The following is a 69,514-nucleotide window of genomic DNA, read 5'->3' as shown; positions in this document are numbered from 1 at the left end:
TTATTATTGTGTTTCTGGGATGCATTTTTTTCATATTTTAATCATTTAGGCATTAGGCCGCAACGCACAATCACTATGTAACTTTAACATGGTCGAACATCTGTACTGTTCCCTTCTCTCCTCCCAAAAATGGTTTCTAAATAGAGCATGTGACACCTTCCTGCTCAGTGCTCAGGTGAGAGAGGAGCTGAGCGCAAGACCTGCCCACTAGGAGGGACTTACCCACGAGGAAGGCCCAGGGGCCTCTTCCCGAATCGGGGTTCCCATCGATCACGCAGACAAAATCAGAGAACCCACACTTGCCAAACCTGCAGGCAGCCTCCAGGAGTCTGAGAAGCTCTCAACAGTGGTCAGTAAAGAGCAGCAAACTGGAGTCTTGGCACCTAGCTCCCTTGGGTCAGTTGCAAAAGCCAAGGGTGACACCGGCCAGAATGGCTACGATGAATAAAAGTGGCACAAGTGTTGGTAAGGGTGTCAAACAACAGGAAGTCTCAGACAGCCGCTGGTGGGAGTGTACATTGGTACAACCACCTTGGAAGACTGTCCGGCAGCATCTACTACAGAGGAACATAAGCCCACCCCTGGTGAAGTACCCCGGAGAAATGAGGACGTGAGCACGCCAAGAGACAAGTGTGTGACTGTTCACGACAGCCCCACCAGGAACAGCCATAGCTTGGAACAACCAAATGCCCATCGGCAGGAGAATCGACAGATCGTGGTGTGTTCACATAAAGGAATGCTACTGAGCAACAAAAAGAACAAACCATCATTACAACAACAGGAATAAATCTCCGAGACTTACTAGTGAATGAGAAAGACACAAGAGAACACATACTGTACGATTCTGTTTGTAGAAAGTCAAGCACAGGTGCAACGTCTGCGGTAACAGAAGTCAGAATGGCGGTCCCCTCTGCGGCAGGGTGGGCAGGAACTGGGAACTCGAGATGGAAATGTTCTTTATCCTACTCTGGGTGGTGGTTACCTAGGTGTAATCAACGTAAAAAGCCATCAAGCTATAGACTTTGGATTTGTGCACTTTACTCTCAATATATATTTTATCACAATAAAAAATAAGTCGGCCAGGCACAGTGGCTCACGCCTGTAATCCTAGCACTCTGGGAGGCCGAGGTGGGAGGATCGTTTGAGCTCAGGAGTTCAAGACCAGCCTGAGCAAGAGCGAGACCCCATCTCTACTAAAAATAGAAAGAAATTATATGGACAGCTAAAAATATATATAGAAAAATTAGCCGGGCATGGTGGCGCATGCCTGTAGTCCAAGCTACCCAGGAGGCTGAGGCAGGAGGATCGCTTGAGCCAAGGAGTCTGAGGTTGCTGTGAGCTAGGCTGACGCCACGGCACTCTAGCCCAGGCAACAGAGTGAGACTCTCTCAAAAAAAATAAAATAAAATAAGTTGAGGAGGGAAAGCCTGCAGCTGTGTGGAAGGGGACAGGGCCAGTCCTGTGACCCGGAGCCCCACGGTGAGCTGCAGAGACAGAACCCACATCTGCAGATGGCCCTCCCTGGGCCTCAGTGGGAAACACCCTCAGAAGGGGCCCTGCGCTCTGCAGTCACCAACGTGAAATTCTTAATAATTTTTGAACAAAGAGCCAACTCAGAGATGGCATCCACCACCAGAGTTCTCAGATATTCACACCACTTTCCATCACAAGTTCCCAGTTCCTGCCCACCCTGTGGCAGAGGGGACCACCATTCTGACTTCTGTTACCGCAGGTGTTTCACCTGTCCCTGAGTTTCTATAAACAGAATCCTACAGCACCTGCTCTTTTGTGGCTTCATTTTTAGTTTGTACTGGACACCACAAATCACGCAGCAGGTCTTGAACGGAAGCGTGATCTTTAAGTTAGTCCTCTGTTTCTGAAGGACTGTTGCATGGAAAGAGGAGCACATTTATGCTGCCAGGAGCATGAAGTTATGGAGGTGACAAAACAGGCAGACCTCAGTGTGATGTACAGAAGAACTTCCTGCCAGTGACAATGGCTATAAATGAGCTGCCTCCCAAAGAAAGAGCGCCTACTCTGCACCAAGCATTTAGCTTACATCATCTTACTTACTCCTCACAACAACCCAATGAAGAGGGAACTATTATATCCCCATTTTGCAGAGGAGGAAACTGAGGCTCAGCAGCTTTTATTAGCTTGCCCAGCATCATGCAGCTGGTCAGCAGTGCTGCTGGGACTTGAACCCAAGTTTGGCTAGTTCAGCGATGGCATCCACAGCCAGAGTTCTCAGATACTCGAGCCACAGGCTGTACAATATGAGGGGCTGGTGGAGGGGCTTTCAGCCCTGGGAAGCACAGGACTTCGGAGCTCAAGGTGGAGATTCTGGGATTGCAAACACAGAGAGGAGGCAAAGCAAGGAACACCAGAGTGGTCACTACACCAGCGGCAGAGGTGCCCGGGCCCCACCTGGGGGCTCCCTTCATGGGTAGCCCAGGGGACGAAGCTGCTCAGAGGCATTCAGGAGCAGGACAGGAATGAAGCTGCACATGTGTGATAATAGGAAGGGGTGGGAAATGTGGCAACTTATGTTAAAAAGTTTAGAAAATTTCCAACATCGTGCAGGCTAAACCACAAACCCTTCTGCAGGCTGCCCCCGGGGTGCTTGCTGGTTTAGACTGCCAGCCCCATGAGGGCAAGGGTGGGTTTGTCACGCCCAGTACAGTTCCTGGCATGCAGTGGCCTGTTCATGGGAGATGTGGCTCCAGTGGCTGTCAGTCTAATGGCCCCCTTCCTGATCACTGTGGCCGGGCAGGACCCCAGCTCCCCGACGGCCTGATGCCTACTCCTTCCCTTCTCTCTCACTTCCCAACAGCACAGGCCTGACCTAGGAGAATTTGCTTGGAAGAGCAATGCTGAGAACTGGATACGTATTGGGATAGTGCAGTGGTTAAGAGCAAGGGCCCTGGAAGCAGACAGACCTGAATGTGAATCAGGCCCCACCACCTCCTAGCCACAGGCCCTCAGCAAAGTGACCCAGCCTCCCTCCGCCTTGGTTTCCCCGTCTACAGAATGGGAACTATAAGAGTGCCAAACCTGTTTTTAGTGAATATTAAATTAGATAAGACTCGTAATTCTGTGAATATTAAATTAGGTAATACACGTAAAATGCCCAGAACAACATCTTACGCATAATATTTAATCAGTGCTAGCTGCTGTTCGATAGTGCATGAATAGTGCCATTTATCAAACACTTCCTGTGTGTTAAGCACTGTGCTAAGAACTCGGCTTCGCAATAATTATTCAACAAGCACATACTGAACAGCAACTCTGGAAGCACATGGGTACCTCCACCCTGGAGCCTTGCAGTAGAGCAGCGGGAAGGGCGGGAAGGGCGGGATGGGTAGCGCTGAGCACCTGCACGGGGCCACAGAGACAGCAAGCTGGGGTTCCCCGCCCCCCCTGCAACTCATCCTCGCTGCACCCCATCCTCGAAGGCCCTGCCTGGCACGTAGTAGCTGCTCAGTAAATGTCTGTCAAAGGGGCAGATGCTCACAAAACCCCACTGGTACAAACAGGCCCGGGAGGCTGAGTAACTTGCCTAAGATCCTAGCGGGTGCTGGAGCAACCGCAGCCACACGTGCACTTCCCGGGAACAAATCGCGCTCCGGTCTCCGAGGAAACCCCCGCGGGCCCCGGGCCTTTAAGTGCCGGGCTCCCCGCCCCGCCCTGCCGCCACCACGTGGATTTAAAAACCCACGCAGCCGCCAAGCCCCTGCCCCTCTTCTGCCATTGGCCGAGGCCGCCAGCACTTGTGTCCAATAGAACTGGCTTCTTCCGGAATCCGAACTTGGGATTGGTCCGTCCTCTGTGTCATTTCGGGCTGCCCATGACGTCAGCCCGGTCTGGCACCCCCGCCTCTTCGCTGTCGTGACTGGTGTTAAAGGAGCCGCAGGAGAGAAGACGGCAGAGGCACTTTTAAGTAACCTTTTGAAAAAATGTAAGATTAGTGTTCTTCGGAGAGAATATGGCAAACACTATGAGACAGGCACTGCATTTAATCCATTACACAAAGCTGACCGCTATTAACATTTTGGCATATAGCATTTCAGTCCTTTTTCTGATAATATAATTTTCTCTGTATGAAATTGGGATCAGTTCTGCAACCTATTTTGAAATTTACTTTTTAAAGGACTTTTTCTGTATCATCAGATAATCTTTGAAAACATGATTTCAACAGTTGCATTACCTTTGACCTTTATTTAATCATCCCCCTCTTTTTTTTAAATTTCATTGCACTTTTGCCTTTACAAATGAAGAGAGGATCAACATTCTTGTCCTTAAAACTTTGTTCAGTTCTCTGATTACTTCCTTAAATAATGTGGTAGAAATGGAACCTCTGGATAAGGATACACATACTTTAAGGGCCTAGTCCCCATTGCAAAATTGTTTTGTATTCATTCATTAATTCAGTGAATGTTTATTCAGCACTTACACAGGGCAGTTGAGCTGTGGATACAGAAGAGAAGGGGAGGAGACAGGTGTAGCCCACGCCGCTGTCACAGATGCAATGCCAGTGTTGTCACCTTTGGAGCCGGCTCTGGGACCCCCATCTCCAAACCCCATATCTGAGGACAGATTCACCCAGCAGGAGAGCTCCCTGTGCAGGTAGGACAGGACGGTACCTCCAACCCCGGCAGGGAGATGCAGATGAGGGCACAGAATGTGTTCCTGGTGCCACACTCCTGTGGGCACCGTGGGGGCCCCATTCCTCTGGATTCCAACAGTGTTTGCCTGGTGTTCTGGAGACCTTGGGGACATCTGACCATGTGTTCTTAGGACCAGACACTGGGGATATGCAGTTGGCAGTCCAGCTGGGATGACAGACATTGAACAAAGCAACTTGTAATTCCATTAAAAATTAGAGTTTGGGAGAAGTTCTCCCAAGCGGAGAAGGGGAATGTAGGGTTTCTTTGTATTTTGTATGGGACTGGGAGTCCCCGGAGTGTGGGGCCTGCAGTAATAACACTCCAACAGGCCCCACTTATCCATGGGAAAGACGTTCCCAGACCCCCAATGGATGCCTGAAAACTTGGGTAGTACCAAAGCCTATACACACTAGGCTTTTTCCTATCCATACATGCTTACGATAAGGCTCAATGTATAAATTAGGCACAGTAGGAGATTAACAACTAACAATAAAACAGAACAATTATAATACAATACTGTAATGAAAGTTATGGGAGTGTGCTCTCTCTCCCTCTCTCCACGTCTTACTGTACCGAACTCACCCATTTTTGGGCCATGGGTAACCAGCACTTCGGAGAGCAAAACCACTGCTAAGGGGGCACTACTGTAATTAACTTTTTCCACAAGCCCGGCCCTGTGCTGAGTGCCCTGTGCAAGTTCCCCATTTGATTCTTCCAGTGGCTTTTCGTGGTACCTTTCTGATCTCTGTTTTAAAGTTGAGGAGACTGAAGCTCAGAGTAGTCAATTAACTGCTCCAAACAAGGTCGGGCAGTCGGAAGTGGCGACCTGCGCTTGTGTGAACTCACGGCTTTTGGCCTGCAGATTCGGCGTTGGGGACGGGATCGACGAGTGAGAGAGCACCCCGCACCCGAGAGTGAGCTCTGTGGAGGCGGGGCTCACTTGCCACAGGCACCGTGGACCCCAAGGCTGCCGTAGCACTTGGCACGCGGTATGGACTCGTCTCTGTGCCAGGCATTGGCACAGCACAGAGCCAGGCAGACACGGCCCCCGCTGCGTCCTCTGATCAGCTCGGCCTTTGCCCCCACCCTGCCCTCTGACCTGCCTCCCTCACACCTGGCAGGGTGCCAAGGCCCAGCCTCACCCGAATCCCTTTCACTCCAGGAGAATCACAGTTTTACATTATTAATTGCTCCTGACAACAGTAAAATGCGTTGTTCATGACAACAGAGACACAGAACATTTTTGCTCGGGTATTTCTGGTCCATGAAATCAGCTTGAATGACAGACAGTTCTTTCTGGAAGTGTTTCAGACATGAGTTGAACATCTGGAATCTTCCAAACCCCTCTGAGGCTCAACCTGGGGTAGAAAGGTCTGCACACTAGGCTATTTAAGATAACCAAAGACCCTGGGGCACCCGGCCGGTGGCAGCAGCTGGATCGTAGCTCAGCTCTGCCTTTCACCGGCATCTGGACCTCTGCCAAGTCATGTCCCTCTCTGCACCTCAGTTTACCCATCTATCAGAAGACAAAACTGGCTCTAATGTTCCCTTTTGCCCATCCCCCATCTCCCTGCGTGGCCCCCAAAGCCCTGTCTTTTTGGTAGAACTCAGTTCCCTGCTGGAAATGAAAACTGGACAGGAGAGGAGAATGGGGCAACTCCCCAGGTAGACCAGGGCATGTCATCTGTGGCCAGTTTAGCAGAGCTTCGTTGGCTTGCTGTTGGAGAGCTCAACCACGTGACATTGGTCCAGCCGCTAAGTGCCTGTGTCACACCTAAACACACATGACACAACCAAGAGGACACATACACACATGTGCACACACATACCCCCATAGCACAAATACTCACATATACACCCCCCACACACATACAACACAACATGCACCCCCAAATCCATAACATGGACTACATACACACTAACACCACACATATACAAACATACACCCTCACACACAGAATGAACAGGCATATATATAGCCCACCCATATATGCAACACACACACCCACAAACCCACAATACAAACTACACACACACACATGCACACACATACACACACACTCACCATGCATCCTTATGGTTAAGACTTCTGGTTCTGGTTTTGGTACCAGGCAAGTACTTGCTGTTCTTCTTGGTAGGTGCTTGCCCAGGTTACTGGCTTCTGGACACTTGGCTGGTGGAGGGGCTGAGTGAGCAGGGGAGAAGGAATTGTTAATAAGGAATGAAGGTAGTCAAAATGTGATTTGCGTGTTCATGTGGGTAGATGCCACCCAAGCATTTACTGCACAGAAGGCTGCTGCACACTTGCTACACGCCAGACCCCAGCCAAGGCTCCAGACACAGCAGGAAACTAGCCAGACTGGCCTGTCCCCCAGGGCTACCAATCAAGTGCAGGGCATCTGCACTTACAAACACTCGGGTTCTGGTGCTGCTGGTCACTGTGCTGAGGCCTTGGCACACTTCCCTCCTTGCTGTGAAATCCTGTCCCTGCCCTTGCTTAGTGGAGGAGGGATGCAGGTTCAGGGAGGTGAAGCCACCCGCTGAGGTCACCCACACAGAATTCTGGAGCAGGTGGCTGGAGGAGCCTCTTTCATCAACCAGCCTCCAGCCTCACTCCTCTGCAGAAGTCAGCTGCCCTTCATTTCTGGAGATGAGGTTTTCCGAACAGACACCACCAAGCAACGTGGCAAATGGTGGCCCTTAGGGAGCCAAGGGGGACAGTGTTGCCTGAGTCCAGGGTGCATGGACTGGGAGGACCCAGCCGGAGGCAGCAGGAGGGAGACAGGTGCAAAAGGCACCACTCGCCAAGGCAGCCCAAGCACCTGCACTCACATCTCGGCTCCACCTCAGTGTCCCCACCTATCAAATGGGAATAATATTGGCTTGGACCTCAGAGGGCCGTTACGGGGATGCAGCGAGCTCCACTCTGGCTCGCTGTAGGATCCAGTGCATATCTGTCGAATGATTAAATGGAAGACTATGAAGTGGTGAGAACAGGGCCTGGCATGCTCACAGTGCCCAATAAACATCAGCTCTTATTAGTGTTTCAAAGTAAAATAAGACAAACAAAAAAAAAGTCCAAAGATGCGTTGGAAAGTTGACAGCCTGAATGAACCAAGGAAGGACTTGGGGGAAAATTGACTCAGCTGAAAGAGTTTCCAAAGGTGCTGAGTAGGGAGGAGAGGTGCTTAAACCACTCAAGGCTGCCTCTGCAGGGCAGGCCTGGGGACAGCAGGAGGAGGGGGCAGCATTGCCTCTGAGGTGGCCCTCCCTGCCTTGTCCCCATGGCCCACTCTCCAATCAGGCCCTTTGCTGGCTCAACCAGGCACTTCCCACCATGCCCAGCCCCCTTGGCCAGTGGGCACAGTCAGGACCTTGCCAGCTACCCTCAGCCTTGGCTAAAACCCACCACTGGCTTCCACAGGGTCCCAATGGGCTGCCAGCGCAGGCCTGGCAGCTGAGCAGGACCCGCTACAGAATTTGTGGGGCCCCTTGTTGAAACATTATTAATCGTTACGAATTTCAAGATGGAAACAGCAGAGAATTAAATGAAGCCCAAAGCCCTTCCAAGCATGGAGCTGTTGGAGCAGGGGGGTCGCACACCCATGAAGCCACTGGGAACAAAGCCTCCTTATGGCTCAGACAAGACCTTTTAATATCCCTCTGTGGCAGACTCAACCCACGGTCAGGGCAAACGGCACACGCTGTCTGGAGTCCCTGAAGGGCCTGTCCCTGGCAGCCGCCTGTTTCACAATCTAAGTATTTCACACACCCGTTTCACAACCCGTGATCGTAGCCGGCTTGGGAAATGCATCCCAATGCCAGACTTCCGGGGACCATGAGGGTCCCTTAGCTCCTCTTCCACCAATGTCTCTGGCCTGGGACGCCGTCCCCACTGTCCCTTACATGCCCACCCTTTGGACTCAAGTAGCTTCAAACCCTCTCCCTTTTATTTTTCCAGGTCTTGTCCGTCTCCAAAATTATCACTCGGACTCATTTGTTTGCATACATGTTGTCTGTCTCACCTGCAAAACTATGAGCCCCAGGAGGGCGGGGGTTTGTGCCCAGGCCCCGGCAGGTGCTCAGTAAAGAGAGGTTGAACAAGATGCCACTTCCTAGGGAGGGCCTCCCCACCACACCCCACTGGCATGGGCTCACCGCCAGGTCTGAAACGATTTCCTGACCTTGCTCAGCTACGGGCTTGCGTGTGTGTCTACAGTCCCTTTTGCCCCCAGCGATGTCACTCAAGGGCAGGGAGTTTGTTTTCTTCACAGTCCTGTGCCCAGTACCCAGCACAGAGCCTGGCACTGAATAGAAACACAATATTTGTTGAATGAAGGAAGGAAACTTCTTTCCCTGACCTGTGGCCTTCCTCCCCAGGACTCAGGCCTGCCAGGTAGAGGCACCCCCACCCCTGCTGCCCCCAGTGTCCCCCCTCCCAGCAGAGTGAGCCTTCCCTCCTCAGCCCCTAGCACCCTGGGTAGAATCAGCAAGTTGTGAACTTTTCTGTGTGTGCCGTGCCGTGTGCTGGGCCTGACAGGGGGCTCTGCCCCCTCGTGCCTGAATTCCCAGCATCAATGTAGGGTTATAAGATCTAGCAAATAGATTCACAGGGTGTCCAGTAACATTTGAATTTCATTATAAGCAGCACATACATTTTTAGTATAAGTGTGTCCCAAATATTGCAAGGGATGTGCTTACACGAAATATTATTTGTGGTTTGCCTGAAATTCACATTTAACCCGGCATCCTGTGTTTTATCAGGCAGCTCTGGGCACACATGAAGCCCACTGTGGGTGCAAGCAGTCCAGCCTAACCCCTGCCAAAGCAATTGTGTCCTTTCCTACTGCCCACCCTAGCCAGGGCCCTGTCGGTGCCCAAATTGCCCATCCCCTCATCTGTAAAATGGAAAATAAAATGATAGCAGCTCCTCCCTCCCAGAGTTGCCATGAGGATTAAATAGCATAGCAACTAATATGTCTTCACGCACACTTTCAAGACATCGGCCCCGTCATTCCTCACAATCACAGCACGTGAAGGTGCCATTAGTAGCCCCATTTTGCAGAAGAGGAAACTGAGGTTGGAGAGGTGAAGGCACTCGGCCGAGGTCACACTGCTGTGTCACACTCATCTTTGCGTCCCACAGGCCTGACACCCTGTATTAAGTCCCCAAGCAGAACCAGCTTTGGAAGTAGGGCCGAGACCACTAAGCCAATCCCTGGTGACACCATCAGCACAGTGGGGTCACATAGCCACATAGCTGCACTTAAACGGCAGCCACTGCTGTTGTCCCAGACAGATCAATGGGAGGTCAAGTGTTGTGGGGAGGTTTGTTTTTTTCTAATCCACTGAATTAACTGGTTATTTTCGCCCCTCAGCAGTTCATTTCGGATTGTGTAAATGCTGCCTCCTTTCCAAGACAATCAACCTGTGAGTTTTCACTGCCAGACTAGCCAGATCTCTGGAGAGAGATTTCCGGGAGGGCAGGGGCTGTGTCTGGCATTGCCACTGCAGAGTCTCCTGCTCAGTAAAAGTTTGTTGATTGGACAAAGGGAGGGATGGTCGGAAGGAGGGGCGGTGATGGTGGTCTCCTTTGGCCTAGGAAATGAATGGGACCCTTGGTCATCTCGAGGCCCACACAACATTTTCAGCACCCCTCAAGAGACCCTCCCCCTTCTCCCAAGTTACAGAGGCCGAAGCACAGCAAGATCTTCCCTCGTGAAAGACCTGCTGGAAACACCCCCTTCCTCAAGGCAGGGGCTGAGAATGCCCAGTTCACAGCAGGGGCGCCGTCCACTTCCACGGTGGGCCCTGGGCACTGCCTCCCTCCTGGCCCCGGGCTTGGGCCCTGACCTGGGCCCGGCTGTGGCTCTAAGAGTGAGCATCTCCCAAACAAATGATGGTCAGTGCCTTTGAACCTCCTTCTGGGCTGGACACTGTTGGGTTTCCCCATAAAGCCGGACCGACCAGCCATTCCTGAGCTTGAACCCTCCAGAAAAAGTGTCCCCACCTTCCTGGGAGAGCTCTGGAGGCACCACTGTGCCTGGTGCAGGGAGAGAGCCAGCCCACTTCCTGCACCGGCTCTCTGAGTTCTGCAGGATGAATTTGCTCTGGTCTAGACAAGTTCTTCTCCCAACTGCACCTTCACTTCCCAAATCCTAGCTTTTCCTCCTCCGTCCAATCTATTTAAAAGAAAATAATAATGATTTTTAAAAGCTTTTTTTGCTCTAAATACACAAGAAGTCTCAGCTCATCACTGAACTTCCAGGCATTACAGGAATATGTGGATATTTAAAGAACTCGAAATACGTAGGGGAGGGGGGAAGCGGTTACCCAGGGACCCGGGTTGGAACTGGGGCTCCACCATTGTGCCACCTTAGCAGGCGACTTCCCTGGCCAGCTTCCTGGTCTATAAAATGGGGATAATAATATTCTGCCTCACCAAGTTGGTGCCAGGTTGAGTTAATGTTTGGAAAGTTTCTGGCACAGGGCAGGCACTCCATGTGTGCTCATTAAATAAGTGGAGCTTTAGGAAAGGGTCTAAGAGGCGACACACCAAATTCTTGAGAGGTTGGAGTTGGGCCAGGGAGGGGAGGTCTCTTATGTAATATTTTAATACTTGTGAAATCAGGAGAATGTGTCCTTGTAGCACTCGTGTAATTAAAAGTTAAAGAAATAAAAGTAACGCCCCCCCACCCCTTTGGAACTCCGGAGCCGCGCCCCCCTAGCCGGTGGCCCCGCAGGCAGCAGACAATGGGTGTGGATTCGCCCCGGGCCCCGCCGGCTGGGGCAGCCACAATACACAGGTCGCGGATGTCCATTTACATGACAAGGGCTCCGGGGCGTGTCTACGCGAGCTCCAGTCTTTCCTGGTCGACCTCCCTGGGCTCGGGTTAAAGTGCACCGGGGGCTTGATGGGCTAGGATCCTCGTGCTGCCGCAGGACCGAAGGCGGAGAGTCTCCCGTGAAATCAGGCCATGGGTGATTGATCTTGGGGGCTTCCCCTCTTTCTCCAATTTCCCTTCCCTGAGCCCCCGGGGACCTCCGGCTCCTTAGAAGATAGGCTAACCCCAAAAGCCTGGGTCAAGGACCCCGGGGCGCGGGCGGGGGAGGGCGCACCGGCAACACGGGCGGGGCTGAGACCGAGCCCCCCTGCCTGGGACCGGGCCTGTGCGAGGCGGGCGTTCCAAGCTGACCCCCGTTGGGGAGGGGGCACAGCGCCCCTCCTCTGTCGCTCCGGTCCCGGGTCTACGCGGGCCGTCTGACTCTGGCCCTTTAAGAGCCCGCCCCGTTTCTTGTCACCCCGCCCCCCGGCCCGGGGAGGGGGTGCGGGGGAACCTCGGCGGGGATTGGCGCAGCGCGCGCCCCCTTCCCGGCCCCCGCGCGGTGGGAACTGGCAGCCCCGTCTAGCGCTGACGTCAGACCGTCTGCCTGCCTCCGACCGCGGTCTCGGAGCGAAACCCGATCTCCTTGGACTTGAATGAGGAGGAGGCGGCGGCGGCGGCGGCGGAGGCGCTCGGCTGGGGAGAGCTAGCGGCAGAGGCTCAGCCCGGCGGCAGCGCGCGCCCCGCTGCCGGCCCATTTCCCGGACGCCACCCGCGGGCACTGCCGACGCCCCCGGGGCAGCCGAGGGGCGGCCGGGGGGCGCAGAGGAGCGCGGCCCGGCGCACTGAGCCCCGCGGCGCCCCGGGAACTTGGCAGCGACCCGAGCCCGGAGAGCCGGGGCGCGCCTCCCCCGCCGCGCGCCTCCTGCATGCGGGGCCCGAGCTCCGGGCGCCGGCCGGAGCCCCCCCCGGCCGTCCCCGCGCCCTCCGCGCCCCGTGCCGCGCCGCCGCGCCGTCCATGCACCGCTTGATGGGGTTCAACAGCACCGCCGCCGCCGCCGCCGGGCAGCCCAATGTCTCCTGCACGTGCAACTGCAAACGCTCTTTGTTCCAGAGCATGGAGATCAGTGAGTGACCCCACGCCCCCCTCCCCGGAAGCCCCGTTGGGCTCCGACCCGGTGTCGGGGCGCAGCTGCGGGCAGGGGCCCCGGCCGTGCGCGCCCCTTCGGGCCGAACGTCCTGCGCTCCGGCTGCGCCCGCCGCGCCCCGGGCGCGCCCTCCCGGCTCGCGGCAGCTGGCGGCCGGCCCGGCTTTGTCCCGCGGCGCTGGGAGCCTGGCACGACCCCCGCTACCCGCGCCCCGCCCGCCCGGACTCGGACCCGGGGCCCAGCGGCTGCGCGGGGCGCGGGAGGGCCGGGGCGAGCGGGTCCGTGAAGTTTCAATTTTATTTCCCTAAGGGGCAGCCGCGGTGGAGCAATTAGGCCGGCTCTCTATCAACTTTGGGCGGGGGGTGGGGCATGTGAGACACTGTCTGGTCTGCGAGGTGTCTGGGGCTCCGGGTGTGCGTGTCTGGAGTGTTTGCGGCGCTGCCTCGGTCTCTGTGAGTGGGTTTCCGTGCGTCTGCGGGCTGTGCGTGTCTGCGTGGCTCTGTCGCTGGTGTGTCTGGGTCTGAGTCTCCGTCTCTCTTGGGGGTGTGCGAGTCTTCGGCGTCTCTGTGTCCCCCCGTGCCCGGGTCTGGGGCAGCTTTGAGTGTGTGCCTGTCTCTGGGGGTCTGGTCTGGGTTTGGCCCGGTCTGGGCACCATTTGTGTCCAGGTGTCTGAATCCAGGGCGCAGCGCTGGTGCATCTGGCCCAACGTGGACCCTGAGTGTGTGTGTCATTGTGCCAGTGTCTGTGTCCCCGACGCACCTATAAATAGCCTCTGTCTGGACAGCTTGGTTCAGTCTGGCTGGGACAGCGGTTACAGATGAGTCAAAGTTTGGTGCTGTTTGTGCTTGGGACTGCCTTGCCCTGAAAGGGGGCAGTGGACCAAGGGTGGGGAGTGGGGTTTGGAACCTTGTGGCTGACGTCCACACCCTGCGCATCCAGAAGTTGAGACAACTAAGTCTCTACTTCCTTCATGCACAGCTCACCCAGATGGACGTTTGGTTGGGTGGGGAACGGAACCACCACCCCCTGGGTTCTGGCTTCTAGCCTGTGCCCTCTCCCCAGCCATCTTTTTTGGGACATTTTGCCTCTCTGTGCTTTAGATTCTCCATCCTCACCCCAAACCACCCCAGATAAAGGGACACACAGCCCCTCCCTGCTTGGGCCAGCCTCCCTCCAGCTGGGGCCAGGAGCCTAGGCAGCCACCACCGAACCAGGGAACGAGGGCAGTTGCTGGGTGACTCATAAGCCAGTTTCCGTTGGCGGCTGCCACAGTGTGTGGCCCCTGAGCCTCTACAGTGAAGCACAGGAGGTAAAACTAAGCAGCGTGGCCCGGCTTTGGTGGTGGGTCCTTCTGTCCACCTCCAGGCACTCCCTCCCACTCTGGAGCTGAAAGCCCTGCTCTCTCCCCCCACCTGTCCCCACCCCACCCCTGCTGCCCTGCCCAGGCCAGGGAGGTGCCAGGAGAACCTGCCCAGAGCCAGCGTTTGCGGAACTGACTTGCCTTCCCAAAGGCCCTTTGTGAACTCAGGAGGCTAATGAGATGCACGGGGATATTATTAAAATATGTTCGCACATGTTTAGAGTCTCGCTGCTGCCGGGTGGATTGCTGCTTAAGTACCCTCAGTGCCGGCTTTTTTCCCCCTCACCCTGTAAAGCTGCCTCAGGGGACCTTCTGCCCAAGGGCTACACATTGTTGTGTCACCTTTATTCCGAGGGCTGGGCATTGTGGAACATTCTGGTCTTGTCTTCTCTTTATGTTAAGGACTTTTTTTTTTTTAATGCATCATTCTTATTTCTGTCCCTTCCTGGGCTAATCAGCCCTTAATGATGTTTTGGCTGACACCAAGTCCTCTCTTTAAATTCCTTGTCTTCGCCCTGTGCACTTCCCCACCGTTGGCATTTGAGGGGGACCCTTGAGGTTAGTGGCTGGAACTGGCCCCCTGGGTGCCCCAGTTAGTCCCCTGCTCTGTGTATACACAGCCCCCTGCTTACTGGAAGAAACCCACAGGGCAGGAAGGGAACCAATCTTAAAAATGCAGGTACAATGTAACAGTTTGTTGCAAGTGTTAATCAGATTTCCCTTAAAGACTGGGGTAAGGAAGCCTTAAGTTCTGGGGTTTCCTGGAGTTTCTTTACACCAAACGATCAGAAGGAAGGAGGGAAGGAAAAAGGAAGAAAGGAAAGAAACTGCTAGTGGCTGCTGAATATTTCACCTAGGACATGTTGGGAGTTGTTTGCAATAGGACTCTGCATGCTGATGGGTTTGGAGGTGAGCCTGGGACCACGTCCACACAGCTGCTCTTATGTAAGGCACTGTCTTTCTGCAAAAGGAGGTTGACCACCCCTGGGCCTCACTTTTCTCATCTGAAAAATGAGACCATGATATTTGAAGTCTAAAATTCTAGTCTCAAGATACGGTCTCTGTGCTTCGAAGTCTGGCTGGAGGCCTCCAGGCTGAACCTGGCTTCCTGCCCTCTGGTGCGGGCTCCCCTGTGTGGTCTTCATTTGCCCGGATTTCAGACCCAGGAGGAGCCTGGGCAAGCTTGGGGTTCGAGCCCTTGGTTTATAGTTGAGGGAGTCTGAGAAGGAGAGCCTTACCCACAGTCCCCAACGCACACTGGCCCCAGGCCAGGGTTGTTTCTCCTAAACCACACTCGGTGGGCCCGCGGGGCAGGTCCACTTTGAACTTGAGGGATGGAAGAAGAAATCGGCAGCACCCCATTGTACCTGGGAGGGTGGGAGCCCGACGGAATAGGCTTGACTTTAGAAGACACTCCTGGGGCCCCATCTTTTCTGAGAGGGGGCGAAGGTGCTGTCTGTTCCCCAAACGCGTTACATGGGGAAATTCGTCTTTCTTTTGAAAAGCTCCTGGCTGGGCGCTCGCTGCACCTCCTTTTGAGGAAAGGACTCCTGCTGGCACTCGGTTTTCCTGGCACTCTGCTTGACCTCGTGTCAGTTCTGCTGCATCTCAGAAATTACCCCCAGTCTTTCTTCTCTGGAGAAAGTTTGCCGGAAACTTTTTGGTGGGAAGAACCATGCTAAGTATGCTCTCAGGACAGACTGCTAGGCAGTGCCGTCCAGCGCGTGTGGCAGGCCTTCCTGGAGGGCCCTGGGAGGTGCCCCTGCCCGGGACCCAGCTCTGGCAGTATCTACAGTGGCAGATAGATACTGCCACTGGCTGGACGGCGTCACTGAGCCCCTCTCTGACTCCTCTTTTCCAGCCTGTTCCAAACAAATATTCCAAAACATTCGAAACTCAGAGGACACCCAGTTTTCTCTGGGTTTGTCTGGCACAGGCTGTTCATGGGTGACACTTGCTGAGATCTAGGGTATCTCAGCCTCGGCACTGTGACATTCTTTGTTGGGAGCGAGGGGAAGGCTGTCCCTTGCACTGCAGGATGTTAACAGCATCTGGGGCCTCCACCCACCAGATGCCAATACCCTTCTCCCAGCTGTGACAACCAAAAATGTCTCTAGGTGTTGTCAAATGCCCCTGGCTGAGAGCCACTGTTCAATCAATTAGTGGTTTCTCCAAAGGGGCTTGGGGGCCAGAGAGCAGCCCCGGGTTGCCAGAAGATGACCCCTCAATTCCTTCAGAAATCAGTCCCTATAAAGGCCTGATTTGGGGCTCACTCTCCATGTTAGCTGCTGCTACTCATCCACTCAGCCTTTATTGAGCGCCTGTTGTGTGCCAGGAAGGGAAGATGGGGCTCCCTCTCGAGATGAAGTTTCCAGTTTTCACCTTGGATTTGCATTTATAAGGAGCAGAGACTCTGGCATCAGTGAAAGCTGACGTTTCAGGATTCGTGTTCAAATATAGATGTCTGACACCTGCTATTTTCCCCTGTGGGCCCTCTAAGCTGGGGCTTTTCACCCGCAGGTTTTCTGATATCCGGGTTTTAGGTGGTGGTGCAGTCAGCGAGTTGAGTTCTGTGACTGGAATCTTAGGTCAGACTGCTGGTCGCGGCTTCCCGGGAGGTCTGGGTTAACCCAGCTACTCTGCTCAGAGTGACCCAGGGTCGGGGGAGTTCAGCGATTGTCAAGATGCAAAATAAGTAATTGTTCCTGCACTGGCACACATCACACACACATGCACACACGTGTGCCCACACACACACAGTTCCTACCCCTACCTATCTTTCCTGCCAGCTTCTCCTTGGGTTGGGAATGGTTAAAACTTCTGGGCATGTAAGAAGAAGAAAAGGGGAAGTGCACATTCTCCCCTGTAAGTTGCACGAAGGCGTGCACTCTCCTTTCGAGAGAGAAGGAAGGGGCAGTGGTGTGTGCGGCTGCCCAGCAGAGGGAGGCTGTCCGGGAGGTCAGGTGGAGGCTGGAAGGCCCGCAGCTGGGGGGCTTTTCCCCAGCATGCCTGGCCTCTTGGTGGAGATGCAAGATGCATCTGCCTCCAGATGGCCCCGGAGCCACGGGCTCAGGTGTGCCCAGATACCTGCCCCCACCTCCTTTCTCATCCCAACCCGGGGTTAGGGTATTTAAACGTTTATGCTTTGGTCAATAGTTTAAAAGTAAGAAATTGTCCCAGAAGGGTGCTAAGGGTAGGGCCCAAACCAGAGGGTCCATGTGGCTTTTTCTGTTCAGGTATTACCACCCAAAGACAGAGTTTGCAGGCATCAGTGTCTGGGATCCTGCCCAGAGACAAGGAGCTCTTACAAATTGGATTTTGGAGGCTGTACTGTTGCCAGCGCTGGGTTCTGTGTGGCGGGTGCACATGCTGAGAGGAGGAGATTGAAGCCGAGGGCCCATTTTTTGCTTTTGAGAAGGTGTTGTGTAACGCGTGCGTGGCTGGGGCACGTGTGGGGAGCCGTGCAGCCGGCATGCCTGCTCTTTGTGTGCCCTGAGAAGCAACGCGGACAGCACCACTGTGCCGCAGCAAATGCAGTCATCTCGGGGGTGGGCTTCAGCGCACGGGGGCGTGAGTCCTGTCTAAAGGGGCTACCGTTGCCACGTGGGCCCCGTGTGGCCAGATCTTTCAATCCCAGGGGACCTGAATGGCTAGATTTTGATGTAAAACTCCTGGGTTTTAAGTGCCGGCAATTCTCCTTTTTCCCCCCTTACCAAGAGGTATAAGAAAACCTGCCGCCAGACCCGATCTGTCCCATGGAGTGACCTGCCCTGCTTTGGTTTAAGAACTCGGGCCAGAAGGTTGGAGGCTCCAAAACGTGTTGGCTGTGTCCCCTTTTGCTGTCACCTGGCATGTCTGTAAAGTGGGCTAACAATAGCTCCTGTGCTGAGGGTGTCCTGAGCATTCGGAGAGCATTCCTGTCATGTGTAGCCTGGTGTCTGGCACCACTGTACGTTTATGGGAGGTGGGTGACAGCAGTGGGGGTGTGTTGGACTCCACCCTACGTTCTGCCCAGCCCCCTGGTGGTCACTCTCTGGCTCATTGCCTGACGAGAAGGCCTGAGCCAGAAGAAGGTTCCCCCATTCAGGGACTGGTTAGGAACCTTAGAATCACCAGGCCCGTCTGGGGACCATGACCTTGAATGTGGAAGTAACGGAACGTTTGTGTAATATTCCTGCCTTTGCCAGGCCCACTGCAGACCTGGCTGACAACAACCCCAGCACACCTGCCCCTGGCCCGGGGGCCCAGACAGTCCCCTAGGGCCTGCCAGCAGGGTTCCCTTCATCCACTGCCAGCCTCCTCGGTGGACAGAGGCTGGGAGAGGGGGTGTAAGGCTCAGAACTTGGGCCACAAAGTTGATACCACCTTGATGTCCAGACACTCCACTGGGGTCCAGTTCATAGGACAACCCGGGTGCAGAAAGCCTGGAAACTTGTGATGGTTTGAGGCTTTCAGTTTAGGAAATTTTTAAAATTTTAATTCCCAGTTTAAATTTTTAACAAGTGAATGTAGATGGAAGGTAAACCATCAAAATAAAGCATCCCCCGACAGTGAGGTGGGGAAGGGCCGAGTCCTTGGTTCTAGAACACTCCTGCCCTACCTTCTCCCCGAGGGGGGCTGCACCCTTCCTGCAGCCATGACAGCACCGAGTACTGACAGTCAGCCTCATTTTCCCCTGGGTGACACTACAAAGCGAAACCCTGACACCTCAGGGGTCTCGTCAGGGTCTTGTCAGGCACTGGCAGAAGTGTTTGTCACCAAGCTGGGAAAAAAAATCCCAGAATGACTTGACAACTGGGGAAGGAGGGGCTTCAGCACCCTGGGGTGGGCCCAGAAAATCTTGGGGCATCCCTAGGCCTTCTGAGAGCTGCAGAATGGCTTCTCTCTCCTGTTCCCAGGGTGACTGGTGGATTTTTGCTTCCGCTCCTTTTCCTAGTTGGATGTGGAGAGATTATTATGTGCCAGGTACTAGTGATGCATTTTTCTAAATCTTCAAAACAACTCTGTGAGAGAGCTATTGCTGTCAGCAATTTGCAGATGCAAAAATGGGATCAGAGGGGGTAAGATACTTGCTCAAGGTCACACAGCCAGGAACTGCTGATGCTCAGCTGGGATTCAAACCCAAGCTCCCTGACCTTACAACCCAGGCTTTCTTCCCTGCAACACCCCACCACCCCCTCAACTCCAGAGTTTTCTTTGCAAGGGTCATCATTACAGTGATATTTTAGGTTTTGTCCTAAGACTGCAAGCCCGTATTGGACCGTGCCTTAGGGACTAACACTGAGAAATTGGTTACCTCTCAGAGCAAGCAGTGGGGGTCACCCTGCTCTGGCAGGACACTGGCCTTGCCAGGCTGCCTGAGGAGCCGGGGTCTCTGTCTGCAGCTCTATCGTGCATCCCTGACACCAGCACTAACAGATGTTGTGGCAGGAGCTTGACGAGTGGCTGGGGGATGTTCCTGCAGGGACCAAGTCTAGACTTGCTAGCGAACGTCGTGGTGGAGCATCCCTGGGTGCTCAGGCATTCAGCACCGTTTGTCACGCACCTACTGCCTCGCCGCGTTGCTCCAGGTGCCGCGTGACGTCAGGGAACAGCACAGACAAACCTGCCCTCCGAGAGCGGCCGTTCTCCCCAGGAGACAGGTGAGAGGACGCAAGCTCATTTCGGGGTGGGGGGCTTAGGGGAAACACGCAGAGGCCCCTCCAAAGCCTCTCTGAGGGGAGCCCCCCCAGCCTGGGCACCCTTTTTGGGATCTGTGAGTGGCCCGTGGCTTTCTCCTGTCACACTTGTTATGGTGGTCATTAAACATCTGTGTAATTAGTTGTGTCACGACCGTTTACCCTCCGGCCACCAAGCACCGAGTTTGTTCTGTGCATGGTGTTCCCAAGCGTGCCTGGTAGGTACCTTTTATGCGCTGGATGAGGGAGGGGAGCGGGCTGGGCCGGTGGGCGGGCTTGTAGCAGACTCCAGGTGGGTGATTAGGATACAGACTCAGAAAACTTTCATGCTGGGGGCAAACGTGGAATCCCTCCTAAGCCTCCTCTTGCCTCTCCGTAAAATGGAAAGAACATCTGCTTGGTAGGGTTGTCAAGACAGTTGCCTGAGCTAGGAAAAGCACCTCTGGCACGAAATAGGATTTTTAATGCTCTGAAGAAGTTTCCACTATTGGGGCAGGGAGCTGTGCCTTGGTCCCCTACCCATCATCTCTGCTCAGAGTATCAAAGCTGAAGTAAGGGCAGGCGTAGAAATCAACGCAGACCTTCCCCTTCCACCCTGGTTGTCTGGGCTGGGCGGTCAAGGTTTTACAGTGGTCGCTTTAGTGCCCCTCAGGGCATCCAAGTGACAAATGCATTGCCTTGGCCTGCCCCGTACCCCGGAAAGGGAAGTTTAGGGTGATTCTTCTTCACAGGCACTTGCTGCAGACTGGGGACATTTGGGGGTTACTCTCCTACCTTCCTGGCCCCCGAGGGTGGAGCTTGCACGTGCTCAGATGTGATGTTGCGACGCCACGTTTGAAAGGAGTCAGGCGGCTGTCATGACTCACTTTCGGAGGTATCAGGTGTGAACGGATATTCCTGGTGTTCCAGCGAATTCTAATATGTATTTGTTTTTCACTGGGGCGGGGGTGGGAAGAATCAGTGGCTTTGAGTCAGTGCCTGCAATAAATTTATGAGGATGTCAGAAAGGCGAGGAAATGTCAGGTCTGATTTTCTTTCCCTTCAGATGCATTTTAACTGAAATCATTTATTATTGTATCAGCGGGTTTGGGAAATGGCTCTACTGGCAGAAAAGAGAGGTTTAATTATTTGTTAACAAGTTTAAAATTCCCAGTGTGTCTGGGATCTGAATGCCGGATGAAGGTTGCTTTGGCCTCCGCAAGCTGACTGTTAGGGCTCCCCCACCCGTGAGCAGAGCCCCCCAGCTCTCCTGGGCAGTACACGAGGCTCCCCCAGGCCAAGACCTCTGAAGTTTTGAGAAATTGTCGTATATCCTTTGTCCTCAGTATGGGCTTTTGGTGGCTGTGCTGGATCCTAGTTTGTACTGCTGTACATTGCATGTTCTTGGCACAGAGTAGATGTTCAATAAACAGACAGTTGGCAAATGAGTAGATTTATGTGTCCCTATGTGTCCCTCAGTTTCCCCCCATGACTTGTTTCCTCCAAACATGGAGTGATGTTCTGCAAAGTGTGGGCACGTGGTGGTGTCTGTCAATGGAAGCTGTCACTGTTTATTGTCACCAATGGGTTGTCATTGATTCCCAGTATGTGGGCCACATCAGAATGAGGGACCGGAGAGTCTCTGGTGGTCCAAAACGTCTCTGGAAGGGGATGTTTCCATCCCTGGCTTTGGGAGTGTGAACGTGACAAATCCAACTCTGAATTTGTTTGGGTATCAGGGGCTAAGAATATGTATTTTTATATTTAAAACAACATATGTTTAAGTATATAAAGTGTGTATACGTATTATGTGTCATATGTATGAAACATAGACTGTGTAAACATGCGTCAGTTCCACCCACCCAGGCTGGGGGGCTTCTCCGAGGTCCCTTGACTGGAGTCCGCTGTGGTGACTTCGCTTCCCGCAGATGTGCCCCAGGGTGAGCTCAGGTGAGCCTGACCTTTCCCCGCTTTGCCCTGGGTTCCCCCAGGCAGGTGAAATCAGCCTTCCCAGGCTCTGGCGGCAGCAGGGGAAGGGAGAAGCTGAGTCAGTTTTTCAGAAATTTTGGGCAAAGCAAACTGCCCTTTCCCCAAGGAGATTTTTCTGCAGTGGCTCCGGTCACCTGGTTATCCCCTGCACATCTAGGCAAGATTCCGGAGCACCGCTCTGCACCCTGCCCGCTTGCTTTGCTGGTGGGGCTGTCCAGGCAGCTGGTGGTCTGAGGGAAAGAGACTAGGGGTGGGAGGTGGGGAGTCAGAGTTTCCAGTGCAGCTCAGCCTCTTTCCAGATGTGTGGTCTTTGGTCAGCTACTTCCTCTTCCTTATCTTAGCTGCCTCATTTGTAAACTAGGATTTATAGTTCCTGCACTGAGGTGATGAAATAAATTGTCTTTTAAGCAACTAGCACAGGGCTGAGCACGCAGTAGGTGCTCAGTAAATGGTTGCAGGGGTGACAGTGCTGATGGTCAGTAGACCTGCTGCCTGAGAGCATGAGCCAGTCCTGTGTCCTCCGGTATCAGGTTGCCCCTGGGGCTGGACATCTGGATGTGAGGGGCACCCACAGGTGGCAAAAGCTGCCCAATAAGGTTCAGATGCCCAGGCAACCAATTTCAGTTTGAGCCCTGTGAGTGGTTCATCCCAGAGGCCACACTTCCTTTGGGACGGCTAAGAACACGTGTGTAGCAGCCACGGCCAACGCCACTTCTGCATCAGCCTGAGTTTTGTGGCAGGTGAAATAGCTTTGATCTGAAATAACCCCATCGAGGTCAGTGGAGAGATGGCGTGAGAGTTTGGTTGTAGTCGGTGATGTTGCTTCCCAACCCCAGTCAGAGAAGGAAGAACCTCGGAGGTCTGTTATGGCTGCTACATTTTAGGAATTAAAAAATAAAAGTTAATATGGAGACTTTTGCCAAGACTGTGTATGTACGAGCTCCCTTCCTATACATTGCTCATGTGGCTACACATTTTAAGGGTTTAATTAAAGTCTTAAATAACTTTCTAGAAGAAGGTAGAAAGTGGAGGGGGGAGGGTGGTTGGTTCAAGTCTGGGAACCCCGTGAGAGCTTGGGGGGCCCCCCGCCCCGCTGTGCACATTCCCAGCTCACTGGCTGATGTGCTGTCGCTGGCCACGGCTCTAATTGCCTTCCTAAAAACAATTTAGTCGGTAATAATTCTATAAACCTATGAATCAACTTTGCGCAAACACCCTGAGTAATTTCTTTGTTCTTTTCTTTCTGCTTTGTAATTGGTGTCTGGAAGAGCCAAAGGTTTGGTCTTGTGGAAGGCATGATTCATTTATTGGTGTCTGTGCCGCCTCGTTATCATTCAGTCATTTCAGAACTGTCGCGGTGAGCCCGGAGTGATTCATGTGGGGCTGAGCTTGGAAGCCGACGGGGTCACGGCCATAGGAGGAAACTATTTTTCTAATCTATTTATGATATAGGAGAAAGGGGCGGGAGTATTGGGATGATAGAGAGGGTGTCAATTACATTGACGAATAGAACCTATTAAATATCACCCGCTGGCCCTTAAACACCGTTCCGTTTGCTGCTGTCGATCTGCTGATGATCGTTGGATTGATCACGGCTAAACGCACTCCTATCTCGGTGCATCTCTCCCCGCGTTTATGGATCTCGATCTCTGAGTAGGCTGACGTGTAGGGGTGGCCCCTGCAAACCTGGACGGGAGTTTCAAGTTGGAAGCCACAAATGCAGAGAATGTTGTCTTTTAAAAAAGTTTATCCACTGGGTCCACCTTGATACCACGTAAGTGTCTAGGCTTCAATATAAGGGGGCCACTGCCCCATCGCCTTCTCATTTCTCTAACAATGACGACTATTAGATGTTTGCAATTGTTGGGTCTTTGCATTATTCTGCAAAGCGTGTGGACTTACACGTGCTGCTACTGATTTTCCCTAATTTTATTAGTTGCTTTGGGCCCTAAATAAAATTGTCACCATCCTCCCATCTAGAGGGTAATTAGAGTGGCTTGCCACATGGCCCAGAGGTGTAATTACGAGTCCGAATTCCAATTGTCCGTATAAATCTAGGCTCTGCCTGCAAGTGCACAACCCAAAAGTTGCTTATGTGTAGCTGAGGAATATTTCTTCCCGTGGGCTGTTTCTTTCCTGCGGTGCCTTCTCTGGTTGGTTCTGCGTCTGCATGACTCTACTGCACCCTCCTCTCTGCGCCAGCGCCCGGCCCCGGGCCAGACGCAGAGCCTGTCAGCTGGTGTCTGTCTGGTGCCTGGCTGAGTGGCTATGAGAAAGTTCACTGGAGGAGAAGTTTGCTGATAACCCTTTAGTCAGAGGAAAGTGCAGTCAGTATTTATTGAGCTGCTTTGTGACTTTCAAAGGATAGATCAGGAAGGTTGAGTGCACAGCATTTGATCCAGCATACCTGTAGCTGCCCGTGACGGACATTGCTAATCGATTGCACAGCCGTCCTTGCTGGGCTCAGATCCTTGCCGAGGTGCTGTTCCTGGGGTCCGCTCCCCGTCAGGGTTCAGAGTGGGCTTGAGTGATGACAACTGTGGGCCATGGAAGTTCTCTGTGCAGAGACATGGCCGGCAGACAGAGAGTGGGGGCTGCAGAAATCCTGGCAGGGGAGGAATTACTTCCTGTCCCCACTGTGCTGTTTAACAAGGCACAGGTAGTCCCTTCCCCACGGGTGGATGGCCCGGCCCCAGCCTTCAGCTGCCTAATCGCAGAGACCTCCCAGCCCTTTGGTGAGGCTGCACCCAAGTGTGACTCCAAGAGCAAGGATCTCACCAAGGTCACCGTTAGGTCTGCAGTAAGACCCCACACACTACTCCTCAGTCCCCTGACAATACGTTATTTGTCTTTCTTTAAAATCAGGTCACAAACCAAAATTGGCACAGAAACCTCCATTTCATCTTGCCAGCCTCTTTCCACCGATGTCTTGAGCTTTACCCTCAGCACTTTGCAGCAGTCCTTTACACTCTAGTGAGAGTGAGCTCTGAACCCTTCTCCTCGAGTAGACTCACAGGCCAGTGGGGGCGGGGCTCAGGAACAAGAACAAGAAAGGGGAGAACCTGGAGGCAGTCAGTATTCAGGGCATGAGCCCAGTGCCCAACACTTTGTCTACTGGGTTATTCTTCTTGGTACTTGCCAATGACATTGGCTTTTCGAACCCTAGCTGTTCCTCCTGACAGTAGCAGGTGCTCACCGAGCACTTTTCATGCGCTGCCTCATTAATCCACGTGGCAACCCCACTGGCCCTTGAGGAGGGGGAGCCAAGTCACCCGCCAGAGATCACCCAGCATGGAGCCGGGCAGGGTTTGCACTTGGTCTGTGACAGTCTCGGCGCAGGGTGGAAGGAGGAGCCACAGAGAAGCAGGAACAGGGCACTGGCAGGCCCGTGGTCAAAGGGGGCTGTGCTGGACACGAGGTTTTCTTGTGGTCCCTGCAGCCCCAGGGGAGCCCAGGCCACACCACTCTCCTGGCCGAGCTGGTGCTTTGCGCGTCAGCCGGGGGTGCCCCACCCCAGAACACCTGCCCTCCGTGTGAGGGGTGTGGTGAGTCTTCTGCTCCTTTGTCCTCTTGGACTTTTCCAGCTGGGCCTGCGTCCTCTTCAGCCGGCTGGAAACCTTCCCCTCTCCACTCGCCTTCCTCCTCTAGGGGGTCACGAGGCGGTGGGGCATCGGTGGGGCATCGGAGAGCAGGAATTGTCTGGTGTCAGGTTGCAGCCAAAGGGAGAGGGGTCGCTATGACCTGTGGGGCAGGGCCTGGGCTCCCCAGGAGCGGTGAGGAGGGACCCAGAGAGCATTGGGATCAGAGGGACCTTCTCCAGCTGCCTTCAAAGTGGCTCAGTCCTGGCGGCATATTACCACCACCCAGGGCACTCAGGCTGCACCCAGACCCACTGCGGCAGAGCCTCTGGGCGGGGCCTACCATCGGGGTTTCTTAAAACCCCCTGGGTCATTCCGGGTATGGTGGGGTTAAGCCCCACCAGGCTGACCCAGCCCTAGCTTGCAGAGGGACAAATCCAGGTGTAGTTGGGGGAAGGAGGAAACTCCAGCCACTTTTCAGCCACCGTGTCCTCTGGCTGCAATCAGAGGGTATGCTGGGTATACTGATAATGCTGTCCTCGTAGGGCACAGTGCTGATGGGGGCGCTGGGTGCCGGGTGCGTCCTCCCGCTGAATGGGCAGCAGTCCCGTGGGCCTGGGAGCACTGGCACTGCCCTTGTCTCCCAGTGCAGAGGGCTCGGCCTTTCCTGTCTTGTTTCTGCCCGGTGCTTCCAACAGCTGGGACAGGAGTGAACCCTGAGGCCCCCTGCCAGCCTGGGGTGGGAGACCACCGGGTTTGGATGGGCAGAGCTGTGGCCTGGGGCCCGTGCGTTTCTGTCTAATTCAGGTAACACAGGGAGGGTTTCGTCAGGATCAGGACGGACATTTGGCGTGCTGGCTCTTCCCTGCGCCCCGTTCCTGGTTGGATGCAACCTTGAACCTGGGCTTCAGGTTGGAGCCGCCCCCACCATTGCCTTCTGGGTCCTTGGTGACCTGTGTGTGGCTCTCTGCTTCAGCTAGGGGTGGCATCGTCACTTCTCCAAAGGAGTGCCCTGGCGTGGGGTCACAGGGAGAGGCACAGAGGAGCAGGAACAGGGCACAGCAAGCCCACGGTTGGGGGGCAGCATCCGGCTCCCCGATGGTCCCCTCTCCTCTCTTGCTGTCCCTGTAAAATGGGCCTAACCCATAATGAGCTCCCCAGGGATGTCTGAACACTGCAGATGCCCTATCAGATGCTCCAGCTGTCCTTCCTCTTCCCTTAGGAACCTGTGTGTCCCCTACTGTGATGTGTTTATGGAGGTATGATTGACAGACGGTTAGAACGCACTGATCCTGGGTGTGCGGATGATGGGTTTGTGTGTGCAGCTCCTGTCCCCCGGGGCAATCGCACCGTGGATTCGGTCATTGGAGGTGACATTTACCTTCTGTGGACTTTGCACAGGTGGAATCACACTGTATGTTCACAGGTTCTGTCTGGCGTCTGTCACTCAGCCTCATAGCTTTGAGGTCCATCTGTGATGTTGCATGTAGCAGTGGTGGGTCCTTTTTATTTCTGAGTAGCACTCCACTGTGTGCCTGAACCACGGGCTTGCAGTCTAAACAGGGCAGAAGGGCTGTAAAGGGGCCAGGCTGAGCCCGGAGAAATGACTCTGTCACCATGGGACTCCAAGTGCCTCTGTGGGAAAACATTTTGTAACCTGAATCTGGGCCCATAACGGGTACCAGAGACCTGGGCGTCTGTCCCAGCCAGGGGGACTCAGGGTGGCAGAAGCTTGGAAACCCAGCAGGCTCCAGCACCTTGGGCTGGGATGGCCCCCCCATCGGCTGCTGCCCACCCACCCGCCTCACCTGGCTTGCATTCCTTTGCAGGGAATGAGGATGTGGGTGACCCCAGACAGGTATGAATCATGTCTTGGGCAGGCGGTTACTAAGCGGCGGTGAGCACCGAGGCTGCCTTCCTCCCAGACAGCTCGGACCTCGGAATGGAGCCGCACTTCCCGGGGGTTGGGGCGCGGCCATTGATGTGGGGCTTGTGGTGCCTCCTTGGAGTGAGTGAGGCTGGCAGGCTGTGGTCACCGCCCCCCAGCGTTCTCTGAAGACAACGGCAGAGTGGCCTTGGCGGCGGGAGTCCGGCAGAGTGGCTCCAGGCCTTAGCTCTTCCTCTGTGAAGGGGGGATGCCAGAAAGCCCCCCGGCAGCACCTGGTTCACCACCCTCGCTTACCAAGTGCCCGCCATGTGCCAGGCACTGTGGTACAGCCAGCCCTGCTGGGGCCACCAGACCCATTGTACAGAGGAGGAGACTGAGGCTCAGAGGACAGAAGTCACGTGCCCGAGGGCGCATGACTGGTAGTTGGCCGAGCTGGAGCCGGATCCTGTGGAACCCCCGTGTGTCCTAACCACCCAGCCATGTGCGTTGAGGAAATCCACAAACCCGGAGTAAACGGTTGCCCGAGAGAAAATTTGAGATAGCACGCAGATGAGCATTTAAAATTTAATAGTTATGTTAATGTAGGTTAAATGTATGTTAGGAAAAATATAACAAGCACATTATTGATTCTATGAGTATTATTGTTTAAAACCAGGCTAAGTAATACAAGGGGATCTATTGAACGTTTATGTCAGTTGAAAAGAAAAATACTGAGGAATTTTAATTCCTTTAATAGGATATTTGGAGATGGCAACAGTAACAGTCAGGAAGGCTGAGAGTGACATCGGGAGCTACGTCCCCAGACCCTCAAGGTCCTTAAGCAGTCACGGACCCGGGGCTCCTCCTCTGGCATGGAAGCACTTTGCTCTTTGGCCTTCTGAGGTCACCCAGCCATATGAAGGTCAGGGCCAACTGGATCCTAATGAGATCAAGGTCACAGGATCATGTTGCCTGAGGGGAGTGGGGGTTGGAGTTTTGTTGCCCAGGCTGTGGCCCTACCTTGGGGATTGGGGACGAGTGCAGGGAAAGGGACTCCCATCCTCACTTCCAGGGACACAGCTGGCGGGTGGTAGGTGGATTCCTGGCAGGTGGTGGGGCTCCAGCCTTAGTCTCAGCAGGGTGCTGATGATGGACATGCCAACACTTCACTGAGTGCTTCCTGAGTAACACTGTCACCACCCCACCGGGCTCTCGCCACACCCCACAGGGTTTGCAGCGGAGTCCCCTGAGGCTGGGGTGTCCGTAACCTGCCCAGGTCGCAACTGTGTGGCATCCTGCTCTCTGAGCCTACATTCTCTTTTTGTAATGGAAAAAAATCTCTTCAATTCAGTTGCTTTATGGTGTCTGAAATGGCTTGATATTTTGCAGGATAGATCTGTGACTTATTATCTAACCCCCTGCTGCACCTTTTAACCCTGGGGAGAGGGAGACACCGCTGGAAGCAAGAGGAGCAAATGGCTCTGGGCCTCCCGCCTGCCAACACCCGTCTCCCACCATCACCCATTTACTGCTGGGAAAAGTCCGGTGAGGGAGGCGTTGGGAAGTTCTGCTGCCTGTCTGGCATGCGGTTTGGCAGATCTTCCTCAACCCACGTCTAGGATCCTGGGCCTGGATGTGGTCCTGAAAGAACTGGGGGGGAAGGTCAGAGAGGTGACGCCCCCGGCCCACTGGCCCTGGTGTGCAGGGCAGGGAGGGCAGCCAGGGAGGGCAGCCGGCACTCTCTCCCCTGCCTCTCCGCGCATCCCGTGGGCCTGCCTCCCACTGACTACCTGTCTAGGAATTTTTATTGCAACCCACAGAGGCATTGCAGGTTGGCCGGAATGTGAAAGATCCTGGCCCTGGGAGGCGTGGGGCGGGCGGGCTTCAGACATACAGTTCCTGGCCACTGGACAGGAACACCAAGGTGGCAGCCCCCTGGCCTGCTCACAAGATAAGCATGGACATCGCGGTGCCCCTGCTTCCGGATGTTTCTTTGTGCCCTGATCCGGCTGGGTTAATTCTGATTAGATTTTGGTGTGCCCACGTCCTGGGAGACCTTGACCCACAGCAGCTACTGAGATAACCGTGGATTATGATGAGGAAAACAGTCACAGTAGGCACAGCGCGTAGGCAGCCGCATCCTGTCCCCAAGACACCGCGGAACACTGTCCTGCTGTGCGGAACCCTGGGAGCTACCTGTTGTGAGCCCCTTGGTGCAGATGCAGACACTGGGGTCCAGGAGGGGCTTGCAGTCGGTCTCCCCGACAGGAGAGTGGCGAAGCACCCCAGCAGCCCGGCTCCAGCCCCCCCAGCATGTCTGAGCTTGAGCCACGTGGGGGGCTGGGGGCGATCACGGCCCCGTGCAGATCTGATCAGCCTCACTGGCTTCAGGAGAGCTCAGTGGAGGGGAGACGTCGCCGGGACTTGACTAAAGCCTGCCAGGCCCGGCCCCAAGTGAGGTGGACAGAGGGGCCCCTGCAGGCCACTGCGCCCTTGGGTGCGGAGCCAGCGGTGTGGCCGGGGTGGGAGAGCCGCCTGGCTCCTCTCCACCCGGCAGCCTCAGCCCTCAAGGAATTAGCTCCTCCTGGGGCCAAGAGGGGCCGTGTCACTGCCCCGTGGCCACAGGCCAGGTGGAGACCTTGGGTCTCCTATGGGAGCGGTGGCTGGAGCAAGGAGGGGCTTCTGCGGGAGGCTAGGCCCAGGGTACCAGGTGCCATGACCGTGAGGTGGGGCCTGAACCCCCCGTCCTGGCCGCCCTGTGGTGTCCTGCCATCCGCCCTGACAACCCTGTCATCCACCCCTGTCCCCAAGTCTCCGACACATGCTCAGGCCACGCCCTGACCCTGCAGCCTGTCCCTGTCCCCGGGGATGGGTGGGGTGGGAGGCCCAGTCCGTGGGGAGTCAGTGGTCTGACCCCCCATGTGGGAGCGTGTGCACGGACAGGCTGCTCCTCCTCTCTCAGCCTCTGTTCCCTCCCCTGTAAAGTGGGGTTGTAATCAGCACCCACCACGGCCCCCACTGACTGGGACACTGTGTGGCGAGTGGTCAGCTCGGGGCTGGGAGGTCGACGGTGCCGCAGCCTCTTCTGTTACCTGGATGGCGCGGGAGACTCCAGTATTGATGCTGCGAGCCCAGGACCTGCCCGTGAGCCGGGGGAGGAGAGGCCAGAACACGCCCTCAGGCACGGGTAGGTGTTCCCCAGGGAGGGGTTCTGCCGTGGGATTACCGGTGCCAGCCCCTCCCAGTCACACCCAGGGCTCTACTGTCCCCCTTCTGTTGACCCGGACCACACAGTCGGGGGCTGACATTAGAGCCCAGGCTGTGGGCACCAGTGAGGTGGGTCCGAGCCCCTCTGTGGACAAAATCTATAGACCCCGAGGTGGTAGCCCTGGCCCTGGCCTGGCCTGGCTGTAGTCTGCGGTGGGACCCGGGCGGGTTTCTCCCCTGCTCTGGGAGGGGTGAGACTGAGGGTGAGGGTGAGGGTCCTGCCTGTCCCCACCTCCACTCTGGCCTGTGTCATTCTCCACAGCAGAGCAATGGTTGCCTTTGGGGAAAAATAGTCCCCCGTCCCCACCCCTGGCCTGGCAAGTAGGAGCAGGAGTCAGCAAAGTGGGGACGAGGGTGCCAGCTGCTCTCCAGACCTGTCCCCTGGGGCTGGCAGCTGCTCCACCCTGGGCACCTCCTTCACCCGCCCTGCACCCCCCACCCAGAGACCCAGAGACCAGGGCCCAGAGACCCTTCGTGACCGTCCCGAGTCATGGCTGGGACCCTCGATGGGTCCCGCACCTGCTCCTTCAGAGCCTACACAGGGACCGGGCCCAGCCCCTCACCTGAAGGAACCTCGGGGGGTGCTGTTTGGGAAGAAGGGAGCGCCCCCAGTTCTGTGCTGACGAGGGTGCTGCAGGGCAGGGCGGAGCCGTCGTCTGCAATTCTGCGCACGTTTGGGGACCTCACTGGTGGGTGGTTTTACTCAGTATTTCACTGCGTCCATGAATCCAGGCAGCACGTTTGTGAGCACCTGCTGTGCACTGGGCCTCGTGTGCTGGGAGCGCCCGCCACAGACAGACGCCCTGGTGCAGGGCAGCGCGGCTCTCACACGTCCTGTGGGAAAAGACCCGGGAGGCGGTGACAGGGAGGGCACCGGGCCCACCTTTTTCTGCCGACCCCACTTCTCTGTCCTCGTCGAAAGCTGCAGCCCCAGATCTCAGGGTGTGGGTGCATCGGCATTTATGGGCCGCGGTGGTTCTTCACCCGGATGTGGAACTGAAATGGGGTGAGCCCAGGATCCTGCATTTTAACAGGCCTTCTCCAGGAGGTCCAGGTTCATGTGACAGATGTCCACCAACAACTGTCCAGAGGTTGTGGTGGACGGGGTTGGCTGGGCGTTGGTTGCATTTACAAAAATTGCAGCCAGAGCTTTGTCCCCCTCCGAGCCCGTCCCAGGCAGCAGAGCCACAGGCTGACATGTGTGTCTGTAGTTTGAGCTTCTGACACTCGTTTCCAAATGACCCTGCGGATCCCAGGTGGGTGTATGCCCCACCCCGTGGGTTACAAGAGTCATTAGCATATTTCCCCTTTGCTTCACCATTCAAATAGCATAGCCCTTCTGATGGTGAAAAGTGATTCGCTCCTTATTTAACCAGAAATTCAAAGAATTGGATAAATGACAGACAAAAGTCAAAATGCCTGCAGTTCCAGCAAGGGGAGGTGAGTTATTCTGTGGGTAATATTCTTAAGTGCATTTGCATCTAAGGCTGATAGAGGGCTGGTGGCAGGGGTGGAGGAGTTGGGTGCTGAGCCCAGCCCCTTCCCTGCAGCAGTTTGTCTCCGCCAGCCAGCCGGGCTGGTGTAGCTTTGTCTCCTCCTTGCACCTGTGCGGTGGAGCCCGCCTGGGCCTCTCCTGACTCCGGGCAGCCCAGCTGGCTGAAGTGGAGAGGGACTGGGGACCAGCAAGGAGGCCCTTGGGCTGGAAGCTGGGGGAGGGCGAGTTTGGGTCCCACAGGCCGGCGCCTTCACCCACCCCAGCCTCACGCTCCTTATCTGTGAAACGGGGTGATGCCGACGGTTGCAGCCTTGCAGGACCGAGGGGGCAAGTAAGCTGGGTGTCAGGAGAAGCTCAGCCACCACCCAGCACACTGTCAGCACCCAGTGGGCCCCGGCTGCTCCTGGGTGAGGGGCTGCATCCGCCCGAGCAGTGTGGCCACTGCATCCATTGACACATGGAGCCCCGAGTCAGCTCGGTCCAGCACCGGCCGCTTCTACTGGTAAACAAGCCTGGAAGACCAGGCCCCTCTGTGCAGACGGGGTCCCCGAGACCCAGAGAGGGTAAGCAGGGGTTGGGGTCACAGAGCTAGCCAGCCGTGGCCCCTGCCCCACCCCAGGGCAAGGCCTTCCTCCTCCTGGTCTTGAGAGGCAGAGGCAGGAAGACTCCAGGTCTCCTGGTCACCTCGGCCTGGAAGCCACAGGAGGCTTCTAGTGATCTCCGTGACACACAGCTGATCCTTGGGCGGCCGCTGTGCTGAGCACGTCCTGCAGACTAACTACTTCCTTTACAGACGGGCAGAGGGACTCCCAGCGTCTCATTTGGAGACAGTATGTCCAGTCTTGGCAATGTCCCAGGTCCGATTCCGGGCACTGGGCTCCAGCCACATCTCCGTCTCAGGAGGGACGGGGCAGTGTCTTGTGCCCCAAAGGTGGACCGGCCCAGAGCCGCCCCTCACCTCGCCCCACGCCCCCACCCTCCGACCGACCCTTCCGCCTGGGAAGGCCAGGCCTCCGTCCTGGTCACACAATACCCGCTTCTCACGTTCAGACTGGCGGTCTAGACGCTCATGCTCCCTTTTGTTCAGAAGGGTGAGGGGTTGGGGGAGGGCCCCAGAAAGTGGGATTTGGGCCAAGACGGAAGGAAGGGGGTGGGGGTGGCTGAGGGGAAACAAGCTTCAAAAGAGGTGGCCGGTTCTCCCTCTGCTGCCCGGTGAGTGACCAAGCCCACCGGCAAAACGTGCTCCAGTTTATAACGATGGAGGCAGCTCTCCGACAGAAACGCATTTTGAAACCCAATCAAGTTGACGCCCACTCGGGCCCATGCTCCAGAGCTGCTTAGCTGACACCGTCTAAATAAAACCCCACGGCCTGTGCCAATAAGTCTGGGGCAGGCTGCCAGCGGGAACCGAAGGCCCAGAGGCAGCGCTCAGCCAGGTCTGAGCCAAAGAAGCCCCTGGGGACAGACGTGGCGTGCCACGCTCTACCTGCTCAGGGGACGCTCACCACGTCCGGGTGCGTCCAAAGGGCAGGGCAGAGGAAACTTCCTCAAGGACATATGAGCCCCAAAGCCAACCTTGTCCCGATGGCCGTTGGTGACAAGAGGCTCCGCATGTGTGCTGCCTGGGAGCTGGTGCTGGCTAAGGAGAGACTCGGAATCTGCAGTTTGATTCTCTGGTTCTAAGCTCAGTTCTTGACTCGCAAGGTCTATACTGCTGTGAGCCTCCGTTGCCTTACCTGTAGAACGGGGCCATGGACGGTCACCGTAGTTGCTCGCAGGGTGGACGAATGTGACGATTACTTCAGATGGTTCTCATTCCCGGCGTGGCACGGGGTGAGTATGACCACCTGGTGCTAAGGATTCGGCCCTTTCCGCCCAGCAGTGCTCGGCAGCTGCCCACGTAAGAGCTCTCAGCCTGGGGTTCTCGGCTACCCCGGGACGTTGTCAACGTCTGGAGATGCTTTTTGGTTGTCACACATGGGGCATGGAGGGGCTGCCCTGGTGCCCAGTGGGTAGAGGCCAGTGGTGCTGCTGGAATCCTACCATGCACAGGAGCACGGTCGGCCAGGCTGAGACTGAGGAGCCCGGATTTAACACGAGTGATGCCCCAAGACCCCTCCCCAACGTGCCACCTGCATAGTTACTGGAATGAGGCTACTGGAACATGGTTGCACTGGCCCAAGCAGGAAAACAGAAACCTTAGAATAGAAAAGACACATCCAGGGGCCCCTCCGCTGGTGAATTCAAAGCCAGCGGAGCCTGGGCTGAGCCCACCGCAGGGTGGGCAGGCTGCCAGTCGGAAAGAGAAGTACTTGAAAGTGGAGGGTGACGCTGGGGCAGGAGTGTGTGTGGAAGCCAGTGGCTGAGTGGGGATGTCCTGCCCAGGGTGGGAGTTGGCCCACGTAGGACCCACTTCTGCTCCCGACTTTCTGCTCTGTGATGTAGCCAGTCACTCACCCTCTCTGAACAGCCTGTCCCCACCAGAAGGTGCCTCCTAGCTCTGCTGTGCCCAGGGGTGGCACTGGGGAACTGGGGTGGAATCCAGGCGTCCTGCCCACTCAGGCCCCAGCATCTGCTGCCCCAGCTTTAGGGAAGGAGGAGCAAGAGTTCATCTTCAGGGGTGAGGATTTCGTGCTGAGGTCGGAAAAAGCATGTGGTACCTCAGAGAGGTGGCTGCAGCTGATGGGGGAAGAGCAGAGCAGTTGGAGACAGGGCTGCGGGGACAGGCCTGACCCTGCAGGGTGGGAGAGGAGCATGGCGTTGACTCCGGGGCACCGGGGAGCCCTGTATAGGTTTAGAGCAGGGGAGGGTAGCAGGCTGCTGCATGGCTGGCTGGAGGCAGGGAGAGCAGTGTGGGGTCGTCCTGCCGTGGTCAAGGGCACTGGTGGTGGTGGCTGTACCAGGTGGAAGCTGGGGGGGCAAGGTCACGCTGAAGGCAGAGGTGCTGATGGCGGGCGGGAAGATGGACAGAACCCAGGGCGGGTGCACGTTCCGGAGCCAGGGTCAGATTTGTGTCCCTGGATGGGAAACCGCAGAGGGGAGAGAGTCGCTCACCCCTGTGGGTGTGAGGTGAGCTTGGGGAAGCTAGGGTGAGTGTGGGACTGAGCAGGGCAGGCAGAGCGCGGCCCGTGGCGGAGGCCGGAGGTTTCTGTGGATGATGTGACGGCTCCTGGCGCCCGGCTGCTCCTGCTGCTCCCCACCTCTCCCTGGTCTTGTCTTGCCGATTGCTTATCCTTCCTCTGAATATTTTGTCATTTCCTTTCAGGTCAACGACTCCCCATGACTATATTTGGGGAAGAGTTGGGCAAAAATTTAATTTGACCGAGGAGCGAGGAGCGGAGCCTTCCTGGGGCCCTGGGGAGAGGGAGCTCCTGAGGCCGGGGCAGGGCCCTTTGAGAAACAGTGTGGCAGTTGATTAGTAATGTCTGCCTTGGGTACCGGACCAGGAGTGGCAGTGGGCGTGTGGGGAAATCACAAATGCAAGAAGTAACAGGGTTCTTTCTGGTCCTGGCTGGGTCACGCTGGGCAAGTCCCATCTGCTCTGGCCTTGGGGTCTGTCTGTTAAATGGCAGGGGGACCTCCGACATGCCATCACTGCAGAGCTCAGACCTGCCCCGGGCTCAGGAGACCGCCCAGAGAAACAGGAAGTCGCCAGTTAACACCTAGACAAGAGAGAACACCGTTCAGAGTCCCAATCACCTCCGCCTCAGCAGATCTCTTCCAGAACCTGCACATCCGCGTCTGGGGTCAAACCAGAGGCTTTGCCCACAGACAGCAGAGCCGGTGAGCTGTTCACTACAGAGGAGCGGACAGTAGGAGCAGCCTTTCAAAAAGCGATTATTAAAAACGAGCATGTAAAACTCAGAAATAAAAAAAAGGGGACATTCAAGTCTATGGTCCTCTGACATGTAGCCTGTAACTCTCCCCTCACTTCTGGGGGTTGTTGCTGGGAGAGGCTCTCCAGGGTGTATGTCAGTGACACAGTCTTTCCCAGTGCTTTGGCATAGACAGCCCTGTTCTTGGTGGGGGCCCTGAGCTGAACAGTGGTGTTGTGCATGGAGTGCTCAGCGTGGGTCCAGCACTGAACTGCACCCCTCTGCCCCTCTGTCATTTCCTCCTCCTCATTGCACGTGACCGAGGCAGGTCGCTGTTGCCCCCCACACAGGTGACGGCAGCCCAGGGCCTTGCTGTACAGGAGGCAAGGAGGATGCTGTGCTAGTGGCCGGTGCCATGAGAGTATTTAATCCTGATAACAGTCTTTTGGGACAGGTGGTCTGGACCCCATTTCACAGTTGAGGAAACTGAGGCTCAGAGAGGTGACTTGCCTTGGACTACCTGGCCTGAAAGTGGTGGAGCCTGGAGTTTGTCTAGCTCTAATGTCTGGACTCCACGACGTTTAGGAGAAGAAGGGAGGGAGGGAGGGCAGACTAGTCTCAGATAGCAGTTGCCACTAACAGGGAAGCAGCTAAAGAAAGTGACCGTTCGGCTGGCACCCTGGCAGAGAAGGTGGCGTAGTTTGGTGGAATGAGCGATCCCTCGTCGGGCACCTGGCAGGCAGAGCAGATCTTGCACTGGAAACTGACAATCCCAAGGGGAAGAACTAGAGACCCCCACTTAGGAGACTCGTCCCTATCGGGCTGCCCCAGATTGTAACATGGGGAGAGGTCAGCTGACGCCTGTGCTGAGGCCCCGGGAGCCCCCGGTGCTGTTCCTCCCTTCTTTGAACTCTGTCTGGCTGAGGGGGGGCCCCCTCCCTAGTTCAGAGGGTGTTTGGGGTCACCCTGAGTATGCCCCAGGGGCACACCCTGGCGGCCGACCCACCTCCAACACTGCCGTTCTTTCCTGGCAGGAAGGACGACCCGTTTCACAATGACCCTTTGTACAGCGAGGGTCAGGAGCCACACCTGCAAAATGCAAAGTTGGAGGTGACATTTATGTTCCACCAGAAGCAGGTGGAGACAAGTTCGCAAACACCTCCCCATGCATTTTAATTTAACCCTTTTTGCCACACACCCTTCCTTGAAGTGAACAGTGCTCCAACAAAATTGCCCCTGCCAGGTGCTAGAAATGTTTCAGCAGGCGGCTTCTTAGAACAAGAACAGCAAGAATTGTTTGCTGGTCGCCACGTACAGTCCTGTTTTCAGAGCGACCTGGAGGACAGCCCAGTCACAGATGATGGTTTCTAGTTCTCCGGAACAGCTAGCGCCCTCCCCCCTCCCTGTCCACCAGCAGACCCCAGACCAGACCGATAACTTAGCATTTTCATTTAAGTCCATCTGACAAATCGTTTTAGACGGAGAAAGCAATACTGCATCTTTAAATGGCTACTTTGTCAGCGCGTCTCTGCGCGCTGTAAAAAGTCCTTTGTTATCTGTGTCTAGACAGCACGCCAGCGGAATATTTGGTCTGCGTGAGGGGAGAGAGATCTGACAAGGTTGAATTCATTTACCGGCTTATTTAAAGTGGGATTTCAAAACACTTGCTCATAAACTGCTTTCGGCCCAGGCTCCCCCGGCCTCCTGCTAGCCTACGCTGGCTTTTCTTGTTTTTATAATTTTTCACCTGCTCGGGCAGTTGGCGCGGGGCTGCAGCCGGGTGGGTGCCCTGGCGAGGGAGTGACTGCGGCTCCCAGCTTTTTTCTGTTTTTAATTGTCCTCTTTATGACTGTCTAGACGTCCGCAGATGTACGTTCTCCGGGGAAATGGCTTTTCCCTCCGGTTACGCTGCGAGGGAGGGTTGCAGACGCCACCCCCTGACCATTTGATCTCCCTCCCTCCCTAAACTGGTCTCCAGCGAGTCTCCCTTAAATGAAGGCGCTCTGCCTCCTGGCAGCGGCCTTGTGTTCATAACACATTTACTTAACTGTGCTAATTTTATACCATCATCAAAAAAAAAAGAGAGAGAGAGAGAGAAAAGTGACATTCCAGGTTTTCTCCTAGCTGAGGGGTGGGCAGAGGTCCCCCCAGTCCCTCCCCACAACTTCCTCCACTTCTTGTAGCTTCTTTTGTGTTTGTGTTTGTTTGTGTTTCGTGCAGAGACTAATAAAACACCACAGGTTCGTTTCCTAATGATGAAAATATCAGGGCTATTTGAGTGGGTCCAAGGTTTTAGTTCTGCCAAATAGATGCATTAATTAACCTGATTGCCATAGCAACTAGGTCATTGTTGCCCGAGCGAAAAGGGGACAGGCTGTGGGGCTAAAGGGTCTCCCCAGTCACCCATCACTTGTCCCCGCAGGAATCGGGCAGAGACCAAATAGGCATTGTCCTGCCTGCCACCAGGAAAGTGCGCCCGCCCTGGGCTTCCTCTGGACTCTGCAGTACTCGGGGCTGGAAAGTGGCTCTCAACCTCCCCTCCCCTTGTCGGGCAGCCACGAAGCCCAGTGGGCTTGGGAAATTGCACTGAGTTACCGGGCAGCTGTATGTTAAGGCCAGGAGGATGCAGGCTCCAGAGCTCCCTTCTGGAGTCAGTGCTGCGGGATGGAGAGATGACCTTGCCCTGCCCCCCCCCTCAGCCAGACCCCTAACTCCCCCCACCTTGAAAACTATTGTCATTGCTGTTGACCTGGCTTCAAAGCCATAAATTTCCACCTGCCGCCAGCAGTCATCCATCTGCCCTCTGGTCCTTACGTGGTAGGGGGCACAAAAGGTAGGGAGGAGGGGTTAGGGGTCGGCAGCTGACCAGATGTCTCCTGGGATCCCAAACTGCATCTCATTCCTGCCGGACGAAGCAGACCCAGCCTGTCAGTCTACTTGCTTGCGGGGCAATGGGGGGCGTGGACGTCTCATCTGCTGGAGATAGACGTCTCATAACGCCTGGGTTTCTTAGCCTGATCTTTTTATTTCCACTTCCAAAGCAGAGACCCCATCGGCAGGGGTGGTCTGTTAAAGGGCCACTCCATTGTGCCGGGCACGGGTTTATGTGGGCTTGTGCCGCAGCTGAGCAAGGTGCTCCTGAGTCCAAGCTGCTTAGCATCCTTACCCTGAAATCCTGCAGATCCTCCCCGGAGGGAACAAGTTGGTTGTCTGAGTTTGTGATACTTTAAGTTATATGATCATTGAGGTGTCTCTCCCTGCTGTCCCGTAATTATAACATCTTTAAGAAGAAAAATCCAAAGTGAAGTATTTTCGGGGGAAGGAGCCCTAAAAAAACAACAACAACAAAACACAGAGGCCAAAACCACGTCACCAAGTTTTCATGCTGCAGACCTGCCTCCGCCACCAAGTTCCCGATCGGATATGCTCCTCAAGAAGGATGGGCTGGCAAATACTGGATCCTTCGGCTGGCAGACGCATCTGCGCTATAATTGGGTCTGTCCTGGAGTAATTAAAGGACAATGATCATGTTAACCCAGTCACCAAGCCAGCGCGGCATAGGGAAATGAATGGCAGCGGCATTGATGTTCCCCTCCAAAAATCGGCCTTTTTTTGGCACGTGAGAAATGCACTCTTGGCTTGGGGCATGGAGGCTTTTTTTTTTTGCAATTTTTATAATAGATCGTGTGTCTGTCTCCTGGTCTTCTTTTAAAGAGCCGAGGGGATGTCCATTCCCTCCGCTGTGAGCAGCTGCGGCCTGCTCAGGGGGAGCCGAGCTGAAGGACGTGCATGGCACAAATGCCTCCAGAGCCTGTGGCTTGAGAGACGACATTGAAAAAAGTCTGTTTCCTAAAGCTCAGATCTGGGAGGCCCGAACTTCTTCTTCTTTTCCGAAGAGCTGGAGAAGCCGGAGTTGCAAGATGGTCTCGGTGCGCTGCCTTATTTAGGAGGCGAAATGCTGCTCATTTGTCAGGCAAAACAGATGTGGGGGGGAGACAACATCTATTTTCATAATTCGAAACAAATCTGGCGCGCTGCCTTCCTTTTCAGCGGGGCTGCTCGCGCAGAAAGCCCGGCTCCCGGCAGCGCCTGGCAGAAATATTTATAGCTCGTCGGTTGAACTTTCCTTCCTCCAGGAAGAGTTGGTTTCTGCTGGCAATGGGGACACAGGCTTTCTCGATGGGGTGAGGGTGCTGGTTTTTTTTTTTTAAATTGAAAAACGCAGAGGTGCGGGTCACAGCCGGTCAGCGCAGCTGTACCCCCCACCCCCCGCCGTGTCCTGTCGCCTCCCAGGTGTGTGGGGTGTCGGCCAAGGAAGCTGCTCTCTTTAGGGCAGTGGGAGCCTGGTCCTGGGGAAACGACTTCGGGCGAGCAGCTGACATGCCAGGAAGACCCAGGACCGGGACCTCATGCTGAGGTTTGCAAGGGGAGCTGGCCGTCCTTTCCCCCATTTTATGGATGAAAACACCGAGGCTCTGAGAGAGAACAGCTCGGCTGAGGTCAGGCAGAGGAGGAGGTGGAGCTGGTCTGCCTTGAGCACCGGGAGGATTCCGCTGCAGCTGTCACTCCCACCTGGAGCCGTTGCTACACTGTAACCTTTAATTAAATGCAGCGTGTACAGACGTATACACAGATTGTTGGAGGGAAGGGCTGGGGCCTGGTGTGCGGGGAACGGGCCATTGCCTGTTCATTTGTCAGGTAGCTGAGCTCGGAAGGAGCTGGAGATGAATGAGACAGACAGGCCTGCCCTCAGGGAGCTCTCGCTCTCGTGGGGAGTGGGGGGACTCGGGGCAGGGTCACGTGACCGTTTACCTGGCAGGGCTCTGAGAAGGCCTCCCGGAGGGGCTGACCCTTTTGCTGAGACTTGAGGGATGAGGAGTCATCCGTGGGAGGACCTGGGGGGAGCAGCTCAGCGGTCATTGGGGGGGGGGGTCTGTTAAGAGACGTGTGGTGACCACGCACAGTTCCCAGCTGGCTTTGTCACCTTGAGGAGGGACTGGCTGGGTTCCAGGACCCTTACCTGTAGAATGAGGACTGCTAAAAAGTACAGAAGCTTCTGGTTCATCTGGGAGAACCACGAGTATGAACAATAGAGTTTGCAGGAGGCTACCGTTGGGGGAACCGGGTGTCCGGTATGTGGAGATCTTTACTGTTTCTTACAACTGTACACGAAACCACAGCAAGCACCTTTCCCTAATTGTTGGCTTTCAAATCAGATTTTTGGACTCGGTTGTTGTTATTCTTTACACCAGTTGGGTGTGATTTAGGCCCCTGCTGCTGTCTTCATACTGGGGCCTGATTAGGAGTCGGTTGTTGCCTGGCTAACGGTCACGGAGCGGGCACTGTGGACCGGGCACCGCGCTTCGGATAGCGGCCACTGTCTTGTTTAATCCAGAGTTTCTCCACCTCGGCACTGTTGGCGTTTGGGCTGGGCAGTGCTCTTCTGTGCCTGGCGGGATGTTCAGCCACATCCCCTCGCCCACTAGATGCCAATAACACCCCTCCAATAACACCCCTCCCGCTTGTGATGACCACAAATGTTTCCAGACCTTATCAGATGTCCCCCGGGGGGGCAAAATCATCCCCACTAAGAGCCATCACCTTGGCCCTAAAGCTGTGCTTGGGGTGGCTGTCTGGGTGTGGGCTGGCGGGTTAGCGCTCTTGCTGGTCTCTTCATCTGTCAGGCGTGGGCGATGGCTGCAACTCTCCCTGCTGGCGTGTCTGAGTGTCTGGCGGGCAGAAGTCATTTTCACCATTCACTGATGCCACCAGGGTTCCCTGGGGCTTGCAGTAAGAACCAGGCTCCGTGCCACGAGCTGGTCTCACCTAGCAAAGATGGGCGAGGTCTCAGCCACCGTGATCCTCACCCTGACCGGGTGGGCAGCCTGTACCCAAGGGACTGAGCAGGCACCAGCTCTCACCAGCTTTGCCCAGTTGCTCTGTGACTCTGGAAAACTCCTTCCCCTCTCTGGTCCTGTCTTCTCCTCATTTGACCCATGTCAGGGGCTTCCAAGCCCCCCGGCCCCAGACACCCAGCATCAGGGCTTAGTTTTTCCCCGGGGTCTCTCCCTGGGTCATTCACAACCCTGATCACGCCAGGGATCTCTGAGCCACTCAAGGTGCCGGGTGACATCCCGCTTCTGCCATAATCAATTTAAATATTAGGCTCTAGCAGTTGCTTTTCCATCCTGGGCTTCAACATAAGGGTTTATTTGAACTAACGGTTCCTCCACTAAAGGAGTGAACGCCTGCTGGAGTCTGTTAATCTGCAGCCGGGTGCGTGTAAACAGACTATTTGCTGCAGGTCCCTGGACCCACCACCGAAAGTTGATTTGGTCTGTTGGATGTGGAGCTCCCATGTTGCTCCACAGCAATTCTGATGCGTAGCCTTCTTTGGAAAATCACATTGGAAAAAGATTCCTGAATCATTTTCAAGCTTACATTATCTGTGCTGACTTTGCCTCGGATACACGCAGGGAGCCATCCCTAGCAACTCTCGGTGCAAGTTTGCCTGGCCCCGAAGCAACCACATCCCCCTTCTATGCCCTGGAAACATAGGCTTTCTTGCCCTTGAAAGAGACAAACATTCCTACCCCAGGGCACTTGCACTTGCCGTCATTTGGTCCAGGACTGTTCTCCCAGCTCCCCTCATCCTTTGGGTCTCAGCTTAAAGGTCACCTCCTCAGAGAGGCTGCCCCTGACCATGCCATCTAAGCCAGTCCTCCCTTCTGGGCACTCTGTCACATACCAACTCCAGCCCAGTTCAGTCTTCCTGAGAAGACACGAGGATGCTCCTCTTCCGAGACACCCATGTTGTTCAGAGATCCCTGGGGCTCCTCACTCTTCTGTAGCCGAAGTGGTCACTGGCAGTGGAGTTTGCAGTTTTCTTGTTATGAGTCATATATTGATACTTTACCGTGATACTTTATCTTGAGTATATAATGTTACTTCATGGATTGTATTGGAGATATTTGATTGTATGGGGGATGCAATGATAGTTTACTGTGATACCCTACAGTGGCAATACATCGATACTTTGATACATTGTATTGGGGACGTTTGATTGTATTGAGGACACAGTGGTACTTCACACTGGGGACACTCAAACTGCTCTCCCTCCCCAGGGTCTTATGTGCCCTTAGGAAAGAGGTTGGAGGTTCTTGGCTCACGTCCGTGAGGAAGACAATAGGAACCCATGCTTCCAGGGTACTTAAAATCTTCTTTCTTCATTTCTAAATTTTAAATGACATGTTTAGAATTTAATCTTCAAACCTGGGAGCCAGACCTGCAAGTTGAGAGATGACAGCCGCGAGATGGTTTCATTTGGCTGGCGGCAGCAGCCAGATGGCAGATGCTGTGCTCGGGAGACGGGGGAGGCTGGGAGGGAGGGTAGCGGCTTCTGTTTCGGCTTTTCCCTCCCCCTGCAGTAAACCACCCTCCCAGTGCCAGGCCTGGGTCGCGCCCCAGGGATCGCTTAAGGCTGCGGCGTTGGGCTCTGCCAGGGTGATCCTAGTGACAGTGAGGGACAGGGTTCTCCCAGACAGTTCCCTTTTAAAAAAAAAAGCAAACTTTTTATCTGGCATAATTGTTGGTTAGCATGCAGATGTAGGAAATACAGAGAGATCCCATGAACACATCATTGAGCTTCCCCCAGTGGTAACATCTTACGTAACTACAGTGCAGTGCCATAGCCAGCAGTTGACATTTATTACACACATCAACCTCATTCAGATTTCCCCAGTTTTGCATGCACTCATTTGAGCTTGAGTGTGTGTGTATTTAGTTCTGTGCAGTTTTATCACATGTGTAGGTTTGTGTAGCCACCACGGTTAAGACACAGGAGTCCCATCACAAGGACCCCTTGCTCTACCCTTGTATAGCCTCACCCGCCTCCCTCACCCCTGACAAACACTGATCTGTTCTCCATCTCTACAGTTTTGTCATCTTGGGAGTGTTATGTAAGTGGAATCATACAGTATGTAACCTTTGGAGATTGGCTTTTTCCACTCAGCATGAGGCTTAGAAGATTTATCCAGGTCACTGTAATATCAGTAGTGCATCCTTTTTCATTGCTGAGTAGTGCTCCAAGTATGAAGGGACTGTGGTTAGCTTAACCATTCACCTGTTGCAGAACATCTGAGTTGCTTCCAGTTGTTGGCTGTTACAAGCAAAGCTGCCATGAACACTCGTGCACAGGTTTTCTGTGAACATTAAGTCTTCGCTTCTCTGGGATCAATGCCCAGGGGCACAACTGCAGGGTCATACGGTAGGTGCGTGTTCAGTTTTTGAAAGGCCCTTCCCTTTTCATTAACACCCGTGCTCTCCCCTGGCCTCTGTGGAAAGACATGCGCCCTGGTGAATGGACATTCGATGTGGATCCCTTCCTCCTCCAAATGTTAACTGAGAGCAACTTACTGTGCCAGGCGTGGCGTTGACCACCACGGATACAGTGACGACGAGATAAACAAGGGCCCTGTCATGGGGTTTTCTTGCGGGTGAGGTGAAATCAACAAAAAACAGGCAAGCAAATTAACAAAGAACGTGGTTTCTCATAGAAGCTGACACTCAGTGCCAGGCGCTTTCTGGTTACCTTACAATCCTCAAACCACCCAGCCAGGTAGGGCCATCATTCGCCCCATGGCACAGATACGGCAGCAGAGACAGAGAGCTGGTCCCAGAGCCGGAATAATCCAGGCTCCTAATCTTACACTGCGTTCCCCCTCGTGGCCAAGGCAGGCTGTTGGGAGATGCAGGGTGAGATGAGAGGCGAGGGTGCACTTGGGACGAGCGACCCAGGGAGAGTGCCCCCGGCAGAGAGAACTGCTCGTGCAAAGGCCCTGGGGTGGGAACAAGAAAAAGGCCAGGGTAGCTGGAGCGTGGGAGCAAGGGAACGAGGGGGGAAGCACACGATGAGGCTGGGTGAGTCTCGTGGGGGTTTTAATCTGGGTGTGACGGGGAGTCAGTGACTCAGTGGATGCTTTTTAAAAAATTGCTCTGGCTGCTGGGTTAGAATAGAGCGGGTGTGTTCGCAGGGGAGGGAGGGAGACAAGGAGAACACGCAGCCTGAGCGGTGACCCCCAAGTGCCTCCCAGCCTCAGCCCCGGGGCCCTCCGTGTGGACTGTGGTCAGGACGGGGCAGCACCTCCCTGTGGCAGGATCCGCCAGCCAGCCTTGCCGCCAGCTCCCGTGCAGGTCTGTCTCCTGATGGATTTTCCTGGTTTCTCGACTTCTCTCACCATTTCCCTTTCTCCTCTCCTACCAGCTGTGATCCTATAGATTGAATTTACCTGCGCACCATCGGCCTCGCCAGATCATTCATAAACACGCGCCCGCTGTCCTCCCCCCGTCAGGCCAGGCTGCCTGCTTTGTCATCAGATGATGGCCACCACTTATTATGCACTTACTGTGTACACGCTAGTGTTTGGAGAGCTAGTACCTATATATACCTGCTCAGTCCACCCTTTAGCAGTCCTGTGAGGTCGATACTGTTGTTGGTCCACGCTTTACCACGGGGAAGCTGTGGCCAGGGCCCGTGTAACCCCCCAGGTCACACGTACAGGAAGTGGCTGCGTCTGGATTTGAATTCAGAGCCACCTGCCTCCCACAGCTTTGCTGGGTCCCCATCCGGAGCTTGGAGAAAAGGCTCCACGAGCCTCCCCTGCTTCCTTCCTAGAATAGTTGGTCAGAACCTTGGTCTTTCTGTCACTGGGATTTTCGGCTTCTGGAAGACACAGTTTGGAAAGGAAGTGAAACCAGGGGCTAGAACAGCCTCACCCGTGGGGTGGGGACAGGAGAGGCGGCTGGTGTCTGGGAGGCTTGTAACTTCCTTCTTGGAATCTGTTTTGCCTGTTGCCTGAAAAAGAAAGAGGAAGAGACTCGTGCAGATGGAGGCACAGGGAGAGACTCGACAGATTTAGACCCCAGACAATCACACGGGAGACAGACAGACAGACGCCCCAAGAGGGAAGGACACAGGTGCCACACGCGGAGCCCTCCGAAAGACATTCGCTCATTCGCTCACCTCGCTGCTCGCCCCCGCAGGAGTGAGGTTGCCCCTCCCGCCTGAGCTCCCCTGTCGAGGGCCCTGCCCTGCGGTCTGTTCGGGGCGACTTGAGGCTCCCAGACCTTCCTCCGCAGAACTGTGAAACAGACTCCCAGCAAGGGTTGCCACGGCTGCGGGCCAGGGTCTTCCCCGGGACTCTGAGTCCCACATACATGTGCGGAGCCGGGCTACGGCCCAGGGCGGCAAGTCCGCATGGAGGAGGCGCCTGTGTCGGGATGGAAATGGCCTTCCAGCCCTGGGCCTTCCGCTGCTCCTCCTGAGAGATCAGAGGGGGTGAGGGGGCTTCTGGCTCCGGAGTCGGGCTGCCAGGAGGCTGCTTTCTGTGGTTGCTGCTTCACATGCAGTTTGTTGTCCACTCGTGTGACAAGCGAGAGTGGTGGGTACACCGACAGGCTTCAGGCCCAGGCGTGGGTAAAGTCTGGCCCTGCACTTAAACCTGTGTGACCTTGGACACATTGTTGCGCTTCTCTGAGCCTCAGATTCCTTATCCCTAAAATGAGGTGATGAGAAGACTGGGGTGCTTCCTGGAGAGTGGCTGGGAACGTTAAATGAGATGGGAGAAACCCCGTCTCATGGGGCGTGCGGCACGGGACGTGGTAACATACCTGTTGTTGCACATTCCCTATTGTCACGTGGCTTCGGAAGGTCCCAGGTGATCCAGAAGTACTTTCAGTCGGGTCTCTGGGGGCACAGGTTCGCATTGCTTTGCTGCAGAGAGGACCATCGGCAGGATTCAAAGTGCCCCAGCTTGGGGGTGGGGGGCCGCCCCAGCTTGCCGGGAATCGCCGGTGCCTGGTGCAGGGCCTGGCACGTGGTAAGTGCACGGTAAGTGTGTGCTGCTCGAATGAGTGAATGAGTGACATAGTTAGACAACAAGAGAAAATGTCTTTCATGGAAGATAAAGTCGGACGCCCAGGTGTCCCTGCGTGGGGATGGAGGGCAGGTGGCTGCTCTGCCCCAGGGCACAGCTGGGTCTCTGCAGGCCCGTCTCCCAGGGCCGGGGTCCATCCAGCCCTTTCTGTCTGTACAGGGTGCCTTAGACCGCTCAGGCTGCTGCAGTGCTAATAAAACACCACAGATGATGTGGCTGAACAACAGGCGTTTATTCTCGCAGTTCCGGAGGCTGGGAAGTCCGAGTTCAAAGAACCGGCAAACTTGGGTTCTGGTGAGGGCCTGCTTCCAGGCCTACAAAGGCCATCCTCAAGTGGCCTTTCCCCGGTGCACGTGGAGGGACGGGGTGAGGGGGAGAACGAGCTCTCCCTGGTGTCTCTTCTTGTAAGGTCACTAATCCTGTTGGATTTGGTGCCACCCTGCGACCTCTTTGAACTGTGATTGCATCCTTAGGCTCCACCTTCACATACGACCACACTGGGGGTTAGGGCCTCATTATGCGAAGTTGGGGAAACCAAAGGTCCCCCTTTCCTTCTGCTCCAAACAGAGGGTTGGAGGCAGGTGGGAACGGCCACTTCTGTAAGTAAGAACTGTTGCTATTAGGAACAGCCCAACAGTGGCTGTCACTTGTAGGGTTTACAATGAGCCTGGCACTGTAAGCCCCATGGAATTCTCATGTTAGTTGCACGGGTGAGGCACCATTCGGTCACAGGGTCTGAAGGCGGAGAAATGAGCCCAGATTGGTGAGGCCACCATTCAGGGTCATGCAGGAGTGGGTAGCAGGGTCAGGTGTGGGGCACAGGTGTGTGCCGTATCCAGGCCCGCACCTCAAGCCCTCCGGAGTGGAGGCAGCCTGGCCGGTCATGTGTTGACCAACTACTGCTCTCTTTGCTGCCTGAGCACTACTGAGGTTCCGGTGCCGGGGAAAGACTGTTTTATAGTTGGGAGTCCCACATGGTGGTGGCCTAAGCTTGGCATCATAGCAGTAGTAGGGTATAGGGGATCCTCTCGGGCAGCCAGGGCTGGGCTCTGAGGGGTGAGGAGGAGTCTGCCGGTTCGAGACCGGTGCAAGGGCTCCTGCTTGTTGAGCATGTGCCAGCTTTGCGAGGCCGAGGTAGGAGAATGTTGCAGTCTGAGGGAGTGGCCAGACTAACGGGCAACAAGACATAGACTGACGAAAGGCTACGTCGTGACTTAAGCATTTTCTTAGAAGTCACAGCAGATGTCTTGGGTGGTATTTACAAAATTAACCACCACATGGGAGAGTTTAAAACTGCCAGAGAAGGAAGTGGCTGCAGGGGCTGGGCAGTTGGGTGGGGCTAGACGCGGGCCACCGAGGATTGGCAGCTGGAGGAGAGAGGGCATCCCGGGGCGGGTCACCAACCCGGGCAAAGGTTCAGCGGCAGGATGGTAGAGCTGACTGCAGGGTAGCCAGGGTGCCGGCGGCTGGGAGGGCCATGCCAGTAGCCAGGAGGCCGTTGGTGATGGGGGGGGGCTCGGGAGGGTGGGAGGTGGGCCTAGCGAGTGAGTGGCCCTCGTTAGTGACAGCTGATGTTCACTGCCCACTTGATGATACACCAGATGCTGCTCATGGCACTTAATATGCATTCACTCCACCCGCTCCACCGCAGCAACCCGTGAGGTGGGTGACAGTGGTTTTCCACTTTAACAGATGAGGAAACTGAGGCACAGAGCATGAATAACTTCCTGCTGTCACGTTTGGACACAGGAGAGCTGGGGGATTGGATTCACACAGGCCAGCTCCAGGGCTCCCACTGACCACGGGACAATCTCTGCTCTCCAGTGTTTACTGAATCACACTCAATTCCTGGGCGCGTGATGTGGGGGTGCCTGTCCAGCCTCTCCGGTGCCCGTCCTTGGCCAGCAGCCTCTGCCCCGGGTGAGACCGGGAAGAGCTGGGCCCCTCGCTCCTGAGAGGCAGAGCCACAGGGGTCAGCGCTGAGCCCCCTCCAGACGGTGCCCGTCATCGGCTGACCCCCGGGGGCTCTCCAGCACGCGGCGGGCATCAGGGAGGCCCCGCGGACTGAATGAGGAGCTATTGAGAAGTGGCTAAATACGGCCACATTGTGCCGTCTGATTCAGAGCGATGCAGAGCGGTGCTTTTTGTCCAAGAGGCTTGGAGACGCAGCCCCAGTTCACTTCCCCTCCCCGGGCGCCGCCCGCCGCCCTGGCTCATGTCAGGAAACACCAAGCTCTCAAAAATCAGTAATTGAGAGAAACATCTGCTGGTTTCCAAGGAGCTCGAGGCGCCTCCCGAGTGACAAGGGCATACATGCGTCCCATTGTCGGCTGACGCTCAGGAACTCGCACATGCGAACACACACAAGCACTCACGGCCACATGCGAGAGTCTTTTGGTATGTTATTAAGCTTTTTAAATTAAAATTATTAATACTTGTTATAAAAAATTCAATTAATATAGAAATACAGAAAGGAAAAGGGATAGTCCCCCTCTTCCAGAAGTAGCCATTAGTAACAATTTCATCTTTTATCTTCACTTTTGCTATGGATTCATAATATTTTTACTGTTTCAGTTTCTTTATTTCTGCCCCAAAATAATTGCTAACATCATCCATCGTCAGACCTATGGACCAGTGATTCTCAGCCAGGGACTATGTGCTCCCCAGGGGCATTTGGCAATGTCTAGGGACATTTTTGGATGTCACAAAGGGGAGGTGATGGTGCTTCTAGCATCTAGTCCAAGGATGCTGCTGACCCTCCCACGGTGCACAGGGCAGCCCCACACAGGGGGGCCGTGGTCTGGCTCAGAATGTCAGTCATCTTTTTAGTGGCCCCATTGTATCCCGTAATAGGATGTACCAGGGTTTGTTTGGTGGCATTTAGATGGTCTCTGGTTGTTCATTTTAGAAACACCCCATGCAACGATACCTATGTGTGTGTGTTTGGGCCCTTCCGTGAATGTTTCCGTTAGCTATGATTCTGAACATTAAGTTTTCTGGGCTGGAAGGTAGTGTGCATGTTTAGTTTTCACGGGCACTGCCCAGGTGCCTTTCCAAGAAGGTCATGGCCATCAACGCTGCAGACTCACTCGGCCATGCCCACTGACTCCCCATTTGTCCCCTGCTCGTCTCAATTAACAAAACACGTCTGGTTGATTTGAAATAACTTTCCGTTGCACCTCCGACGTGTCTGCCCATTGACGGAAGTGGCTCTTGCCTGAATTCACTCCATGCTGCCAGTAACTGGAACGGTGTTCGATACTTTGCTGACCGTGGGTGTTTAAAGATGTTCGATGTCGGTGACAATAGAAACAAAAATCCCATTAGCTCTTTCCATTTGGATAATAACAAGAAAGATAAAAGGCACTGCTTTGTCTTTTCTTATTGAAGGAGTGTTCTGAAATCTTGAGGTTCTGAAACAATGACAGGTTTCAGAACTCCTGTGCTTTCCTGGAGTTCCTATCTCGCCAGCCTGTTCTCCACGTGCATGTTCAGACTCGGGCCCCAGCGGGCTCCTCCGTGCCACCTCCCACAAGATGACCTCGGGGTGAAGACGGGTCTCTGTTGCTCAGGATCTCCCGAAGTCCCAGGAATGAAGGGGGCTCTGTGCACTTCTGCCACCGGGGGTTGGAAGGCAGCTCGCCTTTAACCTGAGTGGTCCTTTGCAAACTAGCTCAGGTGCAAGTTAAAGGATAAACACACACAAGCAGGATATGTGCGATTAATTTATCTTTGCAGCCCTTCAGCCTAGCTCCCTGTTGTGTAAGTAATGCACCGTGGCTCTGCGTGGTCCCTCAGGGCGTCCTGACGCTCACACCTCCACTGGGGCCTTCTCTCGGGGGCTCAGTGCCGGGCCCTGGCCGGGGCAGCCTGCCAGCTGAGTCAGGCACGCCCAGCCTGAGAGACGCTCATGCTGGAGGGGGGCCGAGCAGGAGTCGCTGTGGGAGCCTGGAGTGGGTGTGCGTGAGACCTGAGGGCGGGGGCGTCAGAATGCGGTCTTGGTCCCAGCACCTGGTAGGGAGGGAGGGAGGCTGGGTGGGTGGATGGAAGGACAGGAGGAAGGACTCGGAGTCAGCCAGGTGAGGGAAGGGAGAGGTGGCCTCCAGGCAGAGGGAATGAGCGTAGACGTGGGGGAACTGCCCTTCAGCCCTTCAGAACCGTCTTGCCTATCCGCAGCACCATGGAGGCCCGGAGAGGACCCCTTCCTCCCTGGAAGGGCCCGGTGTGAGGGAGAGGCACCGAGCCACTGGGTGTCACGCACCCTGCACGTCTGGCTGCAGGGACTGCCGCCCTCCTCCCATCCCGCCTCCAGGCCAGGGGAGGGAAGGCCTGGGGCAGAGGAGATGACAGCCTGGTGCTTGGATGTCACCTGGGCTCCCCAGGAGGGGCGGCCAGAGGCCCCCCACTCTGCCCCAGCACAGGCCCTCACAGCCCTGGCTGAGGCTCCCAGGGCCAGTCGGAGGCTTTCTGGCCTTGCCCACCCACCCTCAGTCCCAAACCCCCTCCTGCAGTCCTCACCAGCCGGGGACGACAGTACCTCTGCACAGAGACCACCTGGGAAACCTCAATTACGGGCAGCAGCCGTCTGTTTCGGATACTGACAGATGCTTTTAAATCTTTTTCAGTTTTACGGTAAATGTAATTATATATGCTCACAAATGCTGAGATGCAGAAGTGTGTTACAGGGGAGGGGGTGTCCCTTCCCCACTGCGGGCCCTGCTCAGGGCACCCACAGCTGGCAGCGTCCTGTGTACCCTGCTGGTCCCTTGTGCAGATCCAGATGGGCACCTGCAAGTATAGGTGTGTACTGGAAGAATCCACCTGTGTTTTTAAAAATATGTGTTTGTTCTTTTTTAACCCAAAATGAGCTCATCTTACTTGGTGGCTTCCTGTGAGCGCACACAGATCTACTGTGGCTGTGCCTCCCTGTGTTGTCAGCCCCTGTCGCAGACACTGACGTGGTTCCCGGTTGATTTTGACCTTCTGTGCAAACCTGCTGTGGACCTGCCACATCACCTTTGCACACAAGGACAAATGTGTCTGTTTGTTCGCCACATTTGTTGGGTGCCTGCTTTAGGGAAGGCACTGTTCCAGGCACTGGGGACACAACAGAATAAGCCAAGTCCACTCTGGTGACACTGATATTCTAGAGGGGGAGGCAGGAAATGACCCATCAGACAGATTGCGTGCAGTATTCCGGGTTAGTGCTGCAGAGAAGAAAGCAGACACAGGGCGTGGGGGTCCTGGGCTTGGGGACAGGGTGCTCCCGGGTCACCTCCCTGAGGCAGTGACATTGGAGCAGAGATCAGAAGCAAGCCCTGGAGAGGTCAGGGAAAGATCATTCCAGGCAGAAAGCACGGCGTGTGCAAAGGTCCCGGGACGGCACATGCTTGGCGCTTTCACAGAAGAGAAACAAGGTGGTGGGAGCAGAGTGCACGAGGGGGTCCCCGAGAGAATGCGACGTGGGAGATCAACACCCCAAAGTCGATTCACCGGGCTGAGGGCTCACCCCTGACACTGTCGGGGGCTGCGGTTTCCCTCTGCAGAGGTGCTGCAGTCTGCGTTGTCCTGCGCTGTGGTGCTGGCCGGGGGACCCTCTCAGGTGGGCCTTCTCCACACCCACTGTGGGTTTGGACGGCTGCAGCTCGGGTCTGTAGGGAGCGGGGACAGGCACGGGGGATCCCAGCCCCGGGCTCAGGAGGGCCCCTGGGAAGTTAAGTTCTCACTGTGACCTTGTCAAGTAGAGACTTGGTTGTCTCTCCGTTGTTTCCCCAGATGAGGACACTGAGTGATTTGCCTAAGGTCACAGTAGGTGGCAAAGCTGCGATTGGAACCCAGGGCTTCTGGGGACAGACCTCATGCCCCTAACCCGCACCCTAGGATTCATACAGGTAAAGAGCTGCCACGGCCCCAGCCTCTCAGCGTCCACTTCCTCCCCAGCGCGGGGACAGCATCTCAGGGTTCCCTGTCCAGGTGCCAGACGCCCAGCTGTGCGCTTGGCAAGGAGTAAGCACTCTGAAAGCAGCAGTGCAGCCTGTTTTTAAAAATGAGAAAACTGGCCTAGATTTGCCAACCGCCCCCCAAACCTCCAAGAGAAAGACAGAGCAATTTCTTTTTTACCCATAAAAGGTCTTACCCTAAGAAACAGACGTGCCGTCGGGGGTGTTTGAAATGGCACCAGAGCGATCAGAAAGTTATTCCTTTGACGTCTGGTTTGATTTTACTTGAAATTCGATGGGGGGGGGGGTTCTTATTCAAATGCGGTGGGGGCGGGGGGAAGGGCTGGAGATGAAGTGGCTGGAACCTCAGGCCGGCTGGGTCTCTGCGGAATGACAATGAGGCCGCCTGGCGGGTCTCATCCAGGCAGGCCTAACAAGATTAGATTTTCATAAATTTCAGACAACGCCAATTCCTAATTCCTCGGTGTGCGGCCAGGAGGCCAGACAGGGCTGTGTGCACGGGCTGCTTGTTAACCAGGAAGGACGCGGGCATCCCTTCCCCCCCCACCCCGGGACAGACACAGTGGTGGGGGATGGGGAGGTCGTCTGGTCTGGAAACCTCCCTGGGGCCAGCAGGAGCCAGGTGGACTCTGCCCAGCTCTCCAGCTGAGGAAGCAGAAAGGAGCTGCGGCTCCCCATTGTCGGGAAACTTGGGAACAGTTGCACCCACTCCTGACACCTGTCTGGGCTGGGTGCATTCCTGGGGCAGTGAGGAATTCTGTGGCAGCACCCCTCCCCCACCCCCATTCACATCTGGGAAGTACCGGGACAGGGATTCCAACTGAGGCTCTTGCTCTGCTCCAAATCCAGGTCCAGGCTCCGCCACTAGAACTGGAGCCCAAAAACTTGATGGAAAAGTACTATATCTTTATTCTCGCTAAGCCGTCACTGAAATGCAGGCACCTCGCCACGGCCACCACAGTGGCAACCACTGGCTTCGCGTTCCACATTGGCCACGTCTTTTACAAGCATCACAACTTTGATTCCCGTGGGTCTCGGGCCACGGCGAGGTCATTGAATGCGATTCTACTCCTGTGATGCACGAACGCCGTCCTGCGTGTTATTCCTGTGTCACAGATCTGGTTAAGGGTTTGATAACTGCACTTCAATATCGTCGGCTTCCTTTTTTAACCGATGTATTTTCTTTTAAAAACCATATTCTGATAAAGGGTCCGTAGGCTGCCTCTGCCGCCAGGGGCTCCGGGACAGAGGAAGAACTCAGAAACTGTAGACACGGCGCTTTGCTGGAGTGGCCCCAGCTCCCGGCCTGTGACCGAGGCCGACTGTTGTGAGAATTGTGAGGGGAACAAGTCCTTCGTGGTGAGGGGACTGGCACGCAGGAGGTGACAGCAGAGACGGCAGCTGTCAGTATCTTCGTGCTGTGCCGTGGGAGGTGCCCAGAACTCCAGCACGCGGTTCCTCCTGCCGCGAGTTTGCTCTGCGTTGGCAGGAGGTGGGCGTCACTGTCCACAAATGCTGGTTCGGTGGCCCCCGTTGGAGGGGGTGCTGCAGGCATTTCTGATCCAGCCTGAAGGTCAGTCACACTCGGTGCAAGCCCTTTGCCTGCACTTGAGCTGCTTCTGCCATTCTGGGATCGTCACACTCGGACTGTTGGATGTGGGGCCGTTGGTCTAACCTAGCCGTGAAAGCATTGGCTCTGGGGCCCGAGAACCTTAGTTCTGGGCCCCTGGGCTGCGTGGCCTTTGGCCAGTGGCCTCACCTCCCTCAGCCTCAGTTTCCTTGTCTTTTTAGTGGGAGGTCATATTTGCATTTACTTCAGAATGTCAACGATCCAGTGGGGCGGTGTGGGTGAGGGGTTTGGCCCCTGTGCCTGGCGTTGAGGGAGCCCTCGGCCCCCAGACGGCTCCTCCCGGTGTGACTTGGGCCAGGAGAGGCTCGCACACGTGCACAAGTCCCGGAGGGGCTGCGTCTGTCTCTGGGGGAGGATGCAAAAGTGGGGGTTGGCCACTCCAGTGAGGTGCACGAACCTGTTAATTCGAAATTATTCACAAGGAAAGAGGACACTAAATTAAATTAGAATGACCTTATTTTGCATGTGGAAGATGGGCTTGGTCGCCCCTGAGAGCCTGCTGCATTCATCACCCACCCCCAGGGAAAAATTACCAAGAAGAGTGGCAGGAGCGGCTCCCCGGCCCTTCCGGTGGAGGGTGTGGGCTGGACGCGGGAGCGGAGTGAGAGAAATGGGATGTTTCTCTCCCCGCAGCTCCTGTTCGCACGGCCAGGTCCTTAGAGCCTGGGGCCTCGGGTCCAGCCACCCCTTCGGGCGGCCTTTTGGGACTGCCCGTAGCTCAAACCTCTGACCTGGGACAGAGGCCGGCAGGCTTTTTGCTGTACACCCTGGCAAACCTCAGTATTTCCGGGGGCATCGGCCGGGATGAGGGATGCTTTTTATCCCCAAAAAGGTGTCAGTAATTGTGACAGTGATGACAGTGGAGCCCCTCTCTGTCTTCCACCCTGTTCTGAGCTCTTATGTCGTTATTTCACCCCCCTGAGCCCCCCCTTTTTCAGATGAGGGGCCTTTGGCTCGCAGACATGCCTGGGCTCACACAGCGACGGGCTGGCGGGTGCCAGAGGGTCAGACCAGGCCTGGGTCCAACCGCATCCCCAGAGATTCCCGGGGCGTGGGGAGTACTTTGGGAGAGCTGGGAGAATTTAGCAGGAGGACAAAGCCCTTTTCCCTTCTTGGGTCCTCCCGGGCGGCTCTGGGTTTGGGGCTCAGCTCTGCTCTTTCTAGTTGCACGATTAAGGGCAACTTCTCCCTAAGCCTTGGTTTGCCCATCGGCAAAATGGGAACAGTGATGGTCCCTGAGCTGGGGGGCTCAGCCTGGGGAGCCGGGGGCATGTGTTGTTGCTATTAGAATCCTAACAGTTCTTACGATGAGTGGTCACAGTGAGCCTGGGCTGTGGACCAGACCACCTGCCACCTGCCCCACCTGCTCTGTCCTCGGCCTGTGTCCTGTGGTCACAGGAGAGTTGAGAGTTGAGGTTGGGGACAGTGGTAGGACCCAGCCCTGCCGGTGCCATACTGGGCGTTTGGCCTGGGATGGCTGCTCCAGGCCCAGGTAAAGGAGTGGTCTGTCAGACCAGGACACTGAGGCAGGGTCACTGTGGCTCCATATCTGTGGTTAGTAGCTGGGTGACCCCGAAGATGCCTTGGGTTTGGCCTGCTCGGCCCTTTTAAAAGTTTTTTTTTTTTGGAGACAGGGCCTTGCTCTGTTGCCCAGGCTGGAGTGCGGTGGCGTCATCATAGCTCGCAGCAGCCCCCAACTCCTGGGCTCAAGCCATCCTCCTGCCTCAGCCTCTCAAGTAGCTGGGACTACAGATGCACAACACCAACAGTGCCTGGCTAATTTTTTATTTATTTTTTTTTGAGACAGGGTCTCACTATGTTGCCCAGGCTGATCTCAAACTCCTAGCCTCAAGCAATCCTCCCACCTTGGCCTCCCAAAGTACTAGGATTACAGGGTGACCCCTCTTAAAACTCGTGAAGCTGCCAGCCTTGAAGGCCAGGCAGCTTCACAAACAGCTTCTGGGTTCTCTGGAGAGGTCGGGGATGCGGCTGCACTAGGGCTGGGCGGCCCCGTGAGGCTCCTTCCGCTGCCTGGCGAGAGGCACCTGGGTCTGGCAGTGCCCGGCTCTCCAGCCGCCTGAGCTCACCCTGTCTGCAGAGTGGGTTCCGCCAGCCCCCTGCGCTGGGGGAACAAATGAAGGTGCACAGGAGGATTCCGTGAGCAGTCACGGGTGGAGAGACGTGTTCACGTTGGTGCTGCTTCATGCAGGTATCGGGTTGTGAACTTATACCCTTCTCTCCCCACGGCTCTTTGCTGATTGGGCAGTGGTGCCTGTCTAGGGGGGTGTGGACTCGGGGCGGGGAGAACTCACGCTTGACTGATGACACCTGCCGTGGGCACGGAGTGAGCGGTGGAGGAGGACGATGATGCTCCAGCATCCTGGCAGGGCCTGGCAGATAGTATCGAGGCATGGCATGCCACGGCCCACATGGGGCCTGGAGCCACGTGGACAGCACACAAGCCTGTGTAGAGGGCGGCCGCTCCCAGCTCTGTTCCTTTAATGCCAGGTGGGAACGCAGTTGGGCCAGGCATCGTGGGTGCAGGTGTCCTTGGGCCTCCAGTTTGCAGCCTCTACCAGCAGGTGCTTGCATGGTCGGCGAACCCCCAAGGGCGGGTGTCCCCTGGAAGTGGCACCATGGGTGTGAAAGTGCATGGGGGGGCTGCTGTCAGGGGGCCAAGAGCCCCTCACCGCATGGCCAAGGGGGGTCATCAGTGGATCCACCTCAGGGTCCCGACGCTGCGCAACCAGCTCTCCCTCCTCACGGTGCTGGTGCTGGCTGGGAGTTGATGAGACCCGGATGGGGATCTCAGGGCCTCCTTGGCCAAAACACCCAGCTTAGGGTGTTCCCTTACTGATGGGTGGAGGCGAATCAACTGCTGGCCACCCACCCGCACCCCCTGCACCCCTCCATGCCCCTGCATCTGGGCATGTTCTGCTCCCGCTGCCTCCTGCGCCCGGGGCCCGTGCGCTGTGCCCCTGGCGCCAAGGCTGCTGCTCCTTCAGGCCCAGCGCCCACCTTCCAGGGAGCCCTCCTGGGTCTTCCCTCGAACGCTCCCCCGGTGAGTCCAGAGCATTCAGTTGTCGCTCTTTGAGGGCTCGTGGGCTCGGGCCACCCTTGTGTGAGCACCGCGCCCATCAGGGATACTGCGCCCATTGGGGACACCTCGCCCATCAGGGACACTGCTGCGTGCTGAGCACACCACCCATGCCGTTCACGCAAGCAGACTGTGATGGGCACAGAGGGCCACCCCGAGCCAGGCTGGGACCCAGACCCTCTGACCCAGCCACTGTGCCCTGCCCGCAGGGGCTCCTGAGCTGGGGTCTTGGGACATTTGCGCATCCCCCTCCTCTCTGAGCCTGGGCCCGTGGCTCCCGGGGCTGGCCCAGCATGCCTCCATAGCAGCTGCTTCTTCCCGGGCCTGTCCCTTAACAGTGTTGGTGGCCCAAGGACCAGGGTGGTGACGTGTGTGCCTTACAGCGCCCTGTGCTCATTTCTGGCAGTGAGTTTGTCACTCTGTGGACACACACACACACACACACAGGCCAGATCCTCCTGCCCTCTGGCCGGCCTGGCGTGCCGCGCAGGGTTTGCCCACAGCTCTGCCTGCAGTGGCCTGTCCATCGCACCCGCGTCCCGTTGGCCCTGCTGGCCCTGCCACATCAGCTACTGTCTCGCCACCACGGTCTGGGTCCCGCGGGCTGCCAGGGCCCGGGACAGGGACAAAGGCGGCTGCACCCCTCCCTCCCTGCAGCCTGGTGTGGGCAGGGCCCCTGGAGCCAGCGGGAGGGGTCGCTGGGGTGAAGAGTGCAGGGGCTGGGGGCAGGGAATCGCAGGCCGCTCGGGGGAGGGGGCGTGGGAGTTGCACAAAGCAGGCCCTGTCTGTCCCCTGAATGCATGGCTTTATCCCAGCCCTGACAGACGGACTGGGCCCTACAGAATCAGGCCAGGCTGCCCAGGCCCTGGACCTGCCCCGTCTGGGGAGACAGGAGGTGTGGCGTGGCGACCTGGGTCTGAGGCCTGGCCTCTGCCCAAGCCATGCTCCGCCCTCCTGGCAGGAGCCTGCGGGCGTCCCACGGGCAGCTCCAGGCTTGGGGCCCGGGTTCCCACCAGGCAGCGCCCCAGGCTTCTTGGGGCTTGGGAAGATCTCTCCAAAGCCCTTGGTTAGTTCATCCTCCCCCCGGCCCCTGCCCAGGGCCCACCAGCTTCGGGCTCTGGGACTTGGTGTGTCTGTTACTTTACCTCTGAGCCTGTCTCCTCACCTGTGGAACAGGGATGATAAAAACACCTGTTCTTAGGTGTGCTCGGCGCCGAACAGGGATCCACAGCTGGGGACTAGTGACTAGATCCTTCTTTGTCGACACTGGGCAGTGTGGGGTGTTTAGCAGCATCCTTGCCCCCTCCGCCAGATGCCAGTAGCACCCCCAGTTGTGGCAACCCAGGGTGTCTCCAGACATTGTCACATGTCCTCGGGGTGCAGACTCACCCCCGTCGAGAAGCATCTACTTAATAGCTGTGTGTAAGCAGTGGTGCTGCTGAGCAGTTGTGCCGAGGTAGAAAGTGTCGTGAGAAGGTGGGAACCGGGGGAGGCGTGGCGGGGAAGCAGGGTGGCCAGAGGATATGGGGCAAGTGACTGCCTCAGTGTGGAGAAGTTTCCGCCACTTCATAAACAGTGACGGTCCCATCTACCTTCCCCCCTGGGGGAAACTGAGGCTGGTGGCAAGAGACGGGTGGCCCTCCCAGGGCAGGCCGGCTCCACACCGCCAGATGTTTTCCAGGCCCCGCCTGAGACCTGCCTGCGGCTGCTCCCTTCTCCGACTCCAGGGCCTCCCTCGGGGGGAGGAGGAAGCGCTGAGTCAGTGGCACAGGGCTTGAACCCGCGACCCTGGGAGCCCTCTCTGGCACACCAGGTCTGGGGGAGGCACGTTCCTGTGCCCCTTGGGCCGGGCATCCGGTCTGGCGAGGCTGGCGGAGCTTCAGCCCTTGAGGCTGCCGCCTGGTGCCCACTCCGCGCGTCACCTCCGAGGGACCTGGCGTCCTTGCCCGTTGCTGGGGCTCTGCTGGCACCGGCTCGGCCAGCTGCCGCGACTGCTTCGGCGCACACTCGCTTGAGTCAGCAGAAACCGCCCCGGCTCAGGCAGGATCAAAATAACCTTCTTCCTTTTCCAGCACTTGAGGGTTTTTCCGCCTTCTAGGGGAAAAACAAACCACCCCCCACCACAAAAAAAAAAAAAAAAAAAATTTAAAAATGAGACTTGCAACATTTGCAGCCATCTGGAATGTGGTTTTCTGAGGCCTCTTCACCAAGAGGAGGGGCCTTTCGACCCTGTCCTGTCGGGGGTGGTACGTGTGTGTCGCGTGTTTGCTGGACGTGCGTGTGTGGGCCTGTGCAGTGCGTTGTGTCTGGGTGTTGTCTGCGTTTATTTGTGTGTGCCGGGGATCGCGAGTGGGCCCGCTGGGCGTGTAGGTTTGTGTACACACATCCACACGTACCTGCCTTTGTTTATTCCCAAAGCTCCAGCTCCACACCTGGTTCCAGCGTCCCCTCTCCACACTCAGGGTCCCCTCCTCTTCCCCGCTGCCTCCTCCCCAGGTTCCCCCAGGCAGGTGAAAGGGCCGTGACCTCTGCCTTAGCCTTTGCCCAGCGACAGGAGGCCCACGTGCAGGCCCCTCTCTGCAGGTCACTCGTGCTACGAGGACAGCTACGGGCGGCTCTGGGAGCAGAGGGGGGAGTCCTGCGTGGGTCGGTCCCTACAAGTAGGGTATCGGGGCCACAAGCTCCCCCCGCGCGTCCTCCCGGCCGACGCCACTTCCCGGCGAGCTGCTTCCCCATACGCACGCCAGCCCCGGGCACCGCCTGCGACCTTGCCGGGAGAATGGCGTGGCGTCCCTGAGTCTTTGTGGCGTTCTTGCTCTGCCAGGAGGGTGTGAAGTTGCGAAGGGCTGAGCCCGCGCCCGGCGGCCCACGGGTTTGTCTCAGAGTCTCACGTGCTTCTCTCTGTCTCCACAGCGGAGCTGGAGTTTGTTCAGATAATCATAATCGTGGTGGTGATGATGGTGATGGTGGTGGTGATCACGTGCCTGCTGAGCCACTACAAGCTGTCCCCACGCTCCTTCATCAGCCGGCACAGCCAGGGCAGGCGGCGAGACGACGCCCTCTCCTCGGTAAGCTGGTGACCCCGGGTGCTCTCGGGAACCCACATGCAGGGCAGGAAGACGGGCTGCCGTCATGGGCACATGCAGAGGCCTGCGGGAGAGGGCAGAGGGACGAGGACGTGGCATTTGCCTCTGCACCCGACGGGATGATGGAGAGGTGCCTGGTGCGTTCCTGCAGGTCCTACACCCGCCCTCGCGCCAGTGCCCTGCGGGCATCTGGCCCTGTGGTCAGTCCCCGATCCATTCAGCGGGGCTTCCATTCCCTTGTGGGTAAAAGGGGTTCGTGGTTGTGTCCACCTCCCAGAGGCCTCGGGGCGTAGCACAGAGCGAGGGCCGGCCCCTGCTGGCTGTGAGAGCAGTTGCATGCTGTGCTGCACCCACTCGTGCACGTCCACCGAGCCCGCACGGGTGCCCAGGACGCCCCTGCACTGGGCGCGTGGCTGTGAGCAAGTGCCATGGGGCTCTGGGCGGGAGCTGGGAGGGGCAGCAGGCGCCCCTGCAGGACGCCCCGGGACAACCGCTCCTAGGCCAAGCGCCGAAGGATGAAGTGGGGTGGACTTGGGGCTGAGAAGGACTTGGAGCCGCATGGAGGGCCTTGCCCTTCGGATAACCCCAATTTCGATATGATAGTAGAACAGTGAGCATGGTCAGGCATTCCGGAAACTCAGGAACATCCCCCCAGGACTCCACAAAGCCGAGGCTGAGTGATGTGAACACCCGGCTGTCCCTTGGGGCCACACTGTGCCCTGCAGCTGGTGTCCTTCCGCAGCCGGACGGAAGGGAGGTGCAGCCTTAGTCTCTGATGGCCTCCCTGTCTGCACCCAGGGTGTGTAATTTAGCGGTGTGGGGCAGGAGGTGGCCGTCTCAAGAGCAGGCTGGGAATTATGGGCAGGGGGTGGCCCCGGGGCTGCAGGCAGGCTCTGAGCCGGGGCGTGCCAGGGGTGGGGAGGACTCGCAGAACAGGCAGCACCGGGCATGGCCTCCTCACTGCTGGGGACACCTGGGGCTGGTGGCAGTGCCAAGTCCGTGGGCTGAGCCAAGTCGGCCGAGGAGTCTGCTGGCCGCGGCCCGAGCCGGCAGGCCTGTCCCTGGCGGGTTTGGGCGTCTCTGCTTGCGTCAGGCCCCAGCCTCAGTGCGTCACCGGGTTGTCAGGGCAAGGAACATCTGCCCTCCGACAGGCACGCGGCAACCCAGCCCGAGGCCCGTGGTGTGTCCCGTAGGTGTCTGGGGGCAGACTCTGCATCTGCTGCTCTGAAGGAATCCATGGCTTGGAAGCCCAGGGCTCACCTGCCTGTTTGTTTGCTGTTGCTGTTGCCCAGCAACGGGCACCACTGTCTGCCTAGGGATGAGCTACCTGCCTGGTCTGCAGTCGGGACCTCAGGGGTTCACCCACCTGGAGGCGGAGCTGGGCCTCAGAGAGGTGGGACACTGGCCTGAGGCTACAGCGTGTGTTGGTGGTGATTTGAAGAGCCTGTGGCGCCCTTTGTCCTCCCTCCGATGCTGGGGAGAGCGGAGGCAGATGAGCCTGGGGACCACGTGCTGCGGGCTGGGCTGGCTTGGCCCTCTGAGCCTCAGTGTGTGTGTCTGTGGGATGGGGTGAAGCCAGCGCCTCTCTGCCCACCCTGTGCGGCCCTAGGGCCCCGGGGAGGGTGAAGGTAGTTGCGTGCTGCGGAGCACGTTCCAGGGTCTGGGCAGGAAGGGCCTGGCCGTCATCGGAGGGAGGTGGCCCTGCGGGCAGCACCCGAGGCTTTGCTGTCAAGCAGGAGAGCAGGATTTGGGCCCTGGGTCCCCAGACACCCGAGCCTACTAGAAAGTCTGTCTACCCAGCCGCCTGCACAGGCCCCCGGGGAAGCCTGGCTGCGTAAACACGGACCCTCGTTAGACCTAAAGCAGAATGTGGCGGCTCCCCTGGGGACCCTGCCAGACAGAGTGGGCCTGAGGAGTCTCTGGGCCCCGTGACCTCCCAGAGGGACCCAAACACAGCTGCCATCGCCTGGGGCCCAGCCTGCGTCCCACTGCGCACCTGGGCCCTGCCCCGGCATGGCTGTCCTGTCTGAGCCCCCTTTCAGGGTGACCCCTGGGAGTCCCCTCCCCCCTGTGTCCAGCCAGCAGCTCGTGCCCACCTGCCTGCCCCTCTCCCCTGGCCCTGGATGTGCTCTGGCCCATCACCTCACCGAGTGACACTGGGCGAGTATCTGCCCTCTCAGAGTGCGTGTCCCCACTGGTCAGACTGGGCAAGGAGGGTGGTCAGAGGGCGAGGCTCAGGTGCGGGGAGCCCCTCGGCCCAGGGCAAGACGCGGCCTCTCTAAGGGGTAAGTGGGTCCTGACGGGACAGTCGTGAGAGCGACAGAGGCCCCTAGTGGCCGTTTGGGGAATTGCCGTCCTCTGGCAGCTCCCACCCAGGCTGCAGGTGAGGCAGGTCCAACCTGGGAACCCTCAATTCGACGTGCCCCCAAGGAAGCTTCTGGAGTGATGGATGTGTTCATTATCTCGGTTGTGGTAACAGGCTCTTGGTATATGCATATGCCCGAACTTACCCAATTGCAAACTTTGAATATGAGTTTATTGCATATCAGTTATATCTCACTGAAGCTATAAAATTAAAAGACATCCCTTCCCCTAGGCCCAGGGCTCTCCCTGGTGGCATCTTGGGCAACTCGGACATATTGATTCCAGCATGGGGTCCCCTTTCCTTGGAGGAGCTACAGGCCCCTGCTGTGGATTCAGCAGGGGATGTCAGCTTCATGTGGAGGTGTTATGCCCATGCACTTGGCACAGAAGTGACGCTGTATTCCACGCTTCTTGGTGACGAAATCGTTGTTTTATGGCAAAGCGTCCACCTTGGGCACTCAACTCTCCTCTGCTTCTTCATCTATAAACTGGGATATCAGTCATTATAGGTTCGTTCATAATATAGAGGGAGAGACAGACTGTGGAGAGATGAATAAATACACAGACAAGGTGACTGCAGATAGGACAGGTGACAGGTTAGTTCATGGGAGAAGGCCTTTAGATAAAGGTGTCAGAGAGAGTTCGCATGGGACGCTGGAACTGAAAATAAAGAAGGAGCTGGCCAGGCAGTGAGGCAGCCAGTGCAAAGGCCCTGTGGCACATGCTGAGCATGTGGGGACACCAGGGAGCTGGTCATGGTGGCTGGCCGGAGTGCAGTGGTGACACCCAACACTCATACCCTCCCTTAGGGCCACGTGGGCTCCAGGTGGTTTTTACGTTCAACCTGTTAAGATCTTTAACCACAACAGGCCAGTACTGTAATTATTCACATTTTCAGATGCAGGAACTGCAGCGTCTGAGTTCAGTGACTTGCCCCACGGCGAGCTGGTGGTCCAGGCCGGGAGAGTCAGACTAGGCGAGGCCACCACGCTGGGCTTTGTTATAAGCCGCAGGAAGCTGCCCGGGGGGTTGAGAATGGGGACCCTGGAACTGGGTATGTGTTTTGGAAAGTGTGAGGCGAGTTTCCAGGAACAGCAGCAGGAGCCGAGAGACCAGTGAGGAGGCAGTTGTCATCGTGTCCTCGAGAGGGTGGAGCAGGGAAGTGGAGAGGTTCAAGATCCCGTTTCCTGGGTGACCGGGCTCAGAGTCACAGCCGGGTTGAGTCTTTGCTCTCCCGCCCTCGCCCACCCACTGACCCTGCCTGACCCTGCCTGTCCCTCTCCTCCCGTCCAGGAAGGATGCCTCTGGCCCTCGGAGAGCACAGTGTCGGGCAGCGGAATCCCAGAGGTGAGAGCCGGTGCTGCCCCCCCCTCCCCTAGCCCCCACCCTAGCCCTGCCCCTCTGGTGTTCCTGCTGGGCTCTTACTCTCTTCTCTGAATTGGTGTCCTTGCCCAGGATTGTAAACTCCCTGTCCCCGGAGGGTGGGAGCACAAAGCTTGCCCCTGTTTCAAGGGGGGCTGTGCGGCTCTGCCTTGCCCACACCAGGGCTCCCCGGGGGGCAGGTGGAGGCCACATCCTTGCTGGGCTCCTTCCCTGCTGTCCTGTCCCTCTCCCCAGGGAGCCAAGTCACGTGCAGCCAACCCCGTCTCAGGATCTGCTTTCCGGGGGGGCCCGACCTGAGATGCCGCCCTCCTCACTGCACTGTGCTCCCTCCAGCCGCAGGTCTACACCCCGCCTCGGCCCGCCGACCGCCTGGCCGTGCCCGCCTTCGCCCAGCGCGACCGCTTCCACCGCTTCCAGCCCACGTACCCGTACCTGCAGCACGAGATCGACCTGCCTCCCACCATCTCGCTGTCAGACGGGGAGGAGCCCCCGCCCTACCAGGGCCCCTGCACCCTCCAGCTGCGGGACCCCGAGCAGCAGCTGGAGCTGAACCGCGAGTCGGTGCGTGCCCCCCCGAACAGAACCATCTTCGACAGCGACCTGATGGATAGTGCCAGGCTGGGTGGCCCCTGCCCCCCCAGCAGTAACTCAGGCATCAGCGCCACGTGCTACGGCAGCGGCGGGCGCATGGAGGGGCCGCCACCCACCTACAGCGAGGTCATCGGCCACTACCCCGGGTCCTCCTTCCAGCACCAGCAGAGCAGCGGGCCGCCCTCCTTGCTGGAGGGGACCCGGCTCCAACACACACACATCGCCCCCCTGGAGAGCGCCGTCCTCTGGAGCAAGGAGAAGGATAAACAGAAAGGACACCCTCTCTAGGATCCCGGCCGGCTGCGGGTGAGAAGGCAGAACGCTCTGCACTTCTTACAAGAGGAGAGAGGAAGGCGGGTGACACACGGAACACACCCCGTGTGGCCGTCCTCTCCCACCTCTCTGTGTATAAATATTTACATGTGATGTCTGGTCTGAATGCACAAGCTAAGAAAGCTTGCAGAAAACCATGTTTCTTTGTTGAGCTGTGTCTTGAAGGCAAAAGAGAAAAAAAAAATTCTACAGTAGTCTTTTTTTTTGTTTGTTTCTAGTTGAGCTGCGTGCGTGAATGCTTATTTTCTTTTGTTTATGATGATTTCACTTAACTTTAAAGACATATTTGCACAAAACCTTTGTTTAAAGATCTGCAATATTATATATATAAATATATATAAAATAAGAGAAACTGTATGTGCGAGGGCAGGAGTATTTTTGTATTAGAAGAGGCCTATTAAAAAAAAAAAAGATGTTTTCTGAACTAGAAGAGGAAAAAAATGGCAATTTTCGAGTGCCAACTCAGAAAATGTGTATTACCTTGTAAAGAAAAAAAAATTACAAAGCAGGGGTTTAGAGTTATTTATATAAATGTTGAGATTTTGCACTATTTTTTAATATAAGTATGTCAGTGCTCGTTTGATGGAAACCTCTCTCGTGTCTGCTGAGACGTGAAGGGAGAAGTGTCGGGATTCCGGAGCAGACGTCAGGCAGGGGTGAGCCCCCTGCCGCAGAGAGCAGCTCCCCGAGCGGCTGCTTTCCCTGCAAAGTGGATGCTTCTGTTCAGTGATAGGTTATCAGCACGTTATACATTCCCTACCGAAGGAAACACATTTTTTTTTCCCTGTGGGCCAGACAGCCTCTCGATCACAAACAAAATAGGAAAGTTACCGCAGAGGCGCCCAGTTCCGGGTGGTGGTTTTGCCCCTTCCCAAGATGACAATAAACTGTTACCGAAAGAATCCGTTTTTCCTCTTATTTTCAACCATGAAGGTCCCCGTGGGGAGGAGCAGGGTGCTGGTCTGTGCAGGGTGCCTCGGGGACAGTGCCGCTGGCCCCAGGGCCGGCACACTGGCATGAGGAAGGGCCCAAAGTGTTAGCAATCGGACCTCATCCCCGTCTATTTCCCCTCATGTATCGATTCCCACGCAAGAGGCCCGAGGTGAAAAGGCAACAAGCCCAGGTTTCTCCCAGGACGTGGGGAAGGGTTAAAACGAGCAGAGCAGTCAAACCGACACACCTGTGCTCCGGGCTCGGGCTTTAGGAGCAGATGTGTTTCCCTCCTCCTTTCCCACTTATTCGCTCCCTCCCCCACAGAAACAGCCGTTTGATGTGTTTGTCTGTCTGTGTTTTCATGCGTGTCTGTGTCGGGCTCCACTCTCGCTCGCCAGGTCTGTGTCGAGTGGATCTGGGGTCGGTGGGCCCCTGCTGGCGGTGTGCGGGGAACGCAGCAGGAGGGGCGAGTGATTGCAGGTGACAGGAGAGAGCAGGAGTGTGGGCTCTTCCCGCCCTGCCGCGGGCTCCTGGCCACCATCACCCCGCCCATCCCATGGAGGTGTCTTGTCATTTTCGGCAGAATGCTAACTAGTAGACCAACATGAAAGAAAGAAGAGGCAGTAACTTGTGTGTAAGCCACCTTGTTATTACTTGAATACAAAAACCTGAGAACAGTTTTGAAGTTCTGACCATTTGAACTTTATTTATACACATATGTATGTTTTAAGAACATGGCCAAGAGGACATGCGGTCTGAGTGCTGACCAGCCTGCTAGAAACTTCTCATCCCTGGGCAACAGCAGAACCTGTCTCTCCATGGGGTCTTCAGCCTGGAATCTGCTTTTCTCTTGAAGAGGGTTTTTTGAAAAGATCATGCAGAGAAATCAATGTAGTTTATCCTGAAAGGTACAGGGACACACTTACAAAGATAATTTAAATGTATCTTTCCTTTATGTGATGCGTCTCTAGTGCCTTACTGAGGAAGCAGTGACCCTCTTGTCCCGGGACGGGGGTCCCGGGGCGGGGATCCCGGGGTAGTGCCTCGCTCGCTCGGGACTGGCGCCCCCTCTCGGGGTCCGCAAAGGGTTTTGCTTCTTTTCAGACGCCCCGTGGCCCTCTCCTGGCCTCACCTCCCTCCACCGCGGGTGTGCCTAGCTACTAGGTGGGCTGATCCCTGCTGTCCTCCAGCCCTTTTTGTCAAGGACTGTGTGTAACTCCCATCTGGGTCAAAAACCTAGAAGTGGACCTCGTTTGTGTGTGTGGCATCAGCCAAAAGCCAGGCTGTCGCATTCCCCATGTCCTCTTGAGCCAAACTGTTGGCGTCTCGTTGCTTCATGGTATGTCTGGATTTGCTAGGAGAGAGAAGGAAGGGGAAGGCGTGGGTGACTGGCCTCAGCCGGCTTGAGGCAGAGCCCACCCCTCCATCAAGCCAGTTCTGAAGTCCAGTGTCCCTGGGCTTCATGCCCAATGAGTGACAGTTGCAAAAGTTCATGGAAGGAGTGGCTTGTCAAAGGCAGGTGCATCCCAAGAAAACTGACAGGGTGTCTATCTGGACAGTACTACCAGAGCTAAGCTCTTGGCTTTTCTGCTTGACCCCAGAGCTCCGGGGGGTGCACTGTTTCCTCTAGATGTTGGTTGTTGTGTTACCTTTGAAAACCCTTGGACCCCTCCTTAGGAAGCCCCCTTGCCAGTAGGCAGTCAGGTGGGGTCCTCAGAAGTGGCTGGCTGGAGGGGGACCAGGCTGGTTTTGGGAGTCTGCTGCTCCATCCCGGGTTCGGAGAAGGTGACAGAGTGCAGCTCTTCCTGCCCTCTCGTTTCCCGGCGTGTCAGCCACCTCCTTCCCTCCAGAGGAGGAAGGTCATCGCCCTGCAAAGCGGGGGCAGAGTTATCGAATTGTACCAAGAGCCATCCGTGTTCCCCAAAGCCCAGTGTTTCTGCAAAGAGCTAAAAGTGACCCCACGTGTAGCGAAAGCCAGGGCAGGGCGAGACCCAGACCCAGTCCCTGTCCTCGGTCGTCCTGTGCATTGTACGTTTCAGAGAAGTGTGTTTTCCCTACGTACGACACAAAGCTTCCAGAACCACAAAACATCTTGATGATAAGAAAAGAAAATTTTTTTTTCCAGAAACTGTGCTTGCAATTTTGCTGTACTATAGAGCTCAGAAGGACACACCCGCTCTCCGCTGCCTGCCTGATTCCGTGTCGCTGCTGCTAACGAGTGTTGCGTTCCGGGCGTGGGAGCCGCCCAACTTTGCAGCCCTGTTGCCCGAGTTCTGTTCGAGTTAGACTTATGTAAGCTCTCTGCGGCACGCCGGGTGCAGCTCCCACGATGCTGCTGCGTGAGACTCTGCATTTGGATGCCAATCCATGGGCCTGAAGACATTGCTTGTTGTGTACCAGTAACCATTAGTGGCAATGATGACATTCTGAAAAGCTGCAATACTTATACAATAAATTTTACAATTCTTTGGAACAAGGCTTTTTCACTTCTTTGGCCGTGTATGGCTTTTCTCACCCCCCCAGCCCCCCCGTCCCCCCATTCCCTACAACAACCCGGGTTGCCTTGAGTGGAGAGGAAGCTATCCCTTCAGGCTGCTGGGCAGCCTCAAACAGTGCGTTCAACCTCTCTGTTCAGTTCGGGCAGCATCCAGAGAGCGCAGTGAAATCACTTGCTCAGGCAGGTGGTTCTAATCAAAGGGGAGGTATTGGGGTTAAGTGAGTTTGCAAAACATTGCATACTTTTCCTCCCTCTTGGGAAAACATTATTCACCATAGCATGATGAAAGCTTTGATAAGGTCTGCAAGAAAGAAACTGTTTTAAGTGGGGGGTCTTCCAGAAGTAAGCCCTGTGATGTGGATTTGTGTGCGAGGGAGGTATTAAGGATGTGCTCCCAGGGGAGGCAGCTAAGGGAGTCAGGGAAGAGGACCTAGGAGGGGGAGAAGCTAGAGCAAGTGGGACAGTTTTAGGCAAAGCTCCAGCCTTAGCCTGATCCCAGGGGGCCTGTGGAGAGCTCTGGATTAAGTTGCACCTGGCGAAGGCATGCTCAGACCCTCCTGGCTCTTGGTGCATAAAAGTGGAGCAGTGAGGAGTCCCAGTAGCCCCAGAATGTTCCTCCCAGGTGCCAGGCATCAGCAGCGATGCACACGGAGGCTGGGGGAGGTGTGCACAGACCTCCAAGGGGGTTTCAAGGGGGTTTGTGGAGCACCCACACCAGCCACTACAGAAACTCTCGTTTATTTTGCTAAATATAGTTGATGCTTGAAAAATGCGCAGTTCAAAGCACACTGCCCCCCACCCTGCAGTCAAAAATCCACATACAACTTTTTACTCCCCAAAACTTACCTACTTACTGATAGCCTACTATTGACAGGAAGCCTTACTGATACTACATATAAACAGCCAATTAGCACCTGTCTACATATAGTTTGTACATTCATAACATACCCAACATTTTCCTTAATTTTTTCTATATTTCTAGGCTGTGTGGTTCAAATTGTCACACTCCAAAAATTTCCCAATATATTTATTGAAAAAA

The 69,514-nt window shown here is 56.1% G+C and overlaps 1 protein-coding gene across 4 annotated transcripts; it reads left to right on the top strand.

The window, feature by feature from the left end:
• Nucleotides 1-11,492: 11,492 nt before the first annotated feature.
• PMEPA1 (prostate transmembrane protein, androgen induced 1) lies at nucleotides 11,493-68,451 on the top strand. 4 transcript variants are annotated; one of them, XM_045528262.1, is made up of 5 exons: nucleotides 12,491-12,618; nucleotides 60,202-60,356; nucleotides 64,032-64,085; nucleotides 64,455-65,018; nucleotides 68,104-68,451. In XM_045528262.1, the coding sequence occupies exons 1-4, from the start codon at nucleotides 12,510-12,512 to the stop codon at nucleotides 64,998-65,000; spliced, it is 864 nt and encodes a 287-aa protein (XP_045384218.1). In that variant the 5' UTR covers nucleotides 12,491-12,509; the 3' UTR covers nucleotides 65,001-65,018; nucleotides 68,104-68,451. The 4 variants fall into 4 exon arrangements, with proteins under 4 accessions (XP_045384219.1, XP_045384217.1, XP_045384218.1 ...); XM_045528264.1 differs by lacking the exons at nucleotides 12,491-12,618; nucleotides 68,104-68,451 and adding exons at nucleotides 17,875-17,963; nucleotides 19,464-19,641 and having other exon boundaries at nucleotides 64,455-65,947; XM_045528263.1 differs by lacking the exons at nucleotides 12,491-12,618; nucleotides 68,104-68,451 and adding an exon at nucleotides 11,493-11,648 and having other exon boundaries at nucleotides 64,455-65,947.
• Nucleotides 68,452-69,514: the final 1,063 nt, after the last annotated feature.

The sequence above is a fragment of the Lemur catta genome, chromosome 17 (assembly GCF_020740605.2).
Source record: "Lemur catta isolate mLemCat1 chromosome 17, mLemCat1.pri, whole genome shotgun sequence".
In the NCBI taxonomy this organism is placed as follows: domain Eukaryota; kingdom Metazoa; phylum Chordata; class Mammalia; order Primates; family Lemuridae; genus Lemur; species Lemur catta.
The sequence above is the reverse complement of the archived record's forward strand: the minus strand, read 5'-3'. Positions and strand labels throughout refer to the sequence as shown.

Bases quoted from the DNA above. Each gene is read 5' to 3' on its own strand.
- PMEPA1 (XM_045528262.1), top strand. From the start codon at position 12,510: ATGCACCGCTTGATGGGGTTCAACAGCACCGCCGCCGCCGCCGCCGGG. The intron at 60,357-64,031 runs GTAAGCTGGTGA...CCTCCCGTCCAG, and splicing joins GAGACGACGCCCTCTCCTCG to GAAGGATGCCTCTGGCCCTC. The intron at 64,086-64,454 runs GTGAGAGCCGGT...TGCTCCCTCCAG, and splicing joins CGGGCAGCGGAATCCCAGAG to CCGCAGGTCTACACCCCGCC.